This window comes from Haemaphysalis longicornis, unplaced genomic scaffold, assembly GCF_048455015.1.
Source record: "Haemaphysalis longicornis isolate Haplotype H1 unplaced genomic scaffold, Haemaphysalis longicornis Haplotype H1 scaffold_1, whole genome shotgun sequence".
In the NCBI taxonomy this organism is placed as follows: domain Eukaryota; kingdom Metazoa; phylum Arthropoda; class Arachnida; order Ixodida; family Ixodidae; genus Haemaphysalis; species Haemaphysalis longicornis.
In genome coordinates, this window is record NW_027526203.1 from 48,371,174 (window position 1) to 48,442,438 (window position 71,265).

At 47.0% G+C, this 71,265-nt stretch overlaps 3 protein-coding genes, 1 long non-coding RNA gene and 1 pseudogene across 4 annotated transcripts; 3 read left to right on the forward strand and 2 right to left on the reverse strand.

The window, feature by feature from the left end:
* Window positions 1–22,901: 22,901 nt before the first annotated feature.
* Window positions 22,902–31,038, reverse strand: LOC144163927 (uncharacterized; annotated as a pseudogene).
* A 2,199-nt stretch (window positions 31,039–33,237) lies between these two features.
* On the forward strand, window positions 33,238–36,184 carry LOC144163920 (uncharacterized). Its single transcript, XR_013320975.1, has 3 exons — window positions 33,238–33,420; window positions 34,154–34,217; window positions 35,448–36,184. It is a non-coding gene; the product is annotated as an uncharacterized LOC144163920 (long non-coding RNA).
* A 6,034-nt stretch (window positions 36,185–42,218) lies between these two features.
* On the reverse strand, window positions 42,219–43,258 carry LOC144168520 (uncharacterized). The gene has a single exon (XM_077697515.1). The coding sequence runs from the start codon at window positions 43,224–43,226 to the stop codon at window positions 42,219–42,221; it is 1,008 nt and encodes a 335-aa protein (XP_077553641.1). The 5' UTR covers window positions 43,227–43,258.
* Window positions 43,259–49,956: 6,698 nt separating this feature from the next.
* On the forward strand, window positions 49,957–54,209 carry LOC144168620 (uncharacterized). Its single transcript, XM_077697595.1, has 5 exons — window positions 49,957–50,447; window positions 51,846–51,970; window positions 52,686–52,787; window positions 53,212–53,331; window positions 54,201–54,209. Exons 1-5 carry the CDS (start codon window positions 50,267–50,269, stop codon window positions 54,207–54,209), a joined length of 537 nt encoding a protein of 178 aa, XP_077553721.1. The 5' UTR covers window positions 49,957–50,266.
* A 1,408-nt stretch (window positions 54,210–55,617) lies between these two features.
* LOC144163937 (uncharacterized) lies at window positions 55,618–61,347 on the forward strand. Its single transcript, XM_077694591.1, has 3 exons — window positions 55,618–55,736; window positions 58,194–58,407; window positions 61,017–61,347. Exons 2-3 carry the CDS (start codon window positions 58,218–58,220, stop codon window positions 61,172–61,174), a joined length of 348 nt encoding a protein of 115 aa, XP_077550717.1. The 5' UTR covers window positions 55,618–55,736; window positions 58,194–58,217; the 3' UTR covers window positions 61,175–61,347.
* The last annotated feature ends 9,918 nt before the right edge of the window (window positions 61,348–71,265 follow it).

Genomic DNA, 71,265 nt, shown 5'->3' on the forward strand with positions numbered 1-71,265 from the left:
CGTATATGCCGCCTGTCTTTGCACTTTTGTTGGAGCTGCTCCCGTGCCTGAGCTGCCTGAGCGCGACTGAGCGACGGCGACTTTCAGCGCCGTTTCCGTGTCAACAAGGGCCCGGCGCGGATGCTGTGCGACGCACTTGACGAGCACGGCCTCGAGGTGCGACGGGGCTATCTACAGAAGCGAACGTGATGTGCGCGCTGCTTCGCTACCGCCAGCTTTCACAGATTGTCGGTAGCGGTGATACTCTTGGCATGACGCAGCCGTCGGTCAGCCGGAGCATTCACACCGTTGCCGAGGCGCTGAAATTGGAAGCCCTTATCGGCCATCGAGGTGCAGCGAAGTGTCAACAGATACGAAGCTGCTGTGCGTGCTTTGCCCCTCTTCGCAACTGACAGTGTGCAAAGTGTTTTCTGCCACCATGAACCACTGTCGCACCCCGCCGCCAGTCGCAGCGTTCACACTGTGGTGTCGGCACTGACGGAGCTCGACACACGGGGGTTTTGGATACCCCGGCGACGTAAGCACGGTGTAAGTACTACTTGTTTCTGGCTACGTTTGTTACGGAAGCAAAAAATGATGTAGCCCCATTGTTTTGCATCGAAGGGAAAAGAAGCGCGATGTCTGAAAAGCAGTCACTGAAATGCTTTTGTTTTGAGCGGTGTCGTGTGGTGGCAGTGATCTCCCATGAATTTCGCAATTGTGAATGATCAAATAGTGTGTAAAAAAAACAACTTAGCAGATGCATGCATATGTAAATAATCTGTTAACTCTCCGGCCTATGTTCGCCTAAGTGAAATGATATCGAAAAGGTATGTCAAAAAATGTAGCTAAAATGAACACGTTCACAGGTATCGAATCGGGTGGCGTCTTGAAAGAAAAAAAGCTTATAAAGAAAGATGACGTATCGTGTTGGGCGTCTAAAAGACATCATAACGAACCGTGTAATATATTCGTAACGTATGTCGCCCTCGCCCCGCCCCCCATCATGTGTCAACTGCTTCGGCGCCTTGTCACTTCGGCTGACATGTTTTGCCCTCCTTGACACATAGTGAAAAAGTGACAAGTTCAGCTTGTCGGCTCGTTTTAAGGGTTTACCGATTTCGAAATGCGGGGTGGGGAGGGGAGGTTGTGTTCCCCAGTTGTACCGCATAGACGGGTGGGAGGGCCCTTTCTATAGTTGTAAGTAACCAATTTTCCTCTCAGGTCGCCTGCATGCTCTAATTCCCCTGCTACGCGAAACAGCGAAGATTAAAGAAAAGGCACATACAACACAGCGACGTCGTTCGTCGTTGCATGCAGTTGCGGAATGAATCAGTTCTGAGTAACCCAGTTATTTGTATTCTTGCTCTTGTTTATTACCTTTTCCTTTTTTATAACTGTGTACTTGTTTAATGCTTTAGTACATAATTGTGTTATGTATTTCTTTCAGGTGTGCGACGCCTGTATTAAGGCCGTGACCGTGACTGCCGACTACAGTACCTTTGTGTGACTGGCTGTTCACTGTTGCGCGCGACGTGTAAAGCCTGGTGGCGAGTTCTGGGGTTGATGGTGGCCACCTGTTGGAGTCGTGGCTCATGACACCCCCCGCTCGTCATCCAGGCCCCAGACACCTGAAGAAAAGTACAATGCCGCACATGCTTCGATGTGTTCTCTCGTGAAGTGCAACATTGCAGTTCTCAAGAGCTGTTTTCCTTGCCTGCAGTAGCACCAGCTTTTCTTCATAGGCCTCCTCTAGCAGCCAACATTGTCAATGTGTGTTGTGTGGCTGCCTGTTGGAACGACAGACGACAATAGCTGCAGCAGCAGCAAGTGGAAAAGGGCAGAGATACAGACGACGCGGCTGAGGAGGTGCCTGCCCCCGACATGTGGATTCTTGCTCCTGAAGGACAGGCAGGTGCAGAGCAGGGCAACCAACGCATCATCAGACAGCTTGGTGGCACTAAACGTGTCATTTTTAACTTTCGTTTCTGATTGTGTGCGGTGTGCGGTGTTTGTTTTGTTGGGAGAAAGTTGTTTTGTTGTTGTTTCAAGCAGCATATACTATGCCCTGACACGTCATTGTTTCCTGTAGAGAAGCTTCTTGTCGTTTTGTGTTTGACATGGTGGTGTGAGGATAACAGAAAAAGTTGCTTTGCTTTCGACCACTATATACTATGTCTTGACACGGTGTTGCTTGATCTGGGATAGCCAGTGACTACTGTTTTGATGGGTCGTGAGGCCTTGTGAATATAGGGACCGGGCAAGATTCTCTTCAGAAAATTCTGGTTATTACACTGTAACCGTCATTCTGCTGTGAAGCAAAGAATGATGATGCATGTACCACAAACAAAAAAAAAATCAGTATACTGACGACTCTTCTGGACACATTTAGTTCAGTCCTGTCAAGAGTTATATTGTGACATAGCGCAACCATTGCACGGTGACTTTGTTTGGCAATCCCTGACAGATCAGTTTACTTAAGAGAACACGATACGCAAGTATGCATCTCCAGTGTTGATACAAAAAATAAACATGCTTAAAATGTTGGAGGCTGTCTCTTAACGCAGAGTTCACTGTCATGGTTTACTCTGACATTCTCATGATAAGTGGAAAAATGGTTACAAAAGTTTCATTTACCCCATAGTCGCCTGTATTCTAGCACTCAGTGCTTTGATGACTGCTTGCTTAGGTTTGTGAAGAGTGATATTGCGATTTTTTTATCATGTAGGACACCTGCTTGTAAAAAATAATTATGATATGCCAACAGCAGCATCTACAAAGGTGTATGGAGTTTTTCCTCAATAAATCAGTGTGACAAGTTATGTTGAACTGTTTCCTTTTCCCCTGCATGCAGCAGCACCGTCCAAGAGTAACCAACACTTGGAAAAAAATAATCGTGACAAAATCAACTATAGCATTTCTGTAGTGATCGTACACAGCGTTATTTAAAGTGCACAGGGACCAATGCTATCTTCATTGCAAAAATAAAGAAGGGCACATTGATGTGTGATGCAATGCCAAAACTGCTTTCTCTACTCCAGCTTGTTGAAGTGCTCATAGTTGGCACCTATTGTTGAGGCCCACAGTACTGCTTGTTCGTGCAGGGCCTTCCACGTCCAGCAGCTCTCCAGATGCAGTGTGTCTGAAAATGTGTTCATTATGAGCTTAACGGCCAAACAACAACAAAGGGTTGAAAATGTGGTCTCTATCTTAGTTAACGAGGCGTATTGCGATATGCTTTACCTATTTAACCCTCAAGGATAGAGGCATTAAATAGGGAAGTGGAATTACAAAATATGCTAACGTAAGGATACAACTTACAAGAATTACACCCCATTGCACAGTTGTACCTATGCTTGTAGAAAGAAGTGGTTATCGCGGATGAAAACAATACTTGAATGCGGTTTGATTCTCGGGATGTTTTAAGAAAAAAACTGAGCAAACTACTTCAAGTTCCATGATTAAACACAAAATTTTATGGGCGTGGTCAATGTGACGTGATACATGCTGAGGCTGTTAGAGCAGTTCGTCACGCAGAATAGCATGTTAATATAGCTCATGAAACAAAGCTAGGCGGGTAACGTATCCTCGGGACGCTAAAGATTGGAGGTCAGTACTATTTTTCATTGACGTTGCACTTGCAGCCCTGCTTTCATTAAAAAAATTAAAACGAGCTTGCCATGATATTGCCGCGAACCATGTATGGTTTTGTTTATTCTTTGTTTTTACCGCCCGGCCACGCCTGGCCCTGTTATCTGTGTCCGCGAAGCGCGTCTTCCATTCTTTATTTTTATGCCGCACGGGCTATCTCATTCCGATAAGCAGACTGTTTCGCCCTAACGGCACTAGCCCAGAATAATCTTCTCTGATCTACAATGTTCTGTATTTCAATGGACGGTTCGAGAAACACTTGCGCGGAAAGATAAAAGCGTGCAGAGCAGACGCCGCGGCATTCGATTCGACGACACTCGCCTGCACAAGTCACTCTGTTGACCGCTGCTTCGCCGCCTCTGTATTCTTTTGAGCTGTTAGGGGAGCACAAGTTCGCTACAATAAACGTACTTTTCCTTCAAGACAACTACGTCATCCTTGGCTTCGTGACAATATAAGTACGCAATCTGATCGTGCGCAAAACACGCACACATGCGTTTTGAAAAACGGGTTTAATTCACTGCACAAGCGAGAGTGGCTGAACAATGACATGGCGTTAGAAAATCGATCAAAATATCGTACTCACGTCACAGTCCTCTTATATATAACTGCCGGGCAACAGCGTACCGTTTACGTCGCTTTTCGTCCCAAGAGAACGCCCTTGTGGGACAAAATCTTTGTGCAGCAACTGTACTGAGCGTTCAAATATGCCTCCTTTAAAAACAGCTGTGCGGCGCGCAGCGCTCCCTGGCGCCTCATAACGGAACAAAGTAAAAACATAAATGCGTGTAAACCTGTTAAACTAGCATTAGCAGCAACGGCAGTGCCCGTGAAAACACAAACAGGAAAGGCTTTGTTATATTTAAACAATTTTATTCATTCTAGCAGCATTTCAAAGTTATGAGATTGTCCCGGAAGGCGTTGACACGCACTTCCGGACATGACGTACTGCCCGCGATCTCCCGAGGCATGCTCCGAGGGCGGAGCTTTGGCGATTTTACGTCATTTTGACGTCACGAGCATCCGAGGCGCATCGGATCAGCAGAATACGGCCCCAGTCCTCGCCTCCAGCCAATTTTGCGGTCCTCGGCGACGGGTTAGTCACCATCATTGCCCCGGGCTGCATTCCCTTATCTCGATGGCTATTTGTGTTTCGGCGACCAGCCATCACCGGGGACACTCACGACGGGCGTGTCATGGCTGTCCACATTGGTAATAGCCGCCAGCTTTATTTCCGTCAGGCACGTAGCCTCGCCACCCTCCCGTCTCGACAACTGGACCCTTAAGTGCTTTGGACGAGCAGAGCTCGTCCTGCCCAAACTGTCACCAAACTGTTTTGGACGAGCAGAGCTCGTCCTAGCGGAATAGGTACTGCCCTCTACTGTTCAGGACTAGAAGCGCTCGTTTACGGCTTAGATTGCGTGCCGTCCACTAGATGGCAGCATTTACTCGACGAATTAGTTTTCTCCAGCAGCAAGGCGCGCTTTTTTTATGAAAAGATGCCGTGCGGTGGCGCCGACCCATGCATAGCTGGCCCGTCAACTCGAAAAAGAAGGTTTTCATTTTCGTCATCTTCTTCAAGTGATGATGATTCGGATACAGATGTTTATCTTGTGTCCGGAAGTGAAGACAGCGATGACGGTGAATTGAGCAGCTCCTCCAGGTGATGACGAAGACAGCTGGGAAGCGAACATCGCGAGTGCTCGCGAGTTGATCCTGCTTGATGTGGACAATCCTCCCTGTGAAGCCTCCTCGCTTTCCATTTTTTGCCATTCCAAGCAATACTTTCATTTTGTCATAGCCGGGTGACATTATGGAATATATTCAGGAGTTTTTGGACGATGAACTTATATGGTATAATATCATTATATCATTAGTGGCTGGTTTCCTATGTATTCTTCAGGAATAAACTTTATTGTGTTGATTTGACTAAGTATGTGGTACAAATATTTTTTCAACATCGACTAGCTGCTTTTTAGTACAATCAGATTCGAAATCAGCAATTAAAAAATAGGCACTTTTGGTCGGGAAATTCTCAAAAAAATAAAGCACTTAAGGGGTTAAAGTCATGCTTGGTCACACACAACCATGATCTCTCGCAGACCTCCAAATACTATCCCTTGCACAGGATCACACTGTCAGGCTCAACTGTTATAACGGTGGTCATTTTTGTGATTATTGATTATGAGCTGTTTATGTTACAATGATGTAACATATAGCAAAGTTGATGGTGCACTACGGTTCGTTGTAATATCCAATATACTGTTATAAGCATTGGTTGGCAAAAGAGAAAGAACTCACTCACACTCAATCACAATTTTTTTATTCACGCTGTGCTCAAACTTATACTCAGAAATATCGCCGGTTTCCAAAATCACTTATACTCACTCATCACATACTCATTTGTAATCGCACTCACTTGTACTCAAACTCATTTGTCCTCACAAGTATTCGTACTCAATCTGTACTCATGAGTACGCAATTTGTATTACTCACGAATACTCAACTCAATACTCAATAGACCTTAGGCAAAAACTGGCGCCCTCTTGCGGGAAACGCGAGCGCTTCCGCAATGTTGGGGGATTCCCTTATCTCCGGATACCGCTGTATACGATTATCGACGGCCATATTAGCATTTATCATTGTCCAAGATGACGAAATACAGCCGCGTAACTTGCTGTGCTCAAAGATGATACGAGGATGACCACGGAAATGGCGTACACATTTTTTATTAGTATTTCTCAACGGAAGCGGGACTCGAGGCCTGTGTGAAGTCGCTTGCGGGTGTCGACTTCCCTTCGCGCAGTAATATTATTAGCTAGATTGCATGCATAGTCAGGAAACGAATAATATGTGAAGTACTAAAAAGGTCCCAAAGTGAGCTCTTTTCTAGCCCTGTATTTGCCGAGGAGCACTCCTACCTGCCGGTAGTTAAGCCGCACTGCTCCGGTCAGCTCGTACTTTATCGTGCGGATAGAGCTTTGAGTCTCCCGTTCGTGCGTTGCGCGCCCCCATTTTCTTTTTATTCTGGACTTGCGGTAGGTTTTTCTGGAAGTACTACGCATTCTTTTGTTTGCAAAACGTTACAGGAAATAAGGGATCCGAGAGAGTTGCAACCTTGACGTAGGGCCATGAGTAGCGCAAGAAATGTACATAGAATCCCGTGTATCGTTTATTTACCGCTCGTCACCAGCTGTTTGACCGGAGCCTATTTTCCCAAGATCAAATTTTTCAAGCGTAATTTTCTAAGCAGTAGTGTGCACCCAGTTTTGTTGTACACGGCGCAAGCAAAGGATGCTCAGCGGTCGCCGCGAGGCACGCGCTCACGAGCGCTCGTCATTTTCTGGCTCTTTAGGGCTTAATTTCGCAGTTTTTTTTCTAGAGCCTTTGCGTGTGCTGGCTACGCTCGGCGGTCGCCACGTGGCACGCGCTCACCAGCGCTCAGCAATTTATTGGTATTTTTAAAGTTCATTGACAATTTATTGGTAGTTTATTGGCAATGTGTTCCGCGTTCCACGACAAACACGTTACGCGCTACAAATTACGGGCAGCTAGAACAGCTCGGCTGTTAAAAAATGCCAGGTATGTAATTTATTTTCAAGTGTTTTTTTTTCGTTTGCAAATTTCCTCTGCGTCCCAGAGGATCCTTAGCGTATAGCTATATCGCGAGTGCCCCCCCTCCCCATTTCAACCCTAGGACCGCCCGCAAGTTTCGAAGCGTTTCAGGAATGACCTCTTGAGAAACCCGCAGGATGCGAACCGACACGGACGTACTTTCAAAGCCAGAAAAAGAGAGAAGAAATGAACAGCGTCCAACAGCTCCACTGCCGGTGCTTCCCGGACTGCTTTTTTGATGCATAATGTGTATTTACGAAGTCGCCCGCAAATGTGGGCATCAAAGACAGGTTCACAGATGACTCGTCGCTCATTTTGCTGCGCCTAAATCTGAATATAAAAGGACCGCCAACCCGAGAAAGCCCCTCACACGATCCGTACAAAGCAATCCCGTGACCGCCATCCCCCGACATGGTGTCGCGTGCTCGTGCCGTTTTTCTTCCGGTAGATGGCGGCACGTTTGCATAAGGTTTGTACCCCCGGCACAATTAAGCGTCCGCGTAGCCTCCGTTCGTATCCAGATCACTCTCCGCTTATTCGAAGGTTCTCGATGCTGGCGTTCGATTTTTGTTATTCCGGATACTAGAATCTTCGTTACAGGGCGTTTGTCTGGATGAGGTTTGGGGAATATCAAATCATCTTGTTTTTTTTTATGTGTGTTCAGTGGTATTGACTTCGTGGGACCTCAACTTGACAGCGTTTACTTAGTTTCGTTAGTGGCGTCGCTTCTGTCGGCGATCGTGTTCCTGTAGCTCGTTGCGTGCTTGACGTATGTGGGAGCGTAGCAGGCCAGGCAAGCTTGGACGTTCCCTGGTTTCCCTATAGGCGGCGTAAAAATCGACGCCCCACGTGACCAACCTACAGGGCACTTTTCGACCATCAAGTTCACCAGACGGCGCCAGCGAAAGGTTACTTTTGGTATAGAATACGAAACATTCATTCCGTGACTCAAAAAGCCAACACAGTTCGCTTACAATGTCTTGTTTAAAAATTATTAACAATTTCCGCATCAAACATTCGTTGAGCGAAAATGTACGCAACTTTTTACGAACAGCCGACTGGTGCACCACCTCGTTTCTGAATTCGCAACCACAAAGCCACCAATTCAAATTGAAACTGCTGCAACGGCCCACCGGTTCTATGTGCGCGGAGCACTGGTTTCGTGACTGTTATTGCTGTTATGTGCTTTTGCGTCCATCAGTTGTTGAGAGGACTGGCAAAACACGGGAATTGAGTGCTTGTGGAGTGACAAATGTGGGAAATTCCGCATCGGAAGACAGCTGTCGAGGCCAGAATATTTGATTCTTCCTACAGAAGGTGAGCGTTATGCACTCCGCTAGAAAGACGGTGCAAACGAAACCGTTGTCGCCGTCAATACCTCATTTGTGCCCTTCGTTCGAAATCTTAGCGCAAGTGAACGAGTTGTTATGGCAAAAAACAAATGTTGTCACGAAAGCGACGTACAATTGCAGCGATCGAAATGAAATGATGTCCTGGCCTCTGTAAACTTGCGGATGTCAATAAACGATTTGTTCTCACTTGCTGCTCACTGTGGTCTGTGCCAGTCGAGGCCATCTGGTCACCTGGCGTAACATCACTTCACTGGCGCGACGCAAGTAAACACGCGGCCAGCGTGCCAGCCAGGAACCAGCCGGAGCAGCCACGGCCGGACTCGGCGCTCCTTTCGCGCGCGGGAGGAGGTCAGTCGAGTCCGGCCGTGGAGCAGCGAGCCGGCGGCCGCCGTGCGAGGGCAGCCATGTTATTAAGGAGCTCAAGCGGCCTGTGCAAAAAGCATCCGCCATGTTTACAAAGTAGTGCTTACAGCGGCATCAAGCGGGCGTGTTCGGTAGTTCACGACGCCGCCACTACGCTTTTTCTGGCACTACACGCAAAGCTAGACCTTTGCTTCTCTAAAATCATCCCTGTTCTGTGAGCGTAGACGTTCGTTTTGTCCCATGGCGAGCTGCGCTGTGCAGGGATGGCATAGTTCGGCGGGTTAAAGACGTTGCTTCGATTAAGGTGTGCGTTGCGTATGCTGCAGGAGCCGGTTGGCCTTTAGTTTAGCGTGCGGTGGCGTGGTCTTAGAGAGTTTTAGCAAAACGTTATCGACGGTCCGCTCCGGTACCTGTGGCAGCTCAGTGCAACCGGAGCCAATGCCGTTCGCGGCCAAGCACACCACGCATGCGCCATGGCGCTCCCGCCTGCTATCGGAGCGGTGCGGATAGGGAAAAACGGTCAGCTAAAACTCGCTGTTGTCGTAGTGTCGCCTGGCTGATCGGTCAAAATCGCTGCGGCTCCGTGCTCGCTTTCGCTGTGGTTGCTTTGGAAGTGAAACCGTTCTGTTGGAGAAGCGGGCGTCGTTCGTCTCGTCCGTTCTGCCCACATTGCTTGGCGTCGTAAGCGTCACTTTATCGGTAGGGCGTTCGAGGCCTTCGTCTGGATCGGGCTCATTCGTTGCCGTTCTAGCCGGGTCCGTGCCGTCGCTCAAGCTCTCCTCTTTTGCCCGTTTTTCGGGAATACTAAAATCACTCTCTCTTTACCATACAAGCGGGCTCGAAAGCGTTCATTTCGTCTCTAGTCCGCTTTCTCGAGGTTGCGTACTCTTCTACGAAATGGGGTTTGTCGCGTGAGTCTCGATCGGAGCCGCGGATGATGGTGACCTTGTACGTTTCGAGTTGGACGTGCCGCAAGTGGTGGCCGTATCGTTGCTCATTGACGGAGCTACACGCACGAGTGTAATGTCCATTGTTCGCTGGACTCGGGTTGGAGCAGCGGGTGCCGGAGAGCTCGTATGCTTCAGTAGGGTTGAACCGCTTGTTCTAGGTTATTTGTTGCTTGCGCAAGCTTGATTTCTGCGGTTGTGACATTCGCTGGCCAAGTCGCGATAGCAGCATTGGGAGCGGTGGATGTCGCAAAAAGCGGTTTCCGGCGTGTGCGCTGGCTTGTTCGCGTTTCGTGCACTTTGCATCTCGTTCGCCGTGGTCAGCTCCACCGGTTCAGGTAGGATGTCATTCGTCACCTGTGGTGTGTTTCGTGCGCTGTGCGTCTCGTTCTCCTGGGGAAACTCCCTTAACGTTGGTGTGCTGTCATTCGCCACGTATGGTGGGTTCCGTGCGCCGTGAGTCTCTGTCGTCGTGGCCTATCCTCCAATCCGAAGGCGATGTCGTTGGTTGCGCGGACCGGGGCTAGGACAGCACGTGCGGAAAATGTACGTAATGGCTCCGTTGCGTTCCGCGGACCTCTTCCTTGAGTGCCTTATTCGAACCACGTGACAGGTCAGCGCGAGGTTCAAATACAATGTACAACAGATGTCTTCTTGAAAGTGTAACAAACAATAGCCTCTCTTGGATCTTTTCATGCAAAATTTTGAAAACCCTGCAAACAGTGTAAAATAGTGCAGTTTCTTATCTTATTGTTTTAATGGGGGGGGGTTAAGCTATTCTCCTGACGCTCTCACGGAACACCGAACTGAACAGGACTGCCTAATGTCATATCTTGGATCCGGACATAGGTCGCCAATACCCTGTACATACCTGCACAAAGCATTTTTGTTCCGCACAACCGACGTCATTATTTTTCACCTTAACGAGCTACGCGCAAGGGGGGGGGGAGCCCTGTATCGACAGCATTGCCATCCTCCACATCATCACCACGATCATCATCAGCGGTCGTGGTACTGGCTCGTGAGCAGTTCCACGAGACACAGATGGAGCGCCTACACAGCAGCTGGGTGGCCGCTCGCTCTGGCCGGACCTACGCAACCTAAATAAATGTAGGAAGGCTGATAAGCATCACCAACCGAGTCCTCTCCCTACAGACAACATGAAACTAGCAATACATTTAACCGCAACAAAAGGAGCACGGAAAAAAGTGGGGCGAAGCAGCTTGCCATTAAAATATGCGTTAGGCTTACCAAGGCCTGAAGCAGCCATTTCATGAAAAAAAACTCAATCTAAATCATTACAAGCAATCCTCCGAACAAGAAAAAGCGCCGCAAGGCAGCTGCTTTGCAAGGCGGTAAGGACGTAACGATGTGTCCGGCTTGCGGTTTGAGTCACGGCCGGAAGCCCACATGGCACACACACGCCGTCAATCAACGTCCTCGTTTGTGCAAAAAAAAGATGTTTAGTGCCGTCACAGGAAGTTCCGTGGCTGGGTCAGCCTGACGTCACTTTTGCGGGGCAGGAGCCACCATGAGGGGGCACTGTGTTGTGCCCTGGGCTGGGCACGAGCCTTGCTTTTTTTCAAGCATTTGTTGCTGCTGAACTAAAACAAATTTAAGTTCAAAATTAATAATTTTACCAAACCATACTTCCCGCCTCATTTTAAAACTACTTAAGGTTAAAAATAACATTATAGAACAGTAATAAAAATATAAGGCACTAGCATTTTCTAAACTGTGGAGTTGCTGTTTGATCACGTGATAACGCTTTTCTGGGTTATTTGAACAGCGCTTGGCACATCAGAGGGGGCACTGGCCGCATGCACGTGCTGCTCAAGCTGGGAAGCGGTGCTTTGGACGAAGAATGGATCTCGACCAAATGCAGGCGCAAAAATACGCCCAGCTGCTCGCCCTGGCGCGCGAGCTGGGCTACACCTGCAAACGGAACGTGAAGAAGGCCAAAGTGGTGAAGTTCGTCCAGCAGGCCGTGTCGATGGGCTTGGCCAACGGCAAAGGTGCGTTTTCGCTCACGCAGTGTGGCAATCACTGTTACATGCGGTGCACATTTCGTGTAGTGTGGGACGTGCTTTGAGTAGCTTGTCAAGTACGCTCTATGCTTCCGTACCACAAGGACATTCGTGAAAGTAAAAGTCGACACAAGTCGAAAAGGTATTCTTCATTTAAATCTTCGAGCACGTGTTTTTTTTTATTTTCTGCACCATTGACGTGTAATGCAAGCCTGAGGTGCGTGCCATCGCACCCCCATCACCTCCTAACGCTGCCCTGTACCGCTCCCGCAACCACTGGTGCGGGTAAAGGAGCTAAACTAGTAGACAGTGTATAAAGTAATCTGCTAGAATTGCTCGAAGCCACGCCGAGCAGTACCTTTTGTGCACGGTCAACCAAATTCTGGAACCCTGCATTCACGGCCATGCATTTCAGTTCTGTCCATTCATTGATTCTATTTCTTCACTCGCACAAACATCGAGTTACTAATCTGTTAACCGATGTTTACCCTGCTTTGGTGGAGAGAGTGCAAGTGCTGAGAAGCGCAGTAGGCCTAGTGCTTGCTGGCACAAGGTGGTGAAGTGTGCAGACTTAGTAGAGTTTTAACATAGCGGCATGGCGTATGCAAACGCTACGGTGGTGGGTTACCGGGATCCAACTGTAGTGCTGCCACATAAATGTCGAAGAATCCCGCCAGAACAGGCCCCCCAAAATTTACTCGGCTTGCTAGTGGTGCAAGCTGAGAGACAGCAGAGCTGGTGGCCTTAGCTAGGAGGAAGGTTTTCGAGGTCTCTGATCGGCTTGCGTGCTCGAACTTGCTCCTCGGGGAGGCACGTGGGAGAGTGAGTAAATGACTCCCCGACTCCTCTCGAATATCTCCTGAAGGAGAGAAACCACATGGCTCTCTGGGCCGAGATCTCGTTCGTCTTGAGCACTTCGGGGTAACCCTTGTGCCCGCAATTTTATAGATGGGGGGAGAGTACTCCCCACCATCTTGTGCTAATAAAGGGAGCAGAACTTGTTGCATTTTGTACTGCATGTAACTTCCCATCGTAGGAATAACAACGCGGAATTCAAGACAAAAAAGAGACCAGGGAAGGAAGCAATGCAATTGAAACTAACCAAACTGCTCCAAAGCAGCTTCAGGGCAAAGAGTCGCTATTTTTTTACTTGGTTTTTCAAGAGGCTTCTGGTTGTTGACTTCCTTGTTTCGCTGAACTCTTGGAAATGGTAGCGTACAGTTTATGGCATGTGTTATGTGGCTAAACCCTTTGCCAGTGACTGTCTCACTAAAACAATTTTTTAAATGTTTCGAGCAATTGGTGCATGGCATTCAAACACGGTGCCTTTTTTCTGAGCAGGCGTTTTATGAACACTCTGTTGTATGATGTGTGTGACACTGATAGCACATTTTTATTGGTGGCAGGTCCAAGCAAAGGCACGACGATGCAGTACACCCTAAACACATAGGGCATTGAAAGGTGAAGATGTAGTGCTTGAAAAAGAGAGCGCCACTTCGACAACGACACAAAGGAAGAACGATGGGACAAGTGCTCTTCTTCCTACGACCGCTCCACACTGAAGGGTGTGGCTGCCAAGTTGGATAACTTTCATGATCTGTGATGGTACGCTTCAGTTACATGTTCTTTATAAGCAGAAATCAACCCTTCTCTCCCTTTTTTCAGCCTCAGCAAATTCCGTGCGCTTTGCCATGGTGCCGCCCGATGAACCTTGTCCTCCGGCCGTGCCTCCATCGGCACCCCCCAAAAAGGAGACTCGAAGGCCACAGAAATCTCCAGAGCCAGGTCCCTCCAAGACGGCATCTATTGCAACGAAGTCTGGGGTGAAAAAAACTCCACAGTTCAACAAGCTGCATGCCGCGCAGTTCGCAAAGATGAAGTCTATTGTGGACTGTGCGGCCAAACGCACCGTCCTGCTCGACGCTGCAGCCAAGCCGCAGACCCCCAAGCCAGCGGCGTCGCGGATTCCGCGGCTGCTGCTTGCCAAAGCCAAGACAGAGCCGCTGCGGAATCCGATCCGAGCTCGAGTTGAGACCGGCGAGCGTGTCGCAGTGCGCCAGACTGAGTACCGCCGAATTCTAGGCGGGTCTCGGTCGAACCGCCGGTTCGACCTGCTCATGGCCCGAAGGGGCATTGTGTGTGACTGAGATTGTATTTTTATCACACGGGTGCAGTGACCTGGTATTTCATACTGAACTGCAGCTGGTTTTTGTATGGACCTTGATAGGCCAGTTCTCTTTTTTACCCACGGATGAAAATGGCACTGCAATGCGTACTTTATCTTAGAGTCGAATCCCTGAACCCTAAAATTACAAAATTCATGCATGTCTGGTTCAAGTTTTTTATACTGTGCATTGTTTTGTGCTGCACATTTCGAACACCTAATTCAGCACGTATGTTCAAAGCATGTGGCATCTCTGTTGATTCATTTCTACTGCCATAACTGGGCCAACTGCAGGGGGGTCAGCTGTCCCGGTTGAAAAGTTGCTCAATGCTCTCAGTAAGCATTACATTCCACAGAAAATATGCTATGAGGAACGACAAAAAGGGCCTAACGACTGAAAATAAACCTCTAGACAATAAGTTGTATTGTCATCCTATCTTACTATCGAACACGTGCCCATTTTTCTGTTCGAAATGAACCCTTGTAAATAGTCTGTGTTCTTATCAGCTTCGGTTTTAACCTGCATTTCCAGCTCCTGGTTTTAATTGGTTATGATGGTGTTTGTAAACAGGGTCGCGAGGAGGTGCTGCCATTAGTTTTTCTTATGTGTTTTTAGTTTGTAATCAGGCTTCTTCGCTGTGTAGCTTCTTCCTTTTTTATTTTAATTTTAGCTGCACTGGTTATGTTTGTGTGTATAACAATTACGATGTGTTTAAAAGGATATGGTAGAGTGAGTTATTCCTTTCTTTCTTAGAAATAGGCTTCACTAGGGTCCATTGATGCTTACTTAAAACGAATAGAACAAGAGGTTTTTTAGTCCTTTATTAGTGGTTTGTTTGATGCAATAAATGGAAAATCCTGGAGTACGCTGCTACAGTTGATGCAATATATGCCAATCCTAGCCCTTACTTGCTTTTAAGCGTGCAAGCATTACTCAGTGGACTTAACGAGAAAACCTGTCCACAATGCTCGATGTGTCAGACTTTCACGTCACAAGGTAGTGCTGTACAAGTAACGTGGAATGTAGAAAGAAATTGTTTTGTTATATATTCTAACCCACTTATAATAATATTGAAGTGCCACGAAAAAGCCATTGTCATAACTAGTAATTGTTATAACAGTGTTGGGCCGAAACTTACTTTTCCAAGCGTTTAGGAGCTTTCACCCTGTATTTACAAAACAGAAATGTAATTGTACGGCCGACCACCAACTCTTAGCCACGCATGTACCAACTCACTCCACAAGGCCCCTAGGAAAGACCACCGTCTTTCTCATAGGAGAATGACTCCGCATGAAATCCTTGACTGTTTTTTTTTCTAACGATTGGCAAATAGCTTGTTAATAAAGTTGTGTTGCTTTCTGCCTTTTTAACATCAATAATCAACAGTAGCCTAAAAAATCGCCTTTACCCGACTGTAGCTTTATTTTAATATAGACAGTGTTGAAGAGGTGCCCCCTGCCTCTTATTTTCTGGGCCAGCTGACAGCAGGAGTAGAGGAGCCGTCAGAAGTTTCCTCCTTTAGGTATAGCATGGCTACTTAAAGGGACACTGAAGTGATATGTAAACATTGCGGGATTACTAGCGCAAATTGTAGTCCGGAGTCCCCAGGCCATGTTTCGACCACTCTAGGCGCGTTTACGCGATTTTATTTAGTAGAAAAACAAATTCGAAAATGCTGTCCTCCTCTCTTTACGCTCGCCCATTTTCTGTGGCGTTTTCGTGTGACGTCAGGAGGGGCTGAGCTGGCAATTGGCTGCGCCACGGCTGCGCTACTGCACTGACTGCACGGCTCCCCGGCCGACAGAGTCAGTCGGCCCAGCGTTTCGTCCGCCGGCCGCCAGCGGGTCGTCGCAATCAAGGAGGTTAAAAAAAATTGCTTGGTCGCAATTCGTTCGCTTAGTTGAAACGAAGCCAGGACACGTTTGTGAATGGAAGAATGTGCCTTTCTTTGCTTGGTTTGTTTGTACACTGTATCTAGCTCCAAGTCAAGGTCGCTTCACACAAGCGCTGCACAAGCGCACATGCGACGCTTCGCTGACTGGTACTCGAGTAGGAAAATATAAGGCCTCTTGAAGGCGGGAGAAGAGTCAGCGAAGTCAATATAGGTACTAAGGAAATAAAATCAACTGATATTTTTACCGTACAGCGTAAAACTAGGGCGCGGGAAGCACTTTTTTTGCGCTGGGCGAACAAGCACAGCGGTCAACAGCACGACTACGCATCTGCGAACGCTTTTCCGTCTACGAAATGCAGTTGCTAGACGTGAGCTACTGTGGAAACTCGGGCGACGCTTACTGCACGATCGCAGTACAACAAATAGTCACCTAAGCTGCTTGAAATGCCAAAACTAAATAAAAGTGTAAAACGGTTGTACAATATATACTCTATATTAACTCGGCCTTCGCGTGCTGCTCTGTGGCTTAGTTGTCTGGGGCGCCAGGTATGTCACCGCACATGTTTTGCAAGTCACGAGTTCGAATCCTTGTGGGTACGTGCTTTTTTTTTCTAAGTTAACTTTTTTGTTTTCCGCCGATGTTTTCTATATTGAGTTCACCTTTTTTTGGGCCGCAACGTTCATGGCTACACGAACTAGTTCACAAAACGCGCGCAGGCTGGCATTGGCGCGCTAGGGAGTTTTCGTTGGCGTGCTGTTGCCATAAGCACCGACTGCTTGCAGGCAGTGGGCACAGGCCAGAATGAACAGACCCTTGGCCTGGTGCGAACACGCTTTTTACGATACAGGCATGAGGGAGGCAAGCTCCAAATATGGGGGAAAAGCGCATGACATTTCGGTGTCTGCGGGTACGCGGAGGGCGTTCATGCACTGCGTAGGTCTCGGCTAGTGAATGCTACGACTACAAGCCGTCCTGGGAGGCTTATCTTGTGCATTTTACAGCCGACAACATGGCAGAAGCGCGGTACGATGATTACTGAGATATTGAGAATGCCCATCCAACAACGCCATTGGTTATGTTTTACAGAACCGAAACCGAAACCGAAATTTGTGTGATTGCTAACCTTGGGCATCGTCCAATCACGGCGCCCCTCCTCCCAACGTCACAGACTTAGTTGGTGCGGCCGCCGCAAACCGCGCATGATAGTTTTTCTTCTTTCGCGCTTTGTAAAATAATTACCGATTTGTCAACCGGATAAACGATGAAAAGTATGCTAATTTGAGCCAGTCTACGCAGTGCAAGCAAAAACGGGAGCTTGACAAATTCACTTCAGTGTCCCTTTAAAGGGCACCAACTTCTTCTAAGTATTAGAGAGATAGAATATGCCACAACCTATTCCATGCTTTCAAAATTGGCTGCGTATCTGCTCCTTTCGTTTGAAATGTTTTCAAAAGATGACAGTCTTTTACATTTACCAAGGAAATGCCCCCCTTTGCTTTCCCACTCACCTCTCATGCTGTTGCTGTACCGTCGCGCTCATCCCAAGGTAAATACAATAAATGTTTGTGCAAGGTGATTTGAATTTACCTTGTTCCACTGCTACAGGCCGGGTTCCTCGATGCCAGCGCTGCAGTACGGCGGAGACGCGCGCGAATTGAGGTGGCTGACAACAAGGTTTATAGAACCGCGTGGCCATGCCCCACGTGCGTTCGAAGCAGAACGTGTAACCTAGCTAGTTGAACCTTTAGTTGCTGTTGCAGCGTGAATTTTTTATGCCGCCAGGCGGGGGCGCGGGTAACAGCAGGCGGTGGTTCTCTGCAGTAGATGTAGAATATCATTTGCAATGAAAAAAAACACACATACATAAATTTTAATGAAGGAACACTGTAAATATTCATTGTGTACTAATTTCTTGTCTTTTATTCGAGTAATGTCTTGTTCTTGTTCAACAAAGTTGACAAGTATGAGCATATAAACCGGGCTTAGACGTTTACGTTTGGCTGTATTTAAGACTATTTCGAAATATCTATTTTACTTTGGCTGGGTGGCTGAATCGAGTCACACAGAAAGACAGACCAATATTTCTGGGTTTAAGTAGCCCAAGAAAGGTTATTGTCTTTAAAGTCATGCTTGGTCACACACAACCATGATCTCTCGCAGACCTCCAAATACTATGCCTTGCATAGGATCACACTGTCAGGCTCAACTGTTACAACGGTGGTCAATTTTGTGATTATTATTATGAGCTGTTTATTTTACAATGATGTAACATATAGCAAAGTTGATGGTGCACTACGGTTCGTTGTTATATCCAATATATTGTTATAAGCATCGGTTGGCAAAACAGAAAGAACTCACTCAAACTCAATCACAATTTTTTTATTCACGCTGTGCTCAAACTGATACTCAGAAATATCGCCGGTTTCCAAAATCACTTATACTCACTCATCACATACTCATTTGTAATCGCACTCACTCACTTGTACTCAAACTCATTTGTCCTCACAAGTATTCGTACTCAATCTGTACTCATGAGTACGCAATTTGTATTGCTCACGAATACTCAACTCAATACTCAATAGCCCTATTGAAAATTCCATCAACCAACCATCAAGATTCATTGCTGGAAAGGTTGATTGCGTTTGATGGTCGCCTCGGAAAGCTTGATGTACGTAAGAAACTGTAATGGAAGCTGCTGGAAGGGGACGCTGGAAGGTGCTGGCAGGCATGGTGGCATGCCTTCCATCGTCTTCCACCACCTTCCTCCATGCTGGCAGGCTTGCGGCGCAATGGCGGCAGATTTTGGCGTGATGGCAAGCTTGACTGCTGAATTGATGATGGAAAGGCATTTTCCGAATGAATTACGGCAGCGTGCAAGCCAACATTCATTCGAGAGCAAAGCGGTTGTAATAACAGAAACATAGCGGTGGCACCGAACGTTTCGAGAAAATTACAAAAACTACCTTTTTGGTGTTTGATGCACAAATGAACTTTGATTGCGTGTGATGGAAGAGACACAGGCAGGTGATGGTAGGCGCGCTGTGTCCGCATCGGAAGATGCTTGCGCGATGGTAAATCTCGCTTGCTGGAAGGATAACATATCGGCATGGTGATGGCAGATGGAAGTGACGGAAAGCTCGACGGTTGAGTCGATGATGGTAAAGTGTGATGAAGGACAGGAAGGCAGACTTTATTATGTGTAGGACGAACTTCACCTATAGATTCTGCTTCGATTAGCGTTTCTGATTCTCGAGCTGAACATCAGAAGGGTGACTCGATCTGTCAAATTTTTTCTCCGTTTTCTTTGTCCAGAAGAGCTAGCTAATAGAGAGCTCGGTTTAGCATATCGTTACCGTGTTTCGTTACTGTTTACCGTGTTTACGGGAGTCGACTGCGCAGCGCGAGACTTACCGCGAACGGTAACTTACTGGCACAGGCTTCACCGTCGCCAGCGGCTTCCGGTAACGCGGTAACACGGTAAACGGTAGCGCAAACACGGTAACGATATGCTAATTATCGCAAGCCCTCAAAACACGACCTCAATACAATCATTATTTCCGCTCTGCTTTTATTTGTTTCGTCGCGGATGGGGCGCTGTGCGCGCGGTACTTACGCGTCAAGCGCCTCGCCTATCCAGCCGATTGGTATGCCCCGAAGATAAATTCAACCAAGCGATCGATTGTTATCCAAAAGCTGTTTCATTGCGATGGCTCATGCGATGGCTCTTTCATCAGTTAAGTAAAGGCGACCCGGTAGTATTAGGCAGACGGAACCCACCTGTAAGTCCGATGCGATAGAAATTCGCTGGTCACGCATCACGCTAGAATATCTCAAAAACGACAGAAAGTAGATCGATTATCTGACAATGCAATGTTGACGAGTACTGTGCTTTGTATGCTGCATGTTCTACTATCAACTCCGCTGCTGAGTTAGCGCAGTGGTTATAAGCGCGTTTTTGGTGCAGTAGTCCATGGTTCGAGCCTCCACTGAGCTATCCCCCATCACACACTTTTTTTTTTGCTTCTGCGAACATTTTTTACAAGGTAATTTGCCTGTTGACCTTGATTTCACTCCTGAGGCGATGTTCCTAAAGGACAAAATGTACGGGTACTTCTTGTAGTGTGTTCGGTGAGAGTACTGCGTGCTAAAAACACGAAGTTTTTTTTTTCACCATGGTGTCTTTATTTTTAGCAAATTACATATGGTTTATTCCTTAGTAGAAAAGCAGTTGCCGAAGCCTTGGCATACTCTGTACAAGCACAAGCTTCTTCGAGGAACATGTTTCTAATCTGAATATATTGGAAGGTTTCACGTGCCCTCATTTCTTCTTTTCTGGAGAGCAAACTGCATAGCCTGCCTTAAAGCATTTTTTTTTCAAGCAAATTTGAGCAAAGACATTAAGCAAAAAAATTTTCAGCGCTTCAGCACTGAAATTTTTTTCTACTGTGCTTATGTTTGATTCGGGCTTTTAAGGGGCCCGCTGCCAGGATCTTTCGTATGCAGCAAAGCTTTACGAATCCACCACTCCGCCAATATCGTTATATACAAGTCCACGCTTGTATGAAGCTGCAGGAAACGATCCCCACTCTTTCAAGCACATTTATTAACGCAGTATTGTTGGATGAGTCAAGTGCACATAGCCCAGAACGTCACTAATGCAGTAGCCTTAATTCCACTTCAACCAAAGTACTGCCACATACTTTAAATCAATTCAGGTCAGAGTATATTTGCAAAAAAAAAAACACCAGTTATAATGGACCCATTAATCTACATTGATATCCACCCTTATTTTATTCTCTGCATCCCGTAGCTGCGGCATATATTTCTATGGCAATTCCAGCTTTCAGTAATCTACAATGCATGTAGTTAAAAATAGTAATTGCAACTTAAGTAAGCATGAGCCAAGAAAATACATTAAAAATACATTTATTGAGTGGAGTTCCACACAGGGGCAAAAAAAAAGTTTAATGACGCTTTCTTGAAAAACTGATTGCCAACATTTGATTCCTTGAAAAGCATGGAACAAAAAGCATGGTTCTTTAAAAAATGTATTATGCAAGCATCAAAGCCTGTGCTTACACATGACTAACATTGACAAAAATGAATCTGTACATTGGGACAGTTCGCTAGATTTTGTTACGTGTTTTCATTCAGAACACTTCGCCAAGGATAAGGTTAAAGCAACTTTCATATCGTAAGACATCTCAGGATGAATCATACTGACAAAGCTACATGAGCGGAGCAACAAATCAATAGCACGAAAACCACACGTGGTAGAAAATTTAAGTACGAAAAAGGCCGCAAAAAATGCACTGTGAAACATAAGCAGCGGAGTAACGACTGGAAGAGAGGAAAAAGACGAGCTCTGTGGGGCCACTGCCTTTAGTCCAGTCCTTACTGCCCTGTTAATTATGTTGTACAGTTCATGCAACCAACAAGCCCAGATTTAATGCACTGGCTACAACAGTGAACCGCTTGGCAAGCAAAAATATAGTGGCAAAAGGGCCATAGGTACATCCTAGAGGCAGTAACATGGAAGTTAAAATAAACATGATTTCTTCTGTGTTTATCCTTGAACTAAGAATAATGACAGAAAAACAAACTGCACAATACATGAAAACAGGAAGGGACAGGTTAGTTCCAAATACAAGTGTAGCATTGAAGTTACTTCTCAGCAACTTATCAGATGTGCTCAACATACAAGCCAGATTAACAGAGGGGGCTTCTTCCTTCTTCATGGGCCCACCCAAAGACCATAAAGTATGACTGCTTAGTGCTCTCGTGAGGAAAATGCTGAGTAGGTTTTGTGTTTATGAGACTAGAGCAGGCTTTTAGCAGCAACTTGCCTGCTTCACGTGATGGGCATCACGAAACCTTTGGTCTGCTTGGTGCGTGGGAAAGTTTACGGCGGCACGTTCGAGCGCCATGTTCGTGCCATGGGGCAATACAACATTGCAGGTCAGATTCAGTTTGCAGCCATCAGGAATGGTTGCTGTTGCGCATGAGATCTAGCTCTCGCCTCGCTTCGGGCGGCAGCGGGAGTATTTCAAGAATCTGAGGCTGGAAACTTGACGTCTTGCTTTTACACGCGGTGAGTGCAACATTGGTGACCCAGGTGTTCATTGACAGACAGCAGAGTAGTCTCGTATGGCACCTTCGGCTGGCTCAGGTGGCTGTAGAGAACACGTATACAATGAATGCGGTGCCGTCTACCCGTGCGAGGTGCTCTTCTGAGCTGGCATGTTCTGCAAATGCCGATGGCGCATCCACCTCTGCCCCTGCTCAGCTTTCGCATTCCCCTCTTAATGGCGAAGCTCAAGCGGCCTCACAGTTTTTGTGTTCATGGTTGTGCAAAAAAAGAGTTTGTGGCAGAAGACGAATTAAAGAGGCGCCAAAGCACCTTTCTCATTGGCGTCTACAGCCAGCATAGCCGTGTGCATCCTGCTGCAGCCTGCCTGACAGGCTTTGTGGTTATTCTTTTCTTCCTTCGACCTTCAACGAAGAACGCTCCATGAAGGGCAGAAAAATTTGGCAGCTTATAGCATGAGAAGGACACCCTAAAACCTTGGCATCAAAAACAGCCAAATCCTAGCAATGTAACATTTACAGAAGGAACGCTGTACCCTATGCTGTTCTTTCGTAAACATAACTGGAGCTATTGTTACAGTTCTACCTACCCTTGACGGAACGGTGATGTTCCTCTGTTCCTCCCAAAAAAAACTTTCCAGGAACGTTTTTCCGTGCAACACTGAAAATTTCCTACTAACACTAAATACAGGTAAATATTTAAACACTAAATGCATTTGAATGCTAACATGACCTTCAGAACACATAAACAGCAAAAATGAGCCCATAGCAACACAATGTAAATGAAAATACGCTATACTGTCCTACAACAAGCTGCCACTTTAGTCCCTTTCAATTTTGTTAGGAATATTACAAATAAACATCTTTTCTTCTACAGGGAAATCTATAAACAGACAGGAGTCCTGAACCTCCTCTGGTAGCACAATATCCAGCACTGCAGAGTGTGAAAGAAAACACTCTTTGATGTGCTGAGGCATGGCAGGCACACCAGCAGGTACATCGGCAACAATAACCGGACGACACAAAATAACACAGGTATCAGTGCCCCTCAGAGCGAGTACCTTTTCCACCCGCTTGTAGTCACCACTGGTCGTTCTAAGAAAAGTGGTGTCCGACCTAGCTGGCCTTGTGTAGGCAGTGCTGTGAAATACCTGGCCATTTGAATAAAACGCTCGTACTGCAGTGCACTTGAAGCAGCAATCCCACAACGAAGCTGAATTGTCCTCTGCTCATCACAGCTGAGGGCCGTTACTTTGCCTCTTCCCAGAAGGCACAGCTTTTCGCCAACACGTGCAGCATTCTGTACAGGTGTGTAACCAATCAGTTCCTTGCACACCTGCTGCTCTTGCAGTGTCAGCCGACCACTGTCATAGAGTTGGCACAGCTGCTGAAACATGACAATTCTTTCGGTCACTTGTTGAGGAATGCCCTTGGCTGCTGATACTTGCCGCACAATGTTGCCATTGCCACCTTCAAAAACAAAGGCAGAGTGGGCCCACAGCGGCCCTAGCGACCGCACAGAGTTGGCCAGATGCAGCAGCCCATGGACATTGAACGTCATGAAGCTTGGACCGTACAGAGACTTGCAACTGCGCACAAAGCTTTCCAAGAGCAATTCTGAAAGAGAATGAAATAGCATCTTTTTAAGTGCAGCAGACAACTCAACATGTGTCAGCACCATAACCGCTGACTAGGGGATTTCCAAATATCTGTTACACTCACAGGGCCCAAATGGCATTTATTTTTTTACCTCCATAACCTCTGACTAGGGGATTTCCAAATAAATGCCGCAAACACAGGGCTCACATGGCAATTATTTTTTACCTGTCTAATGTACACAAGCTATGGCCGCTGCTTTCTTTTACTTCCTACACCGGGCAACCCATCACTAGCCTTCCAGCATTGACAATTAAATCTTTTCTCCACAGTATCTAATTCTACCAGTAATGCCGATACAGTAGAACCCCACTGTTACATTCGCAATTGCTGCATTTTCCTGGCTGCAACGTCATCATCAATCAGTCCCGGCATGGTTCCCATAGGATCTCATGCATTAGAAACCCCTCTATTATACATCGTAATCACCAAAACTTTCCCGCATGCTACACAAAAACTAGCACTCTGACCCGGCCCAACCGACGAGTGCCAACGGCCATGTTGACTTTTCTTGCTGAATGGCCTCACTTGACTAGGAGATTAGTCGCATGAAGTGGTACGTGGTGTTGCTGCGACAGGGAAAAAACGCAGGGGGTGCCTGGGAAGGCTGTGTTATTATCATTTTTGATTGATTGATTGATTGTGGGGTTTAACGCGCCGACGCAACGCAGGCGATGAGGCGCGCCGTAGTGGAGGGCTCCGGATTAATTTTGACCACCTGGGGATCTTTATCGTGCGCCGAAATCTCGTACACACGGGCGTTTTTGCTTCTCGCCTCCATCAGAAAAGCGGCCGCCGCAGCCGGGAATCGAACCCGCGACCTTGTGCTCAGCAGCGCAACGCCTTAGCCACTGAGCCACCGCGGCGGGTGCTATTATCATTTTTGTCAGTGGTTGCTTCATGTTATGCCTGTCATTGCCCTGCTTGCACTTGCTGTCGCCTTGTCACTTTTTTTTTGCCTTGTCGCCTTGCCTCCTTGTGAATGAAAGTTTGACATCCACCTGAATGCAGCCATACGGCTACAAAGGAAAGCTATACAGCTTTCTCAGAAACTTCGCAGTTGAAGAAAAATTTGTCCTGGTCTAGGATTCGAACCCGGGACCACTGCTTAACCGGAGCAGTCGCTCTACCAACTGAGCTAACCAGGAGACTAGTCGTTTGTAGCGCGAGAACAAATTGATCGACAACTCCAAGTGAAGGACAGGTGTTAATCGACCAGATTTAGAGGAAATCCCCAAGGTGGAGGAAGTAAACTTTCATTCGCTGAAACTTACTCCACCTTGGGGATTTCCCCTAAATCTGGTCGATTAACACCTGCCCTTCGAGTTGTCGATCAATTTGTTCTCGCTCTACAAACGACTAGCCTCCTGGTTAGCTCAGTTGGTAGAGCGACTGCTCCGGTTAAGCAGTGGTCTCGGGTTCGAATCCTGGACCAGGACGAATTTTTCTTCAACTGCGAAGTTTCTGAGAAAGTTGTATAGCTTTCCTTTGTAGCCGTATGGCTGCATTTAGGTGGATGTCAAACTTTCATTTGCTGAGACTTACTCCACCTTGGGGATTTCCCCTAAATCTGGTCGATTAATATCTTGCCTCCTTGTGTTGCATACTTCTGATACCCATGTCGTCATGGTCATGCGTGGGCTGTTGCCAGCGGCGTATGTCCTGTGCGTGGCCCTATGCAAAAGTAGCCTGCTGCAGAAGCGCAAGTTGTTTTCCCACATAAACCTCCCGAGTATGGGCAGTCCTGCCTTTTGTAGTCCTGTACACATGGCTCCAGTCGCCCTGAGTACGAATAAAAGTATTATTATTATTATCTATGGAAGTGGTTTTCAACCACGAATGTTCTAGCCTAACACCTACATACTGCATTTTGCGTGTCTGGCTTTTCCACATGGCTGGCGCATTGTGCAAAAAGCCAACGTTGAAACTAGTGCTATGCAGTTTTAAAGCCTGCGCTTTACTATAACAACACAGCAAACACTGACCATCTGCCCAATACTAAAAACTCAAAATAGCAGCGATAAGTGGCCAATCAAAGGCTTCAATGACCATTAATAATGGCATCCAATGGCTTTTATGGCTGAAATATCAAATGAGTTAACTTATCAATGCCACTCAACACTGGCCAGTCACTTGCAAACATAAGATGCCGCTAAAAATTATGACCATGTTACTGTGTTACTATGGTCCATCTATCCCAACAAGCATTTGGGAAAACATTTCGCATAACGGATTGCTTGCAACACAATTGAAACATTGACGTTACCTGCTCTGTCGATTTCATTTGAACTGAGCTCTTCTCCCAAAAGGATATGCAGAGCTTCTGACAACTTCGACAGGTGCCTCCAGTATTCAAGGTGAAGAATTCCCTCAAGACATGGCAGGGCGTGAAACAGGATCCAATGCCTCCATTCTGAAGCTTTCCAGTAGCTCCGCTCGGAAAGGGGCCGTGGCAACCTTGTCACATAATGGGGAGGCTTGATGACTAGGAGCCGTGCATCTATTTTAGCCACTGTTGATGTGAGAGCTGTAAAAAATAACCTCCAATAAATGTATAACCCAAGGAATGTAAAAGTAGCATCATTTCAGCAGCAAATCACACCATACAAAGAAAAGAGAACATATGTGCTATTACCTTCGTCAAAGCAGAGATTGGAGTATGGAGTGGACAGGAGTGCCTCTGTGACTTGTTTTGACACACCTTGCAGGACGCAGTGCATGTACTCCACGCTCTGAGCATTGACCAGATCTAGCCCTAAAAAAACAGCGTGGTTAATAATGTCATTAACAAATACCCCATTAAACGTGTGGCCCAATGCAAGAAATAACTACTCCACGTATGAAGAGTAAAATGGCCGATAAAATACTGCATGCCATTAAAGTTCTCTGTGACCTACACCTGCACCATAACCTTATCCCTGTTGCTAAAATACCCAGCAGGAGCAGGGCAAAATAGTGCTGCCTTGATGACTCAAGTCGGACTACCAGGCTGTCATGAAATGCTGAAGCCCACAGTCAATACACAGAGCTCAGTTAACTATTTCGAAATGTGCATTCATAAGGCGGGGAGGGGGAGGGGGGAGTGCAAAGCAGAAATAAATTTCTCGACAATAGGATTTATTGTTTTTTGTGAAACCACCTCTAATGACAAGCTCAAAACAACTTCAAGAGGTAAGTGCACCATTGACTTTACCTATGCTTTCATACAGACACCACCCGTATTTTTTTGTCATTAAGGAAGGTTCAAAACAATAGATGTTTGCTGCCACCTGTTATTTCCACAAACAGTGTTGTGCAGGATTTTTTAAAATCCCGCAAAAAGCGCTTACTTTGTTTATGCCCTGAAATAGACTTGCCTTTCTCACCTTATACTGATGTTCCATTCTGCCATTTCATTCTTTCATTTATTTTTTTCCCACTTTACCACAGAACAACAGAAAGCATGAGGAAGGTATGTACATAATGGTTCAAACTGATGTATAAAGAATTATTAGCTGTGTCGCCACACACTGCGTATAGACCTCACCAGTCATACAAACTCCTTAAACTGTCATTAAAACATTGTCTACTGAGCCGGTCCCTACACTTTGAATGGTCCAGCTTCTAAATTTACTCCATTTCTTGACTTGCCTTAAAACCCTGCTTTTTGTGCACTCTTCTATCTGCTACACTGGTGTCCTTGCAGGTGTTTGGCAAGCAAGAGAAATATAGACAAACATTAGCCACAATCTAGAGCTGACATCTAAATGAAACAGCACAGTGAATCAGCTGGAAAGCCTCACAGTTACAATGTTCCGTTACCTGGAAAAACTTGACAGGTTTTGGCAAGAGGATTATCATTAGCTGCGTGTAGCATTACACAACCTTTGAAGAAGAAAGGCCAGGACGCCGACCACGTTATTTCGAGTTTAAAGGAAATTAACGTTTCGGCTTCCACACTGAAGCCTTGGTCACAATAAAACCTTGAAGGGAAATAATCACCTTAAGTACGCTTCACAACGCTGCGCAGGCAACTTGCGTAGATTGGCGGCAGATTTCTGGCGTTCCTATTCAGCGTGTGTTCCGTCGTCTGTATGTGAAGTGATTCCAGTAGCAGGCGTCAGGTGGCATTCCTTTCTTTTGCGAGGACACATGTAGCAGACCAGTAGATTGTGTGCGATGTGGTATCGCAGTGCTCGGCAAGGGTGCTTGTCGACACGTGGTTCTTGTTCACATCATTTTGATGCTGCTGCAGGCGCTGCGCAAACTTTCCTGACTCGCCAATATACACGTAACGGCAGTGTGCACAAGGAATGACGTAGACAACTCCTGGATACCTCTCTGTCGGCAGTTTGTCCTTTACGTTTACAAGTTCATGCCTTAGTTTGCGAGACGGCACGGGCGCAGTTTGCACATTGTATGAGCGGAGTATGCGTGACAGAGCCTTTCTGATGCCGGGCACGTATGGAATTGCTGCGTGCTTTTGAAGTCCGACGTCGGCAGCATGCGCAGGGCGAGGGCGTTGTCGCTGAACAGAGTTGATGAAGCCCTTAGGGTAACCGCACAATGAAAGCTCGTAGTGAGCTCGCGTAGTCGTGAATTCACGGCTGTGAATTCATCCAATTCCCGACTGAGGAAGAGGCCGACAGGTGTCTGGCATTCCTGGACGTCCTGGTGAAGCGTGATGGTGTGGGGCTGTCCTTTACGGTGTTCAGAAAGAAGACTCACACTAGCCTGTGCCTACACTTTAATTCGGTGCATCCGGCAGGAGAGAAGCAGTTTGTGGTGGCCTCCCTTCTCTGCAGAGCTGACAGGACCTCCAGCAAGCCAGAGGACCGGGTGGCAGACAATATGCGAGCTCACTACGAGCTTTCATTGTGCGGTTACCCTAAGGGCTCATCAACTCTGTTCAGCGACAACGCCCTCGCCCTGCGCATGCTGCCGACGTCGGACTTCAAAAGCACGCAGCAATTCCGTACGTGACCGGCATCAGATAGGCTCTGTCACGCATACTCCGCTCATACAATGTGCAAACTGCACCCGTGCCGTCTCGCAAACTAAGGCATGAACTTGTAAACGTAAAGGACAAACTGCCGACAGAGAGGTATCCAGGAGTTGTCTACGTCATTCCTTGTGCACACTGCCGTTACGTGTATATTGGCGAGTCAGGAAACTTTGCGCAGCGCCTGCAGCAGCATCAAAATGATGTGAACAAGAACCACGTGTCGACAAGCACCCTTGCTGAGCACTGCGATACCACATCGCACACAATCTACTGGTCTGCTACATGTGTCCTCGCAAAAGAAAGGAATGCCACCTGACGCCTGCTACTGGAATCACTTCACATACAGACGACGGAACACACGCTGAATAGGAACGCCAGAAATCTGCCGCCAATCTACGCAAGTTGCCTGCGCAGCGTTGTGAAGCGTACTTAATGTAGTGTGTCGCGTCTCGACTAGATGGCGCCACGGCGACCATCATCATCAGTGGATTCTAGGTGCGCTAATAAAGCGAGCTCCCCGCCGGGGCGGGTTATGTTCCTGCTGGTAGCATCGTGTCTGTACGTGTCTCTCAGGGCTGCGTGCTCTGCCGGGGCGGTCCCTCGGCGTACCCGCTCGGCCACCCTCAACACTTAAGGTGATTATTTCCCTTCAAGGTTTTATTGTGACCAAGGCTTCAGTGTGGAAGCCGAAACGTTAATTTCCTTTAAACTCGAAATAACGTGGTCGGCGTCCTGGCCTTTCTTCTTCAAAATGCATCCCGACCAAAAGGGCTTCCATCATACCCTTGGCTTAAATTACACAACCTTTTGCTCAATAATTTCACCCTCAGGGTTGAGAATTTTTTCATTTGTATCATGCTCAGGATGCTGTTTTTGTATCATGCCATGAAAATCACTAAGCGCACCTATAGCCGATAAAAGGAGATTAAAGGCTAGCTTACCTTTCAAGTTCACAAGAGCAGATGGCCCTTTGATGCCATTGATGGTGTCCTTAAACCGAAGAGCCAGCTTCATATCTTGAACCATCATCTCAGATGTCCTTGCTTCTGGTGGCTCATATATGATGTACCGCATGCTCCCTGAAATGAAAAATAAAAACTCGTCACACAATGTCCTCACTACAAACATGGCACAGAATTTACTATTTTTTTACTAACAGTATTCTTCTGAAAACATTTTATGTAAAACTTTATTTCGCTTTCTTCGTTTTTCCTCACGTTTCACGTGTGTTTTCCTGCCGCATTAAAGCGCACTCAATTGTTCGTCAGCCCCTGTACTCTGTGTTTCTTGCTTAGTCCTGCCATCTGCGCTGTTTTTTTTGAAGTTAAAATGTATCAACAGGCCCTTCAGTGCACCCTTCTGCTTTCGTGAAGTTGGAAGCGTTGCTGTTTGCATTTATCCATGCGATAAATAAGTTTTGCAACGTGTTCGGGAAAGTAAATATTAAGGCAACTGGTTTACTGTTTTCCACAGGCCATGCCAAAGAACTGCAAGATAAACATGGCTTACCTTCAGTGTGCTCCCCAGGAATGAGGCACCATGGGCATCCGAAGTAGCCATTGAAGTTGACCATGTTGAGCGTGGCTGCTCTTGCTGGAGCATCAACTGAGCACCCCAGGACAGCTACCTTGGACACATGTGTGTGAGCCTCATGGTTCCACTTGATTACCTTCTTGCCATTGAGCTCCATCACAAATGTGTGCAAGAACAACTGCATGTTGGGATGCTTCTTCCCAAACCACAGTTCTGCAAGAATGGGATGCTTGAACCGCACGTTGGGTGGAAGTTCATTAACAATGAACTGAAGGGGCCAGATAGAAGTCTTTGAAGACTTCCACACAGGGCTTCCATCCGTGTTGATGAGCAGTGTCAAGTCATCCTTACTCAGGTTTCTTGCCTTTCGCAGCCTTTTGTAGCACTCTGCACTGGTCACATCAGTAATTTGTTCTTCGGGCTGCTGAAGCTTGTTGAGGTTTTCATGAAGGTCCGCTTTTGTTTTTTCAAGAAGAAAGCTGAGCTGCTTCTCCATGTTAAGAATAACAAAAAACAGGCCACGGTCTTTCAATGTCTGAATTCGATCAGTGTGTTGGCACATGGGGCAGTGAGCTGACAGCCCTTGTGCCTCCATTTCAGATTCACACTTCTCGCAAACGTAGTGCTGTTGCACTATATCCTGTGTTTCCTTGGACCAGAGCTGCCTAAACAAATACTTGCTCTTGGGCAATACATCCGTTCCGAAAAGAAAGTTGACCAGCTTCGCTAGATCACCAAGGGCTGACCATGTCAGCCCATGGGCAACAGCAAATGACATAATGGCTGCTATTCGCCGCGAGCTCGACATGTAGGTGGCGACAGCGTCGCGCTGCTAGTGTGGATGCTCCCCTGAGCGGCCCGTAAGAATGCACGCTGTGGGCGCGCTTCGTGCCTTTTTCTCGCCGTATGTGCGCACGAAAGGTGCAAACAAGAGTGGTACGCTGTAGTTCGGGTCCTCAGCGTTCAATGTATAGCATGGAAGCGCCAGTCAGTTTTCATTACTACGCCAAAAAAAGCGACGACTCATCGGGAATCTCAGAATGGCCGTAATCCGCCTTTTTCATTGCGGTGTGCTGCCACCTAGCGTGCCTAGCGGAAGTTGAAGCCGTAGGGTTCGCCGGCGTTTCCTCCTGCTGCGTTCTCGTTGTATGCACGGCATTAGGCGAGGAGCAGCCGAAGTTTTTCTTCTGTGTTCGTGTTATACCGCCTTAAGATGACAGCCCCTGGTCATCACATAATACCAGGCGGCTTCTTATCACTTAATGAGGGCTGGCAGAGAGATCTGGGACGTATCCGTGTGCCGTCCGAGCAGCAGAGCGAGCACTACTTGGCGTCGTCTGGCATGAACTGCGATCGCCAGCTCAACAAAGGCCGGCAGTTCGCACGCGAGGGCTATGTGCGAAACCTGATGTACAACGACCTGTCACGCGACGGCGATACCCGGGTCTTCCGAGGAATATGCTTACCGTCGATGAAGGGCGGCTACTACGTCGTGCACGCCGTTGCAAGTAAGAGCACGGGCGCCGTCGCAGAAGCACACTGCCTCTGTCCTGCGGGGTAAGTACACGTTACCTACAAACGAAGTCTTTGTTTATCGGAGACATTAGGTCCGAAAGAAAAGTTAGTAGCTACGATAAAGTTTTGGGTAATGTGATGGCGCTGGCCGAACATAAGATTTTTCAGTGTTTCTTCTCGCTAATCGTTTTTTTTGTTTGTTTACCGTGTTACCGGAAGCCGCTGGCGACGGTGAAGCCTGTGCCGGTAAGTTACCGTTCGCGGTAACTGTCGTGCTGCGCAGTCTACTACCGCAAACACGGTAAACGGTAACGTAAACACGGTAACGATGTGCTAAAACTGCCTGGTGAAGCGTGTGCCGGTAAGTTACCGTTCGCGGTACCTCTCGCGCTCCGCAGTCGACTACCGCAAACACGGTAAACGGTAACGTAAACACGGCAGCGATATGGTAAAACTCTCTATTTTCCAGTGAACGGCAACCAGATAACAGCAACTTAAGCCCCCACTCTACTCTGCGAAGTGAGCCCTTCTTTTGGTCACACTGCGCGAAAGAGCACTGCAATGCGGAGTTTCGCAGGTTCCTTGTCATCGCCTCGATGATTTTCATCTGCGTTCTTTTTTTTCATCATCGCCTCGATGATTTTCGTCTGCGTTCTTTTTTTTTCTGTGATTCAGGGTCGCTGTTTGGTTGGCAAGGCATACGGAATAAGGGAGAGCTTCATATGTACGCGTTTATTGTATTATAAAAGGAAGAAGGTCCACCTGATTAGAGGAACAACAACAGCCGTAAATTTGCCGCCTCACAGTGCGCGAACGTCAACGGCCTGCTAGTGTAGGGGTTGGGGAACGCGAGACAGAAGGCACGCAGGTCTAGGAGGAGGAAGGGGAACAGCTGGGGGTACAATAAAGATTGCAAGAGATGAATAGAGTGAATAAATGAATAGAGTGAATAAAAAATAGCAGCGTATGTACGCTGTGTGTCCGTGCATGCGTTTTAGGCAAAGCGTCAAGCTTCGGTACCTGTTTCAGTGAAAACATTCATATTGTGTTGACTTTAAAACTTGGTAAAAACAGGCTTTACATTTGGAACAAATGCCTGCTCAAGACGCAGTATTTCCACCTGCATTTATGAGTGTGCTTCGTGCACTGCTAGCTTTTAAAACTTATGAAAGTTTTGCATATTGCATACTGCACAGGTTTCAGGAACAAGGTATTCATTTGCTTCTGTACCTTGCATGATCTGCAGCCTGAGTGGGACCTGCCAACACGTCGTGGGCCTACTGCTTACCGCAGCCAGCAGTGCAGCACAAGGGCAACCTACGTGTACAGATTTGCCCTGCAGATGGATTGTGCCACCTGAAGGTAGCTGTTACGCAGACGACCTACTTACACACAAGTGCCAAGAGATAACACATTAAATAGTGCATTCATTTACTCTTTTGCAGCCAAGAGGCTTGATCCATCCAAACCACTCGGTGACATAACCTTCAAAAAGAACGTTATAAATGAAGCCGACGGGAAGAAGCGCAAAAGGTCATACGACCCATGCCCAGGGTCAACACCCTCCGACGTCGATGGCTTCAGGATGAATTTGCAGGCTGCAACGCCCAGGGCACTGTGGCTGCGCTACAACAAGCCAGCACGGGTACAGGTGAGTTTTGTTGCTGGCCTGTTAGCGTTTTGATTGCTTCTTTTTGGCTATTCACATAAATTTGCCACTAAAGCACTTGGCCTTAGCATTGCCGCTTAATACACACCCACTGTGACATCAAGCAACTAAAGTGGAGCAAATAATGTTGATCTACTATGTAGTTTACATGTCATGTAGGTTAACAGCTTGAAGAAACGTACAAACAAAATATAAAGTTGTTATATTCGAAAGGTTTGGTGTTTTATAGTGCCCTCACCGCTTGTCCAGTTACGGTTAATAGTAATCATTTCATGAAACGTCAGGTATGACTTGACAAACAGGATCATGTAAAGGCAGTGTCGCTTATGCCAGTTGGCCATTGTCCTGTCAGACAGGCTGAACGTGCTGTATAGCTGTATAGGATCTTTAACGTGTGCCTAAATATCGAACACATGGGCGTTCTCACTTTTCGCCTTAATAAAAAAACCGGCTGCCGCGCCGGGCATCTAACCTGCGATTTTGGGATCGGCAGCATGCAACATGATGCCTTAGCCACTGAGCCACCGTGGTGAGTGAGTGAAGATTGCGTTAAAATAGTGTTAGTGTTATATTGAGGCAATTCTCAAATGGACCACAAAACTTGCATTTTGTATTCATGGCCTCTTTAAAGCAATTTGATATTCGCTCACACCAGCCATCTCAGTAGCCTGATTCTGCAGTTATGACTTGGATTCTTTACCTTCCCATTTTGCAGGCGGCAGATACATCAAGTGCAGCTGATGAGGTCCAGCCCCAAGTGCAAGCACCAAGCGCACCAGGTAAGATTTTACGTGACGTAATGTAATGCAGTCAAACACCGCTACAATGAATGCTTCTACTAGAAACAGCCTGTACAACGAAGCATGCCTAATGGCCTGGACACATTTCTACGTTTGCTATGTATTGTGAACCCCACTAGAGCAAAGACCACTACAGTGAATTTGCCTGTTGAATGAAGAACTGCATGCATTCCCCATCTCTGAATTGTTGTTTTGTAATGAATACGCCTAGTCGCACACGTAACACACAGCAGCGAATCAATACTGAGCTACCAGGCTGCTCCACATCAGCTCGGCGGTGCGTGGCCGCGTGCGTCCCAGTGGCACAGTGCTGGCTTGTGAAGCTGATGACAGCTGATAGGTGGGCCGACAGACGTGAGTCATCGAGTTCGGCAGCGGAGCTGCAGGAATCGATAATCATGTACAGTGCGTGTTGTGAGGCAGCATCACTTGTGATGACCCACGATTACGTCGTCATGGGCGACCAGGTCTTCCATTGATGTGACAACTGGCATCGTGGAGGCCATCATATAAAAAAAGAAATTCCACAAATGATGAGGCCAGCACTGATGAAGGCTTGCAGAGTAGCTAAGTGTTATGACTACCCGCAGGGTGGTAGTGGCATTCGATGCGCGACAAACGTTCGTTACTGCTTGACCTGTTGCCTCAACACGCTTTGATCCTCGACAGTATCAGGTCGGCGGTGGTTGTGCATCCAGTACGTCATACTACTGTGCAGAAGATCACTGACATTTTTTTCGAATATTAGAGTTTTAATCTGATGCTCATCTATTACAATATGCTCATCTGCTCTATAGGAAACCAGTGAAGTGCGCAACGCATGTAACGAAATGATGTGTATAACGAAGGGATCACAGTCCCACATGCAACATTATATAGGTATCTAACTGTATGCTCAAAATTAGCTTTGCACTAAAAAAAGTTGACAGCCATTACCCGTGCAGCCATGCCAGTAATTTCAAATAGTCTCACCCATATCTGCTGTGTTCATGCAGTTTGTTATGGCAGAAGTGCGTTTACAATGGGAACTGAAAACGACTTCGGAGAAAACTGGTGATGCAAAAAAAAAAAACTAGTGACACAAAGCAAATATGTTCTTCGCATTTTAAGGTTTTGTTTTCGTATGTGTAATGTGTCCTGCAGTACAGACACCATCCATGTAGCCTTTCTGAGCTTGTGTTGACCTGAGTATACACTTTTTATTTTTAGCTCCGGAGAGCTTCAATGTTCCTGCCTTGGCCTTGGTGGATCTGGTGAAGTCCCACGGCCATTTAACTGGAGAGGAGTTCCTGGTCTGTTTGCAGGACACCTACACGGAAGCCGACATTTCCGAGATCGAGAGGCTGACGAGACTGCAGTCGAACTCTCCATTGTGGATGAGATACAGGCAAGGCATGGTGACTGCTAGTATAGCCCGTGCCTGTCTGACTCGAACAAAAAATTTAGACAAGGAACCACGACCCCACAATTTGCGGGGTGTCGTGAACCTAGTCTTACATGCTTCAACTTTTAAAAGCGCTGCCATGAAAGAAGGCATGCAAAAGGAATCAGAAGCCAAGAAAGCTTATGTCTTGATGTTGCAGGAGAAGGGCCACAGTGCTGCCATTGAAAATTGTGGCCTCACAATCTGCAAAGAGCTTCCCATTCTAGGGGCATCACCTGATGGTGTTGTAAAATTTTCTTGCGAGTGTTGTAAGCAGACAGTGCGCTTGCTTGAGGTGAAGTGCCCGCAGCAAACGAAAAACTCTTTCAGAGATGCTGACATGAGGCTGCCCAAACCCGTTTACGAGACGCAGATGAACGTCATAATGGGCATACTACACATCTCGAAGTGTGACTTTTTTGTGTATAGAAGCAAGGAAGAGACTGTAACTGTAACAACGGAGTTTGATGCAGAGAGTTTCAATGACTACGTAAACTCAATGAGGTACCTTTTTTCGGAGTACCTGTACCCAGCCCTGAAAAGTGAGTTTATTTAGCTAGCTCAGCAATATACGTGTTTTTCCTATTTAAGTAGACCACCTTATCAGCTTGCGTCACCCACCATGTACAGCCAAACCTCGATATATCGAACACGGATATATCGTATTCCCTATATCGAACACTTTCTATATCACGCGGAAAATCACATGCATTTTTAATTTTTTATTTCGAACTGGGACGGACATGAAATGGGAATATCGAACTCCGCCACCAAAGACTGTTCAGACCAATCTGCGCTCTGTTGACAGACGGCGAGCTATCCCGTAGTACCCTCTAGGATAGCGGTGGTGCGATGGGCGTTCCCGACTGCTGCGCATCGGTTGCCCCGAAGCACAATTGGACGGCGCAAAAGAAGAATGTGACCTTGAAGAAACCTGGGGCCAGTTGGAGCGCTTTGTTGGTGCTGAGCCACGAAGCATGTGCATTGATGACTTTGTTGGCAGTGACGACAGCACTGAAACGACGGCGGAGTTGATGGATGAGGAGATTCTAGCAGAGGTTACTACTGAGCGCACAAATGAAGATGCTACCGAGGTTGTACCCGCAAGCGCTGATAGTGCCCCGCTCCCGACTCGGTTTCGGCCCTACCGCACTGCTACTGCAACACTATACGCCTCGAGATTCGCGATCGCTGCGCCGCCTGCCGCCGCTTCTCCGCGGCGTTTGCGGGATTAGCGCTGCGTGGCTGATAGGTGGTCACGCAGTGTTTTGGTTCTCTTTCGCTTCTCTTTGCCTTTCCGCGCACTAAACAACTTGTTATGGTGACGTCTGTAAGCTAACTGCACGTGTAGGGTGCTTAAAAAAACAGCTGCGTCTTGGTAGAACGCTCGAACGCCAACAAGAGCTACCCGGGGAGGCGGTTCTGCGCGCTTCTTGGCCGCTCTTGCGGTCGTCGGCGACGGCAGCAGCATCTCACCGCTGTCACCTTCGAACACGTCAGCACAAGTGAATTCTATTTATTGTCACCTCGTTTAGACCTGACATTGGCACTGTAAGAGGTTTGTTCTTTTTGCAGCGCAGAAAACAAATGCGGCTTTGCTTCGAATATGTACGTCGTAGAAAAATATGTTTCGGGTATGTGATAACCCAATAGCTCACAAAAACTTGTGCCTTTTATTGGAATATAAGCCACGCGAAAATGTTAAGTACACTCAAAGGCTGTGCATTGTCAGATATGTGCCCACTCATGTCTTATAGTAAGAACCAAGGTATATGTTAATGAAACCACGGGAAAATGAATGGTCTGCGAGTCAGGAATAAATAGAATAGTCGTACGGGAATGAAAAAAAAAAAACTGAGTGCAGCTTCTGAAATGCTAAAGACGTTTGTTTGAGAAAGGTAGTATTCACCAGACCAACTAATTGCGAAATGCACTGAAATTTCGCTAGAAAAGGGGGTAGGGGGTAGGAGGAGGAGCAGGACGCTCAATTATCGTTGTTTACAAATGCGGAGCGAAATCAACGAATGAACGTTTCAGTAATCACACACACAAGCTGCGTGTTCACCTTTCGTTTGTTTTTCGCCTTCAACAAACGGCTGATCACTCGGCGGACGCATTTTTTTGAAGAATACAGGGTAGGCAGTTCACAAGAAATACCAGGTTGAAAGAGTTGATTGATTGATTGCAGGGTTTATCGCGCTGACGCAACGGAGACGATGAGGCACGCCGTAGTGAAGGGCTCCGGATTGATTTTGACCACCTGGAGATCCTTAACGTGCGCCCAAATCTCGTACACGCGGGCTCGTTGGAAGAGTGTCGTATCTGATAAGGGTCTCTGATTTAGGTTTATGCTAGATTCTGCAGTCTCTCTGTGTCATACCACGATGTTTCGAAGAAGAGTTTGGTCGCGGACGCGGATTACTCTATAAGCCCATCTTCGCGCTTCTCGTGGAGGATAAATGTAACAGATGAATCTTTGCGAGCGCTCACCTCGGGACAAGACGACCCAGCATTAAATTTGTCGTCGTGTGCTGACTCCGGAGTGTAATTTTGCATTATCCATCGTACTTCTTTGGTACAATGTTTGCGAAATTTATGCCGCATTGGCTTTTTCAGGGTACTGATCAATATCTGATATGTGATATTGGCAAGCGTAACTTGCGTGCTGTCAGGTATGAGTGCTCCGCTGCATTTTGTAGTGCACAAAGTCGATTTACATCATAGTGTGTATGGCCGCAACATGACCATCGGAGGAAACACTGCTTACGGAGACACTGCCATTAAATTTCAGGGCAGGAGATTGCAATCAGCTGCATGCAAATGCTCGCTTCGGGACGCCGGCCTGTGACACACGCCCGGCGCTCATATAGATCTTTCTAAGATCGCGTCATAAACGTTTATACTCTCGTGAACACACCAGGCTTGCAAACAGAGTGCCTGCTCCACGTTATTCGGTATTTCGAACGCGGACAAACGGTAAATCGCTGTCTTGAACGAGCCCCAAAAGCAACGGCGACAGGGGGGAGCGGGCCGGGGACTCCCGCGCCTGCTTTCGAAACGGGCCGCTAGGGGGATTTCAGTGGCGCCCCTACAGGCCGCGCTCGAGGCGTATAGAAGGCACCGGCCTGTCGCTTGTGGAACGTTTGGACTCGTTGAGGAAGTCGTGCATAACACGCCAGGCTACCCTGCTGCAGTACTTTAAGCCAAAAGAGTAAAACTTTGAAGGACCGAGTAAGTATTTACTGCACGATTCGTTGATTTATTGATTTGTACCAGTTTATGACGCGTTTTTTACGTGATTTTATATATCGAATTCTGGTTATATCGAACTATTTCGCGGGCACCGCGCTGTTCGATATATCGAGGTTTCACTGTAGTGCTGTTGTGTGGAAGTGTGTTGGTTGTTATTTACAGTGTGTTTGGTATATTTTTGCTTGAAGTATTCTTGCTCTGTCTTTTGTGATTGTTGCATACGGTCGTTTTATTCTCTGCAGTCATCCCATCTCTTGTTCGGCTAAAGCAGTGCATTGCGTCATGTGCGGTATTCAGCCGTATCATATTAAAGGGGCCACCGAGACAAAAACACAACTTTTGTTTGACTTGAATAAGAGGCAGCAGCTCACTTAGCGCCATTCCAGCCACAAAAGATGTGGTTTAAACTGGAAAGTGAATGAAATATTGGAAACCTCAAATTGCATGCTAGTGACATAATAGAGGCCAGCACGAAGAACAGTTATTAGTGTGTTAGCGTCCAAGTAATACAACGAAACAGAACTAGAAGCCGCACTACAGTCGGCCCAGTCATGTTCGTGGGCCGACTGTACAAGCCAGGTGTAAATACTGTCAAAAGCAAAGCAACGGCACAAGGCTGCATATGCTAGCACAACGTTGCCTGTATAAACAGTGCCTAACGCGTGAGCGAAAAATGGCCAAACAGCCACTCTCCTCTTGCTCTCTCCTACCCTTCCCCGCTCCGTAGCCTTCCAGCGTGCTTTCGTGTCCGCCAGCCAGCGCCGCTTCTCGGAAACTATGCAAAATAGTGGAAAGTTTGTTTAGTGTTCCCGAGGCGGCGCTCCTACGCCTTCTTGTTTTTCACCATGCCTGTCTGGCTTGGTGTGTCACTGATAAAACTTCCTTTGTCACGAAGCAAAATCCCTTGCGCTGCCGCAGGCTGATGCCGGCTTTGCGCGCTTATCTACTCTGATCACAGGCCCTGAAATTTTCTGAGTGGGACATCCCCCCTCTATCCCCTCCGCACTTAGGTATTGTTTTGACCCCCCTGTTCGCACTCCGCATCGGTACGCACTTCTAAAATTGAGGACTGTACTGTAGAAGCGCCCGGACAGCGTGGTGGGATCGCAGCTGCTTATCCTTTTGTTTCCTATAATTTTCTTAAGTTTACAAGCACGTGGCATTATTGGAAAGTAATCGTAGAAGTGAGCGCCTGAACAAAAAACGTGCACGCAAGTTTTTCTTCTCTAAATACTCCAGAAAGAAAAATATCAGTAAAATAATGGCTGCCCCATCCGAAAATATCGTTTTTCTGTTAGCAATATGTCTACCCGACAATCAGTGTGTTCTTAGACTATTTCAGTCCGCCTCCGTCTTTATCTTTGGAAAAATGCAGCAAGTATGAAGCGAGCGACACGTTGAACGAGATCCCCAGTGCGCCACAGAACTAGCGCCTCGTCACGGCTAAGATGTAAGCGAAACGGCCCTTGAAGCCCAACAGGCAAGCTGACAGACACACGTCGTAGAAGTGGGTGCAGCGTTCGCGACTCGCGAGCATTTACGTAAGGCGAGATGTCCGCCGGCACGCGCCACATAGAGGATCAGTGCCTGAACTAAGCGTCCCTACCCTTCCCATTGAAAAGCGCGCGACACGTCAGGCAATGTTAATACAGGCGGCGTTGGCTAGCACCATCTGGGAGGTTTGACGGCAGCAATGCTGCAGAGCCGAATGACACAGTGGAAGTTTGTTTGTGTCACCAAAACACACGATTTCGTGGGAGAATCAATATTTTAACCTAAATTGAATAATTTCTAGTGAATACAGCATCATTCGCTGCTGCGCAAGCACTGGGGATGCTGTAAAACACGAAATATTTCGAATAAAACAAACTTGTATTTTGTCTTCGTGGCTCCTTTAAGGGACATGGCGAAGGAAACCAGGTGGCACTGACTGTGAGGGAAGAACCCTTGTGTGAACGACTCTTGCAGGTTAAGCTTCAGAGTCCTCCAGTTCTTTTTAGTTGTGTCTTTGTGTGAAGTTGGCTGCCTTTGAGCATCATCACTGTACCTTGCTGCAAAGGAAAAAGCTGAACAGAGTAGACTGATGCAATTTCTCCTGGACTAGCATTTATTTCAAAAGAAACTGACTGTGCGAAAAAAAAAGGTTGCACAATAAATTTTGAACACATCCTCAACAATGCTTCATCTTTTCTTACTTCCACTATTGGTTTACTCCCATGCACGAGCCGCACATGACGACAAAAAGTGCATGTACACACCAACAAATTCAAACAGAAAGGGGGAAACACAAGACAGTACAAGCTCTGCTTGGACACATAACTGAGAACAGCTAAGACAGTCAGTGAACCAAACTAAACAAACAAAAATAATAACCCAAGATAGGGAACAGTTAAAAAAATGTGAGTGAGCGGGATAGACACCAAAGCATAACTAGGAACACCTTAGACAATGAAGTCAGTAAACAAATCTAACAAAATGCATTTTGAAAGGACACACCCTCCACAATGGATTGCTGTTCCGCCAAGTAAGGCGAAAACACCTCCTAGCTGTTTCATGCATAACAAGCTATGTACAAGAATAGTAAATGAAACTCCCGCACACAAGATGCGTATGCACAGCAACATAAAAAGGGGATGCGGAGGAGGGGAGACACCCTAAGGCAACGTACAAACTACAAATGTACAAAACAACTATAACAGGAAAAAGTAACTTTACTACACACTTAGAACACATACTTAGAGCAAAGTGTGCAACTGCTCACATATCGTAAAGATGCGAAAGAACGGCCAACCAAATTTCAGAGATATCAAGTGAAAAATACGGGATAGGCAATCTTTTGGGTCAGGTGCGTAAAACTACAAACAGTGGCTGCACCTCCAACCAAAACTGCGGTGATATCAAGAAAACATACTAGGTGGGCGAACTGTCGGCTCAAGTGCAGGAAGGATAAATGAGTGGTTTGATCTTTGGGGTCTTTTAGTAAATTGAATATTGCACCCCTCGGAACTTTCGCTTGGAACTTTACGTAAAGTAGGCACATTACACACTCCATACACATTTTTTTTTACCCACCGCGGTGGCTCAGTGGCTAAGGCGTTGTGCGGCTGAGCACGAGGACGTGGGTTTGATTCCCGGCTGCGGCAGCCGCTTTTCTGATGGAGGCAAAAAGCAAAAACGCCCGTGTGTTTTCGGGCGTTTCGGCGCACGTTAAAGATCTTCCCAGGTGGTCAAAATTAATCCGGAACCCGCCACTACGTCGCGCCTCATCGCCTGCGTTGCGTCGGCATGTTACACCGTACAATCAATCAATTACGCACTCCCTTTGTACACATTCTCTGCAATGCTTCATCTTCCCTCACTTCCATTATCGGTGGCTGAAAGTTGCAAAGGAATGCACACGTACGAAATATGCTGCTGGAAATGTCCAGCATGTTAATGGGTATCACCTTGTCAAAAAAATGGTACTCCTTAATGCGCCTGATCACCCTTTCAACATGAATCCTTGCACTAGCAAGCTTTCGCGTTGCTCCCGCCTGTTCTCGCGAGAATTGGGGCGCTTTTTTGAAGGGTGGAATGTGGACAGTCACTCCAGGGGGCACAAGATTCTCCAAGCGAAAACCTTTATCAACCATTACGCCATCTCCTGGCTGAAGGATCTCTAGGATTCCACTTTTTTGAACCACCTCGGTGTCACTGGTGTGGCCTCCCCAGAGATCTGGCACAAACGACACGTAGCCATCGGGTGTCACGCCAACCAAAGCTTTAAACGTATTGTAATGTTTGTACGGTGAATACGTTTGCCGTTGTGCTGTCAACTTTGTGGACTTCTGAATCCTTACCTCTGTGCAATCAAGAACTATTCTGGTGTTAGGAAAGAATTTGAATGATTCTGGAAGGTTTTCCTTCACCTGCTCCAGTGTCGGAACAGTGGTCATGGCCGAGAGCTGTTTGTCTAGGAGGTTAATCCACGCACAAAATGTGCGGCTGACTGTGGCCTCAGACACCCCAAAGTTTCTTGCTGTTTCCTTCGTCGAAGAGCCTGTCCTTAAGCGGAAAAGCACAAGAAACAGTTCCTCTCGCTTGGACAGCTCTCGATCCCTGCCAGTTTCTTTTGCAGGCTGGTCGTTCCAGGGGTACATCATGCGTTCAGCGTTATCTTTAACAAGACCATACAGTGCATCAAACTGCCCTTTGTTGGCCAAGCCAGTGTAGAATTTGAAAACACTGTTGTCTAAGCTGTCGACAGCCAAGAGTTGGGACTTAAGCTTCCTGCACTCGGCCTCCAGTTTCACCACCTTCTTTTTTAACAACATGATCTCTTTCAAGAGCTTTGCTACAAGTTCTGTGCACGCAGCACTGCATTCCTTTGATGCGTCTGGAGGTGGCATGTTAGGCATCAGTAGTGCTGTGGCAGCCGTATGCTCATCGGGGCCTAAAGGATAAGATGTGAAAGTTTGCATAGATGCGCAACACAACTAGAAATTAAATGTGAGGTTGAAGTAAACACCAACCTATTTCAGTGGGGAAGTCTGCTGCACCACCGAACGTTGGAGCTGCAGTGTAGTCAGCTGCAATACCAAAAAAAACTGTAAGAACCCAGCCATAGTAAACCAACAACAGTTTAAAATCTTGTAGCCTCACTCACTTAATGGACTGCCACTGTCAACTAAGGCATCTTCACAAGGTGGGTTGCCTGCAAATGCACATGTTAAAAATAGAGCGTGCAACATAAATGGGAAAACACAAAAGCACTTGCAACGATATGTACCTGCTGTGCTTTGAGGCCTTGCACCTTCAACACCTGCAGCCACAGTGCTGTTGGCTGAAGTATGGAGGAGGGGGGGGGGAATGACAGTGAGTGGATAGTTTTGAAGTGAACTTAAGCTAGCTCTAAGCTAGAATAATCACACTATCTACCTTGGACACTTTGGAGGTTTTCGTCGTTAAAAGAACAGCCAGCTGCTCTTGGGTTACCTGAAAAAAAAAACTCAATAAAGCTAAAGACAGTGGATAATGTAAACAAATAAACTGAAGTTGTACACTTGGCATTATCCAATCCTAACACATGACACTTGTTATTTTCCGGAATACAAACAGTACGCACACTGCGTTGACATCACCCTAAAAGGTACAACCTTACCACAGTCTCTCAAAAATACTGCATATAAGGGCAGTAAATTGCTTAAAGAAGGGAGCTCCAGAAGTGCAGAGAAGTGCTTTGGGTGACCTGTGCCGCAAACGCCGTGAAGTGTAGCAGTCCATTCTAGTTGAAAAATAACCCTGAGAAATATAAAGTGATTAATTGCCTCAGAAAAGGTGGCCATTGTAAAAAATAAACCTTAACAAGATAACCATTATTTTAAAAAAAAATAACTGCACGTCAGAGGAACTAGGATTCGAACCCAGAGCTTCTGTGCCCAAGTCAGAGACTTCACCTCAAGACTACAAAGGCGACGCCACACTTCCGTTTTGTAAGAGATCATAAGAATGCACGAGTTTGTGTGCATAGCAGGTTAACTTCCATCGATGCTGCGCGCATAGCAGTCTAGTGCCGCTACATGACACGCACGCACGCACGCAGCGTTATGTAACAGCGTACCTGTTTGGGCAGCGCGCTAGTGAGCTACAAGCATTAGATAGTTTTAGTATAGCGTTTTAGCTGTGGCGTTAACGTTTTTCGGGCCGCAATCGCAAACGGATAGCGCCTAGTTCGGCTACGGTTAGCGCGCCCGCTAACCCTATCGGCGTTCTAAAGTGGTGCTTTCCGCTATAGATAGCCAGACCATTTCATGAAAAAAAAAATGCTCAGTACAAGCTTCTATATCCGAGGGATCTCTGCACAAGGAGGTCATCTGAGGCACAAAAAACGACACGGCTCTTCTTCCTTCGCGCACCTGTTGCGCTCGCAGCTACCGTATGCTATTTTCTGCGCGCATCCATGAAATGTATCACGATCTTGTGTTTAACCTACCGTGCTCAGATCGCTTCTTTTTCGCCGACCGCTGTTGTTGGCGTAGAAAGCGCTCAAGCGCACTGCTCCGGCGGTACTCGTTTCCTGACGTGTGCGCAAACACCGACGGTACATAGTCCGGGTGTCGCGGTGAAAGCGACGGAGAGCCTGTCCGGAAAAAGAATAAAATTTAAGTACGGGAATAAATGCCATTAGGTTTTTTTGTAGTAAGGTACTTACCAGAGACGAAGTGTTTCCCGCATAACCGGGACCCACGACCCGGCTCCCATGGACGGCCATCTTTACTTTTGCGGCGCACGGCCTTTATCCATGCCAGCCGCCGTAGCCGATCGCGTGCGGCCGACGGGAAGCAGTAGAAGCCGACACCGTTCCCTTTTCGGCCCTCCGAGTTACAGCGGAACGCAGCACAAGTTGTGGGCATTGTTCCGCGCACAACGAGCACACACAAAAAATCAAACGATGTAAATACAACCACGACCCCTTCCCGCTTGTGCGGGAGCTGTGGGGAATGTCGTCTGCTGCCCCTACTGGACTGCTTCGGGACTTGGCCGCTAGGGGATTGCGCATGCGCAGTGGGGTTGTGAAAGAGGCGGATTGTGACAATGAACTTGTACGCTATGGCTCGTAGCAAGCTCGATCTTTCCAGACTATGGCTTTGAGCCTTCAATAAAAGCATAAATAGAAACAAATCAGGAAGCCTCGATCTCTGAAATTCAGTTTACAACGGCAATCTCTATCGCTTTCACTGGTAGCATGACGCGCATTCTTGCATTTGTGGGATGCCCTGAAATGGTAACACTACTTAACTGCCCCAAAATTATTTCTAAGAGCTTACGATATTTTTTGTGTGTTCAAAAGGCAACATAAAATTACTGAATTTTGATCAGCGCAGAGATATAAATGTAACCGCGCTAACGGATCTTTTAAATGAAATTTTAGCGCCTCTGAAGGAAGGTTTGATGAACAACGGTTTCGGATCACTTATTTACGGCTTTCATCGCAAGTGAACTTGCGAATTGAATTGTCAACGCACGCAGTACAATCAACATCTCATGTTTAGCTAGGTTTTCGCAAAATGGCAAGCAGGTTTACAGTGTACAAACCAAGCTTCTGGGGCCTCACAGTGAGCACAAATTTTCTGTTACGGCTGCTCTGTTGACCATTTGCGTTCCTTTTAAAATCTAACAGGTGCCTGCAACAGCGAGATGTGTTTGCATTTTTGCGTATAAGGTCGCTTACGAACCCTAAAGGTGGCAATAAATGAAGTTGCGCTGATGCAGATGTAGTAAAACATTTCCTTTTTATTTCTCGTTGCGAATCAGCGCCACGGGTTCCCGGTAACTACTTTGTTTTGTAAACTGAATATCGCCTTTGTCTTGGCATTTAATTGAGTGGTTAAAAAATAAAATTCTGTGCATTTCTATTTTTTTTCTTTCGGGAGGGGGGGGGGGTGGGGGGGGTCCTGCCAACGTTGCAAGAGCAGCGGGAAGAGAACGCATGTAACGCGAAAAGCCAAATTACGGTTATCAGTATTACTTACAATCGAAACTACACTAGGCGTCGTGTTCTGAAGCGGTGGAAAAGCAGTACTTTAGCACGTATTTTCAAAACTAATTAACTCTTTTTGGCCCGGGATTGTCCAGGAATTGTGGCTCGCCTTTTTCAAAATTGTATTGAAAGCAAGCATTGTGGGAAAAAACTAAAAAAAAAAAACCAGCGAGTCATGGCACACACCCCTCACACATGTGGGCATAACGTGCATTATATTAGGCGTTTTCTCCCCTTTCTTTAAACTTAGGTCCACCTTATGAGGTCAAGACGTGACCATATTATGCATTTGGTTATGCTGAGTGAGACACGTTTGAAAATGACACACGTATGAAAATGACACACGAAATGCCACATGACAGACGCAAACTCACAACTGCTTAATTTTACCGAAAAATCCCCCCTAAACACTCTTGCGCATCCATAGAAACGTATTTTAAATAATACGTAAAATTAGCAACTCGATACAGTAGAATAAATGTTTATTCCTCCTCCGTAGTATAAACAACGACTGTCCAAAAATGGTATTTATTTTAGAAAAGGTACGGGAAGGACACGATCACACATGCGCTTGCGGGTGTAAAATACGTGTCCGGTAATGTATGGGCGATAGCGCGCGGGTCGTTTGCAGTGTAAATGTTTTTGTTCGTTTCTTATTCCTATGAGGACACAGCGCAATTTTACAAGGGTGTGGAATTTGCACGCGTATTCACAGGTCTTGTCGCTTCTTACCCGTTTCGCGTACTAAACTTTTATCCTTTAAATTATCACTACGCCACCTTCAAAAAGCTCCCTTCGACGTTCCCGAAACGGCAGACTACGGCACTCAACAATAAGAAAAGTGCAATGTGTGGAAGCAATGTTTATAACACGTTTCACACTCAAGCGGTGACCACGGCGAAGATGTTTCGTGAAATTAAACCGCCGCATTTACCCGCAACGGCCGCTGATTATTGCGTTTCTAGAGGAAATGCGCAAGCAGAGGTAACTATGTCATTGCTTACTGCCAAACGAGCACACATATTGGTTGTTTTGTCGTGTGCAGCACGCGTCTTGCGCCGCACGCAACGTGAAAAAGCAGACGACGCGAGTGCGCCATCCACACTAGGAGCGGTTCGTCCCGCCGCCGCCAGGGGCCGACTGTGTTCGCGCTCGGGGCGAATAGCACCCGACCTTGTAACTTGGGAATTGGGCAATGTTTGGTCATCAAACTGCGCAAAGCGGGAATGAAGCATGCCATCCTCATCTGATACGTCCAAAAACCCGCTGTCACTCTCATCGTCACTGTCATAGCTGTACTCCGAGCCGCAATACTCGCTGTCATGGTCGCCTTCGTCAATCAGCTGATCGTTTTCGGCCTGACTAGTTGAAGGTGCCGCGTCGACATCAGCCGCGCCGCCTTCATTGCTTGCATTTGAAGGTCCGACATCGCTTTCCGAGTGCTCCTGGGAGACGACCTGTGCGTCACTTGCAGGCTCAACGTTAGATGCGGTCGCACTAAGCGCTGAAGCTTCGAAGTCTTTTTCCCGCTTCCAGCTTGTTGACGCCGGCACATAAAAATAACTGTCACGGTCCAAGTACCGTTTCCGCCGCGCTCTCGCAGGGCTGTCGGACATGGCCGGTCGTGTCCGCAGGTGTCAGGTGGTAAAGCACATACGCATAGTCGCAACCACAGAAAAACAAAAGTATTTGAATGCGCCTATGCAACAAGGCTGCGCTGTGATCTAACAAATGCTTGCGGCAGCGCGGGCCCGTCAACAGAAAAAAGAAACAAAAGAAAAACGCACTAACACTGCAGAAACCAACCAATTTGTTCAGATGGCGCTGCAAAACTGGCAAAAAAATATTTTTTTGTATCTCAAAAGTATATTTAGATACCTCGCAAAATATACTGCTTGCTGAAACTGGTTTTTTTTTTTGTTTTTTTGCTTCTGTATCAAAGTTTAATTTATACATTAGTGAAGAATGGCTGGCAGTTAATTGTACGATTTAAATTGGGTCAGCAAGAAATTAAGGTCAGTTCAACTGTTCAGGTCAATTTCCTGAAGGAAGGCTCTGGCCCAGCAAACGCTGCTAATTCCGTTTGGTCCCGCCCGTGAACGCCTTAACCTTAGGTCCCACCATGTGCACTCGTATGTTCGTGCAGTGGCCTACATGACAAGCGAGCGTACAGCTGAAAACTGATTAAAAAATCGAAGGATGCCTAGTTAGAACTAAATGGTTGTTATCAAATCAAAAGCGGAAGCTGGCCACCATCAGAACGCGCACCTTTAATCCTTTTTCCTTTGCGAACATGGAGGTGTGGGAACGCGTCACCTAGGCCTGATGATAGAACTTTTTTTCGAAGATAAGCCCACGTCACGGCGCCGTAATTTGTTATTGCGAAATTGAAGTCCCTTCATCAGATAGGGACTTTATGCGAAATATAACCATGATCAGTATTTCGATATGAACGCAGATATACGTGGGAAAGGTTGTCTGTCAAAAAATGAAGAAAACAGGAAAACAACAATGCACATTGACAAAGTTTTCATGGCTGCATGTGATCTCAACACCAAAATAAAACCAAGAATGATGAACAGACTGAACAGGAGGTCGCATGAACAGTAACTGAACGGGAGGTCGCATGAACAGTAATAGTTAAACCTCATGCATGCAAATGCCTCGAATATAACTTATTGCATTTCCTATTTCTGAAGTCGCTAGCAAAGCAACTGCTAGCGGCCAAACCGACCACATCTGGGTGATGGATGAGGTGACCATCACCTTATCACTCGGGTACGCCAATCACCAAGAAAAGAAAACCTGGAACTAAATTTTTGTGTTCAATGTATATTACATATGTCTTTGTTCCGGCTAGAGAGCAGCTATTTTCCTTGCGTCATACTGATGAAACTGCTGCAACCAAGTACTTGGTTCGTGAAGAAACCACGCATACCTTGATATTACCAGAGTCCTATTAAGGGACTCTGATATTACCTACCAAAGGAGATAAAGGTATCAACACCTTCCGCTCGATGCACACACACGCACGTGCCTGGCCTTGCCACTATCCCCCTTGTGACACAACAATCTGCTTTTTTGTATATTTCGGCATTTCTGCGCAAGTCTGGTGTCAATAAACGCTTCAAAGCTGCACCATGAGCCGAATATATTGGCAGAATGTGTTGCCAGGGCTCGAGTGTCTTTTGTATGGGTGGTGTGGAGATCGGTTTTTGATATTTGCCTGCTCTGAGCAGCTCCGTATTGTATTTTCCATTGAATTTCTATGGCGGAAGCAGTTTTGGGCTACCCAGGAACTGCTCAAAGCTGCTTTAGGCAGAGAAATTTTCAAAAGACATGTTCTAATGATGAATCACAAGCCGTATCGAACATTCAGAAATATCAATTATTCCACACTAGTTCTTGTACTAAAACGCGTTTTATAAATGCGAACACACACGTCTCAATGGGCCATTGTACTTTTCAGCAACAAAAATTAATTACTTTGTTTGCTGTAAACAGTTTGATTGTTGAGGTATGACCAAAACAAATGTTAATTTTCTTCTCTTTTTTTGTAGCAGTGGCGCACCAAGACATACTTACTCTGCGTACTGCGGCGCTGACATTGCTAACACCCCTCCATAACAGATGTAGCGCTGTGGGTTTTAGTGAAAAAATGAAAAAGAAAACAAGGAAATCTGGCAATTCTTAGAAAAGCAGTGTATAACCATATATAACCATCGGGTGCCCCCTTAACCATCCCTCACCAGCCCCTGCAGCGCATCCGTTCCCTGACCAGCCCCTGCAGCGCATCCGTTGAAATCTCATGGTGTTTTTAGTCATCGAACAGCCATGCTGGCGTATATCAGATACGAAGATAAGCTACGTGCAATAGTACCTGTTCGTTTGATTAAGAATTTTCACCCGTATGATGACACAGACTTCGATAGCACGAAGAGGATTCAAGCTTTTTGGACGAACGAAGACGGTTCCGTGGAAGGGTATTATCCCGGCCGCGTCGTCGCCCTCGCCGGTAAGTACGCTTGCCTGCTCATACATTTAACGCAAATGCCACAGATTTACTTCTACCTTCTCATGCGTTCATTTCGTGCAAACAAAAGCAGAGATGTCGTGGCATACAAGATTTTTAGATTGTTGTGCGTTGATGTCAAGCCTATTCAGCGCTTTGAATCCTGACAACAACTTGTGTTTTGTTAAGCACGAAGTCGCGGGTTTGCATTCTCGTCACTGGAGGTTGTTCGCGTTTCAATTCGCGAAGCGTTTGCCGGGCGTGAGAAGGGAGAATGGCCGTTGTCTGAAGTGTGAATTGCTTTTTTTGTATTTCATACGTCGCCCGGCGTGATCAGTGAGGATTGGCTGGGTTCACGTTGTGTGTTCGATCAGTGTAGAAACACGTTCACTCAATGGTCAAAGCAGTTGCCCGTGCCCACTGTGTTCGTTTTGATGTTCAAGCACGTCGTCTCAGGCTGAAGTCGTGTGCATTGTGCACTTTTGAAAGAAATGGACATGTTGTGACATAGTGTTCAAGCACTTGCATATGCTGTCTAAAAGTACGCCTCGGTGCCATGTGTGGGCGAAGGTCAACAGCTTCGTGCAGTTTCTTCACTCCACATCCGGAAGTCTGCCCCTCGTACAATGCATATAGGATTCGAAACGCCGGGAATGTGCAAAACTAGCTAAGGTTAGTGTTGGATTTTTCAAAAGGTTGTAGCTGGTATTTCACTAGAATCTTATTTCACTTTCACTCATCCTGTTACCCATGTTTTAACAATGCGCTTCCTTGGCTTTCCTCATTGCTGGAGCCTAATAAAATAAATTGTGGCCTGTCATGTCCCTTTTAAGCATGGTATTCACTGTGCAATCGCACTACACCAAAAATGTGGCTTATGTATGCAGCCACGAAAAAGGAAGGCACAACAATGTATAGCGATATAAAAACAACTGTTGCTGTGTCCACAATACTGTACACAGATTGCACAATTATCTGGCTGCATATTGCTGCAGGTATGGCACCAAAACCAAAACAAACTAGCAAAACAAGTGTTTGGAGTCGCTGTGTGATCTATTGGTTTCTGGCTTTCATTTTGTTCTTCGATGATTAAACACGGCACTACAAAAACTTCCAGTTGAGATTTTATAAATTTCTGAAGGCGTATTGTTAAAATACCTCTCATGCAATCTCAACCACTTCCGGTGTAAGTTGCATGGTATAGCCAGTGGCAGCCACAGCTGTCTTCATTTTTCGCTATTTGCTACCTTATTTTAGAAAGGTTGCTCATAGGAGTGTTCTTAGTGAGGTCTAAAGCAACTTGCATTTTGTCTTTAGTGTCACCTTTAAGAAAATATAAGTGGGTGAGTTTCAGGTTTTTTGTGTGATTTTAGTTCTTACTCGGTGCCCTCATGTTTCCAGAAAACCTGGATTCACTTCGGCTGAAGGCCAAAGGCATGCGGGAGCCGTTCCCGAGGGTTCTTGGAGTGGGCATAACAGAAATGACCACACCAGCTGCATCCAAGAAAAGGGCAGCTGGCCGCTCTGTAAGGCAATTTAACAATGTGTAATTGCAAATTCCTCTTAGCAAACTTGTTCCTTTAACACGAAGAAAGGCTCGGGAGAGGATTGTAGACACTACATTGGTTGTGAGAAGTGTGGCAGTGAGAGAAGCTCTTCTTTAGAAAACAGAGTAAATGTGTTATAGAGATCTGGAAGCTGCCATGCACCGCCTTACGAACAGGCCTTGACTTGGGACCATGAGGACTTGCTTAAATTAAGTGTCGATCACGACCTGCCTTGATCCACTCGTTCTCCACGCATAGCCGCTCACGGGCGACCTCAACAAAGTTGTGGGGCTTTTAGTGGTTATTGGGGGTCGATAGCAATAACATTGTAGCAGTGGCCGTGAAAGGCTGCCGTACCAAAACCCATGTTGAAGTAAAGCTGAGCTGATGTCCACTGGTTGTTTGGAGCAGTGACAGATGTGAGTAAAGGTGAAGGAAGTGGAAAGTGTGAGCAAAATACAAAAGAGACTGGGAAACCTTCTGAGATGGCATTTCACATCACATGAAACTTCACGTGAAGGCTGGTTAGAGCCTCTTTTATCCTTTTCCTTCCCCTGCTAAAAAGCGTGACTAAAAACAGTTATAGACATGCTGGTGTCCAATTATCAGGACGTGGGTGATGGCTAAGAAAACTTGTGGCACCAAACAGGAAACAATGTTAGTATCAGTGCAAAGTTATTGCTTGTTTTTCCAGACCAAGGACACCGAGAAGCAAGCGAAAAAGAGGAAAAAGGAGGCCACTGAAGCTCTCCATGAAAATATCATGGCAGAGTTGAACCGAAGCCCGGATGCGAGGGTATGTGTTCTTTCATAACATATTTTACTACACAAAAAAAAGAGTTGCACATGCCTGAGCCATGGTTAATTACATACACTTATTTTGGATCAGTTGATTGAATATTGCATGGCAGTTCAGGTTGTAGTGGCTTGCTCGAGTACCAGCAAATCAGGCAAAAATTCTAGGTAACATTGGGAATGGGCAACGAAAAATTTACATAATTGCAGCTACAAACTTTAACCTCATCAAGCAACAAGTAGTGAGATCCAATGTTCTTATTCGTGAAGAAGCCCTGGTGGTTACATTGGCAAAAGTACAGTTGATTGCCATGCTTATTATTACTAATACACAGTCTCAATAGGTATAATCTTAAACCAAATAGTAAAACTGAATTACAGGACACCGTTTGTGTTTTAGTTGCGTCTGCTTTCATAATTTACAGTCTACAGCAGAGCCAAAACGACCTCGCCTTGGTGCGCGACTGCGGCGGACAAGGGAAGCTATGAAAAAGCTTCAAAAGAAGCTGGACCTAGCTGAGGCACAGGTTCAACGGCTAACCAAGGTGCTGTTGGATAGAATAGGTAACTATGCCTTAAATCTTGGTAATGTGCCCACATTGAAGCATTATGCCATTCTGCAGTACACTGTACTTATAAAGACAATGCATAGGATTGCCACTTGGCTAATCTGTAGCACGACTAAATTTAAACTGTCACAATTTATTTGGTGTTATTTTTTCTGCATTGAAAATTTTGTTACGCATTTCCATGCATCTTGTTCGGCTGTTCGAGTGTCATTGCTTATAAAAGATGCCCAAGCAATGCCGTGTGTACAACCAACCTCTCATGCATTCTTTCTTTACATCACTGAAATTCACACAACCTTTATGCGGGATTTTGTTTTCTCTTGCAGCTGCTGTTGAGATATTTTTGCTATTCGCAGACGAAGTTTACGTTTTTGGCCAAGCAGGACTTTCTGCTATACTAGTTGAAGTCTCTTGGTAGGTAGTGCAGTGAAAACTCATGGACAGTGAGCACAAAGTAGAGAGGACAAGAGCTGCATTTTTGTTTTAAGGGAGAGTGCTTGTTTCTTGCCTTTCAGAAGAAAGGATGCTATAGTGGTGTATGACATTTCGGCGCACATAAAGATCCCCAGCACCTCATTTAAGTTCTTCAAGCTAGGGTCATCAGCTGTATATAGTTCATGTAGCCAAACATCATCTATTTAGTGACAGTTATATGAATCATGGCTAGTTGTGCTTTTATTGCTACTACGCTGAGTTTAAGGCCAAGGTCTATTTTTCACTCCAGAAAGCTGGGGTTGGGAAGTAGCTGTGGCATGAGGCCAACTGTCATTACAGGGGTGTTTTTCTCTATGGTCACTAATTTATTGAAGATGTTCGTTCTGTTGTGGCATTCTCTTAATCTTCAGTACCAGTGAACTATGATCGTTCATATCAGTTTTTCTAAAGTGTTGCAGGTGGATGAGTTCAGACGTTTTAGTCAGTTCAGCCTTTTTTTTATTTTTGAATTTGAAACTTTTTTCAAGCCATCAATAGTCTTTTATACAAACTTATGTTATCCTGTGGCCTTGTCTCATTAATGTGGTCACTTGACAGTCTGGACAAAACTTTCAGTGTCAGGCTTCATAACATTAGTTGAAACATGCAGTCCAAACTAGGAATGGTCTTTTGTATGAATGGCTAAGTGCATTCATTGCCATTGCATTACTGTGGACACTTGTAAAAAAATGTCTACAAAGGCTGCAGTGCATTCTCAGATTTCTATATTGTTTATGGCTCTCCTCCGTTCATTTCTTTTTTTGGGCTTCAACAGCTAAACAGGAACGAAATCTGTATTGCAAAAAGGCTGCAATGTGGTGCCAGTAAAGCTCCAGAAGGGCAACAATTATGTGATACTAGCTCGCCCAAGAGAAAGGTGAATCTGTAGTTGGGCAATGCTTAATATCACTCGGTACGAGTTTTTAAGGTGTGTTGAACTCTCTGCCCCCGAACATTACTGCCGAAATTGAGCCTTCGGAACAATGAATTATTTGCTGTTAATGCACACCACAATAGTGAACTTGTAGGCCATTGCTGGATTTGTGTGAGAAATGAGGTACTGTGAACTGATGATTTCAGGTGGTAGCTTCGAAAACTGAAGATCTGAAGATGGTGTCGAATTCACTTAAAATTTAACCAGTATGAATGACTGGTGGCATGCAAGAATTGTCGGCAATACCTCTGCTAAGGAAAAGGAAAATAAAAGATAACCTTCTGGCCTTACAGAAAAAGCATCAGCTTTCTTAAAAATAATCGAGCGATGATTCCAATGTTTGGGAATCAGTGACGAGCGCATTTTGGAGCTTGTCAACGAATTTGCTCAGCAAGCCCATTTATTGGATGAAAACCCTGTGCGGTCAGAAGCAGGCGATGAAAAGGCGAGATCAGATGTCGAACTAGGAGTTGTTTTCCATAGCATAGCGCCCACATTGGATGCAGGAACCATGTTAACGGGCACTTTAAGTAAGTGATGTCATTTGCACTTCTTACATGCTAAGTGAAGCTAAGTTTATCAGAGAAAACCCTCTTGACTTCGTTTTTTTTTCACTGAAGAAACAGTAGTTGTGTTTTTGCTGCACTTATTTATTTTTTAAACATTCATTAGTATGGATGACTTGCATTGTAGACATTTTTGCTGGGAAACCAGCATTGATAATACTGTGCTGCATTTTTTAATGATCTGTAGCTACTATGTTGGTGACATAGTAGCTTAACTGCTCTGTCTCTAAGGGCATGCTTTAAATCTGGCGAAAGTGAGACGAGATGATACGCATTGATTTATTCTTTCTGTGTTTGCAGTAGCTGCTGTAGCCACAGCTGCGGTACGGGGTGGCGCTGGCGCTGGCCTGGCAAGCAAGAGCTTAATTGCACCTCTTCAAAGCTCGTTTAAAGTGGCCGACGGCAAGGTGACTGACACTTTTTTTTGTAGGCTGCTGTAAGAACTTGTACTGTATGCACATATGAATACAAAGAAAAAGGAGCAAAGCGTGTGCAAATATTGTAAACTGGACTCGAATTATGCATTAACTTGCACTGCTCAACTGTGTGACCAATAGAGGTCTCCAAGGGCACCTAATCACTCCTCATGGTGTAGAAAATGCAAAAACATTTGTGTCCAATTGCCAAATATGCCTTTTCATTATCATCCTTTCTCTGTAGGCTGTAACTGCATGTGTCCAGTGAAGCGACTGTGTCCAAAGTCACCCTGTGCCCTCAACTTCTTCACTCTGATACTGTGTCTGACCCCTTGTATTCAGAAATAAAACTTATGCCACGAGGCAGTGTTTTGTACAAGTTTGAAAAGGAACTAGAATGGGAAGAGGCCGTTACAAGTTTCAAAAACTTTCCTTAACTCTTTCAAGACTGTGCCTATTCAGAATCGTTCAATTTGAATGATACCTTGGGAGATAAAGTGTTTTCAGAGATAACTGACAGTGAACGGCAACAAGCACCAACCACAGAGTTTCGTTTTCAACTTCGTGCATGTTTTTCTGCATTGCATGCTTGTCCCAAATACTGTGCTGGCCGTAAATGAAAAGTCAGTCATTGACAAGATGTTTTTACGTTACGTGGGGGCGAATGCGTGCCTTTGATAATGTCAAACCGCCAGATTTCTTCCGGGGAACCACCCGAAATTGCATATTCAAAATGGAGGTTGGGCTTCACTGCCAGACGCGATCGCCACGCGTGCTGAAATTTTTTTTAATATCTGACAAACAATTCCGCGCAAGTTACATTTTTTTCTAGGGCATGTTTTTTAAATGTTTCCCTATAAAAATATATTATTTTTTTCTGCTACGGGTGGTTTGTTATACACAACTCCTTTTTATTATTTTCTTTGACAACCTGGCAAAAATTTTGATTTTGATATTTTTTTGCAACTATGATGCATGAAAACATTTTAAAAACTTGTGTTATTGGAAAGGCCGTTAAATAATGTGCATTTTTTGTTCCTGTAATTAGTGCCTAACCAATTTCTTTTGCAGCAGGAAAATGTTTTCTTGGACCCCTAAAAATATCAATTTTCCCGCAGTCACGAAAGAGTAAAGGCATCCTTATCAGAAGCACCCTTTCCTGAGCAAATTGGGCTCCTGCAAACACGGCTGACACACAACTCTCCAATTTGCATATAGCGTGTGGGTGGGACCTGGGTGGGCCAGTGGGGAAGGATACTGCTGTGCTGCCAGTTTTGAAGCCCTTGAATCACAGCTGCGTCAGTGGCTGGTCCCCTGCTTGACATCATGGAAGATATTTGATCGGCACTTTCTCGACTAGCCAGAATGACTATTCGTTACGTAAATTTCTACCTCACTATGATCCCATTTTTCGCATGTTGAACTTAGTTCTTGCGGTTGGTTACATTTTGCCAAGTGGCAACAAACTTGCCCCACATGCCTTTATCACTCATTCCTTGGGAGGGAGCGCCATGGTACTGGCACTGGGCGCATCACATGTCACCCAGTTTGCACGCAGATGTGATCCTTTTTTGTGTGTAGAAAGCGCTTCGTCCTTTACAGCTGTATCAATTTCTCATGATAATGCACAAAATTTGCCACCTTAGCTAAGCTGTCGTGACGTTGGTTGGGAAAACACGCTCCTTACCCCTGTATTCAGAAAGCATACTTAAATTATGCCTTAAGGAGGCCTTTCGTAAGCGTTCGAAAAGGACCAGAATGAGAAAAGGCTGCTTTGCGCTTCACAAACCTTCCTTAAGGCGCACTTATCAAAGGCACCCTTTTCGAGGCATGCTAGGCTTCTGCGAACGAGGATAGCTCACGATGCGCCAATCTGTAGACGGCGTGTTGGCGGGACTTGACCTTTGTGCCAATAGGAGAGAATGCTTCTGTGGCACCAACTTCGAAGCGCTTGGATCAGCCAGCTCTGTCCGCAGCTGGCACCCGCAAGGAACTTTAGGCTTAACATCGCGGCAGAATACTGATCGTCGCTTGGGCGACTACCGCGCATGATTATATATTGTGGGAATTTTCACCACAGCATCATCCCCTTTCTCGCATGCATAACTTGGTTTGCGCGATTAGTTCCATTCGGGCAAGCGGCAGCAAACTGTAGCTGCACCTGTTGGCGTCGTTCTACGAGCGGAGGCAGCGCCATGGTGCAGCGCCATGGTGCAGCACTGGCCGCATCGCGTGCCGGCCGGCTCGGTGTGCGCACGGCCACGTCAGGGTGACATGCGAGTCGCCCTGACGTGGCCTCATATCGCTTCATTCAAGCATCTTTTACATGCTTTATGTTGTTTGCTCTGTCACTCATTTTGTGGAGCCTTTCTCTACCACAATGGCCCTGTGTTCACATCATTCTTTTTTGTGCTGTGTAGTAACCATGAAAATGGATTACCACTGCAGGTGGAAATTGGGCCAGCCACCTACATGAACGTCGACAAGTTCGCGTTCATCATGCGCAGCACGTCAGACGCCCGGTGTGTGCTAGACGTATCGCGGCACTTGTGGCTGGAAGAAGAAGCAGCCCAGAGAAGCCTGACCGGGCAGGCTCCCCGCACCATCTTGGGCGCAAGTGGCAAGTGTGTCGCCACACCAGAGAAGGTCGACATTGTCAAGAGTAAGTCTTTGTCCAGCACAGCATTTTGCAGCAGAAGGGGCATTACGTCTTCACCTGGCAATATGAGAGTTTAAATGTCCCGAAGAATTTTTTTTTTTACTTTTATAAAAGTGCACATTTGCATACACTTCTCATCACTACTTTTTCAGAATCACTGTTCTCTGTAGCTAAGCGTGCCTACTCCCTTGAGCTGTTTCGTGCTCACGCACTGCGCTTTATGGGGTTTTACACCACCTGTGGTCAACAAGGCCAGATTTTTTTACTTGACGCATAAAAGGCCTCTGCCTTAAAGCATTTAAGGAGGTTACCAAAGTTTTATGGCTAGTTGGTAATTTTACAACCAAATTTAGTCTGCACTGAATACTCAGGTACAGGGGCATCGAAACAAACTGTACATTAAAGGAGTACTGACACGAAATTTTTATGTTACGTTTTTTTCGCTGCTATGCGTGCCTACCAGCCCACTAATCATAGAATGACAGATTAGACGGTCGAGCGCAGCGTAAACATTCATTTACGGCGTCGTTTTTATTTGTGCCAGTTTCGGTTTCGGCAAAAATACGCCGAGCGGCCGCCATGACAGCATGTATCACATGGCGTCACCATTCTTGCCGTATCGCTGCCTCTCTGGAAGCGCGCGCGAGCGAGCGCACGCGCTCGCCCAGACCGGCCGAGGTCTTCGCCGTCCCCACAGGCCCGGGCAGCATGATGTCAGTCCCAAAACCATGACGTGTACACACGCCCCAGCAGCGCGCGCCAACCACAGCCAGCGCGTCGGCTTCGTCACGGGAGCCCCGACGTCGGCAGTTTGGGGCACGTAGCAGATGATGTCACGTCGGCCTGCTCTGGGCTTTCTCGTGCGGGCGAAGATTAAAATGGATTTTAAATATGTTTCGCTGAACGGTTGCTGTTGAAACTTGCTGGGAGATATCTCCTGATAAAAAGGAAGCGTTTTACATAGTTATCTCAGCTTTGAAATTTGGTGTCAGTACTCCTTTAATGCAGGAGGGTAGATAAGAAGCACAAATTGCATTGTGATGGTGTAAATATACTCAGCCATTCTTGGTTGTTCGTGTTTTTGTTTCTTGGCCACAGCCCATTTTAAGCAGCGACAAAATACAAAAGGTACGTTTTGTGAAACTCCTGCTCATACTGCCCACACATGCTGACTAAATGCATATTTTTTCTGCAGCACGTATTAGTCTCAGCATCATGACTCCATCATTGCCAGTTTTTAAAGGGACAGACAACCGATTTTTGTCGCGTATATGTTCTCTAGCTCATATGAAAGCCAGCGTTTTATATAGCCCGGTAACCACAAGCAATTTATAAACAAACTGACGGAAATAATTTTAATTTGGCAGCAAACTTCCTGAAAACGGAAGGGTGGCGGTTCGTAGTGTCGAAACTTGGCACTACAATATGTGTCCCTGTCACGTGACCCGCAAACCTAGCAGCTACTGTAACTGCCTAAATGTTTATTTACGTATTGGAAACCTTTTAACACAAGTATTTGTACAAGCTTAAATTGTATATGTATTTTGAAATTTTTTGAGAAACGCCGCCCGCCGCCGCTGGGTTGCTCTCAGTGTGGCTAACTGAGCCTCCATGCCCAGAATCAACGGCAGCGTTCAGTAAACAGACCCAGCGAAGGAGCTTTGACGATTCTGCCTGAGGCAGAGGCATTTGTTCTGCCAAAATATTTGATTTCAGTTTTCAAATACACCAACGAAAGCTTAGAAAAAAAACGTCGCGACCGGGGAGAATCGAACTTCCCGCCTCCACAACGTGAAGCCAGATTCTACCTATCATCTATCCCAACAGATGGCGCATTCGTGCAAAATAGACCGTTGCATTAAAAAAAACACATAAAGGAACAGGAAAGCCTGCGATTCAAACTTTTTTAGCTGGGAACAAGTTTTTAAATATTGTTTGTTATTTCGCATACAGACAAAAGTATGTTGCCGAGCTACTCTGTCATGGTTGCCAGCACTAGTTTTGGGAGGGACACATACGGCTAGTAGATAAAAAAAATTCAATTTAAAAAGTTCTGGGGCGTTATCAGCAAAACCGTCTCGTCAAGGTGCTTTAAGTGATGCCCTTTCAGTTGGGATAGAGAATATATACACGACAAAAATCGGTTGTCTGTCCCTTTAACACAAATAGTTAAACAGTGCAACTGAACCCTACGTTGAGCTGTGGGAACCCTGGAATGCGTTTGTGACACTTGTGTAAGCAGGCATGGCTCTGCTTTGGTAATGTTGATAGCAAAAAATGCCTGTAGTTTAGTTGCTGTAATTTTTCAGTCAGTGATTGTGATGCAAAAAAAGATGCAAGCTGCGGGAGAACCCATTTTGCAGCTGCAGAACGTGCTAGCATCTTAGGTGCACCCAATTCATGTGCAGGAAGGACTGTGCACAAACTTATTTCTTGAATAAATTTTTCTGTTTGGTAGAGTACACTGTACTTGATACTTCTCGAATAAAAGTAAGCTTGAATCTAGCACTCACAAAATTGTTCATTTTACAGTAATGTGTAAAATAACAAGTTATGGACTGCATTTGTGTGGATTAGGAACTTTATATGCATGTATATATATATATTTTCAGACTTCCTGGCCAAGTACATAGCGGAGCACCCTCGACCTGGGGGGCCCCCGGAGGAACACCGATTGGGACAAGTCCGCAAGCACCTGCGCAGCTTTTTCACTGAGTCCAGTCGGCGGGGCAAGCGGGGCACACAAAAAAAAAATAAAGCCGATGAGTAAGCACTGGCTTTTTTGCATTCATTGTAAGAAGCTGACAGTAATGCGGTCTGGCTGTGTATTTGTGTAAGTTATTGTTCAACATACTCATGACACTCAAGTTATTGGCATGCGCGTGTGTGGCTTGTCACCTTTGTCAAGGCCATAGGGAGAGCACACAATTTATGTTTCGCCGCCAACCACCCTGTTCCCTGCCGCCAACCGCCCTACCGCCAACCGTCCTACCGCCAACCGTCCTGCCGCCAACCGTCCTGCCGTCAATTGTCCTGCCGACATCCATTATCCAGCATGCCATTATGTCTTCCATTACCATAATCCACCATGTGGTTTCCATCAACTCCACATTTTCCATAGGGAGACCTTAGGCAAAAACTGGCGCCCTCTTGCGGGAAACGCGAGCGCTTCCGCAATGTTGGGGGATTCCCTTATCTCCGGATACCGCTGTATACGATTATCGACGCGCACATCAGCATTTATCATTGTCCAAGATGACGAAATACAGCCGCGTAACTTGCTGTGCTCAAAGATGATACGAGGATGACCACGGAAATGGCGTACACATTTTTTTATTAGTATTTCTCAACAGAAGCGTGACTCGAGCCGTGCGTGAAGTCGCTTGCGGGTGTCGACTTCCCTTCGCGCAGTAATATTATAGCTAGATTGCATGCATAGTCAGGAAACGAATAATATGTGCAGGACTAAAAAGGTCCCAAAGTGAGCTGTTTTCTAGCCCTGTATTTGCCGAGGAGCACTCCTACCTGCCGGTAGTTAAGCCGCACTGCTCCGGTCAGCTCGTACTTTATCGTGCGGTTAGAGCTTTGAGTCTGCCGTTCGTGCGTTTCGTGCACGCATTTTCTTTTTATTCTGGACGTTCGGTAGGCTTTTATGGAAGTACTACGCCTTCTTTTGTTTGCCAAACGTTACAGGAAATAAGGGATCCGCGAGAGTTGCACCCTTGATGAAGGGCCATGAGTAGCGCAAGAAATGTACATAGTAACCCGTGTATCGTTTATTTACTGCTCGTCGCCCGCTGTTTGACCGTAGCCTGTTTTCCCAAGATCAAATTTTTAAAGCGGAATTTTCTAAGCAGTAGTGTCCACCCAGTTTTGTTGTACACGGCGCAAGGAAAGGATGCTAAGCGGTCGCCGCGAGGCACGCGCTCACTAGCGCTCGTCATTTTCTCGCTGTTTAAAGCTTAATTTCGCAGTTTTTTTTTTTTTGCTAAAGCCATTGCGTGTGCTGGGGACGCTCGGAGGTCGCCACGAGGCACGCGCTCACCAGCGCTCGGCAATTTATTGGTAATTTAATTATTCATTGGCAATTTATTGGTAATTTATTGGCAATGTTTAACGCGTTACACGACGCACGCGTTACGCGCTACAGATTACGGCCAGCTACAACAGCTCCGCTGTTACAAAATGCCAGGTATGTACGTTATTTTTTAAGTGTTTTTTTTTCGTTTGCAGATTTCCTCTGCGTTCCAGAGGATCCTTTGCGTATAGCTATATCGCGACTGCCTCTCCCCCTCCCCATTTCAACCCCAGGACAGCCCGCAAGTTTCGAAGCGTTTCAGGAATGACCTCTTGAGAAACCCGCAGGATGCGAACCGACATGGACGTACCTTCAAAGCCAAAAAAAGAGAGAAGAAATGAACAGCCTCCAACAGCTCCCCTGCCGGTGCCACCCCGACTGCTTTTTCGATGCATAATGCGTATTTACGAAGTCGCCCGCAAATGTGGGCAACAAAGATAGGTTCACAGATCACTCGTCGCTCATTTTGCTGCGCCTAAATCTGAATATAAAAGCACCGCCAAGCCGAGAAAGCCCCTCACACGCTCCGTACCAAGCAATCCCGCGACCACCATCCCCCAACATGGTGTCGCGTGCTCGTTCCGTTTTTCTTCCGGTAGATGGCGGCACGTTTGCATAAGGTTTGTACACCCGGCACAATTAAGCGTCCGCGTAGCCTTCGTTTGTATCCAGATCACTGTCCGCTTATTCGCAGGTGCTCGATGTTGGCTTTCGATTTTTGTTGTTCCGGATACTAGAATCTTCGTTACAGTGCGTTTGTCTCGATGAGGTTTGGTGAATATCAAATCAGCTTGTTTTTTATGTGTGTTCAGTGGTATTGACTTCGTGGGACCTGAACTTGACAGCGTTTACGGCTTTGCGCTAGTCGCGTCGCTTCTATCGGCGATCGTGTTTCTGTAGCTCGTTGCGTGCTTGACTTATGTGGGAGCGTAGACGTTCGTTTTGTCCGATGGCGAGCTGCGCTGTGCAGGGATGGCATAGTTCGGCGTGTTAAGGACGTTGCTTCGATTAAGGTGTGCGTTGTGTATGCTGCAGTAGCCGGTTGGCCTTTAGTTTAGCGTTCGGTGGCGTGGTGTTGTCGCAGTGTACCGTGGCTGATCGGTCAACATCGCTTCGGCTCCGTGTTCGCTTTCGCCGTGGTTGCTTTGGAAGTTAAACCGTTGTGGTGGGGAAGCGGGCGTTGTTCGTCTCGTCCGTTCAAGCCACATTGCTTGGCGTCGTAAGCGTCACTTTATCGGTAGGGCGTTCGATGCCTTCGTCTGGATCGGGCTCATTCGTTGCCGTTCTAGCCGGGTCCGTGTCGTCGCTCAAGCTCTCGTCTTTTGCGCGTTGTTTCGAGAATGCTAAAATCACTCTCTCTTTCCCATAGAAGCGGGCTCGAAAGCGTTCCTTTCGTCCTGAGTCCGCTTCCTCGCGGTTACGTCCTCTTGTACAAAATGGGGTTTGTCGCGTGAGTCTCGATCGGAGCAGCGGGTGCTGGTGGCCATGTACGTTTCGGCTTGGACGTGCCGCAAGCGGTGTCCGTGTCGTTGCTCATTGACGGAGCTACCTGCACGAGTGTAATGGCCATCGTTCGCTGGATTCGGGTTGGAGCAGCGGGTGCCGGAGAGCTCGTATGCTGTCTTAGGGTTGAACCGCTTGTTCTCGGTTATTTGTTGCTTGCGGCAAGCTTGATTTCTGCGGTTGTGACATTCGCTGGCCAAGTCCCGATAGCAGCATTTGGAGCGGTGGATGTCGCAAATAGCGGTTTCCTGCGTGTGCGCTGGCTTGGTCGCGTTCCGTGCACTTTGCGTCTCGTTCGCCGTGGTCAGGTCCACCGGTCCAGGTTGGATGTCATTCGTCACCTCTGGTGCGTTTGTGCGCTGTCCGTCTCGTTTGCCCTGGGAAACTCCCTTAACATTGGTGTGCTGTCATTCGCCACGTATGATGGGTTCCGTGCGCCGTGCGTCTCGGTAGTCGTTGCCTGAGTATCTCGGGTGACAAGTGCGCGCTGGTTGTATTTACCCGCAAGCCCATGTTTCGATATTTCATCAAGATCGATGGGAGGTGGGTTCCCTACTCCAGTCATCACAAATTTCTTGGTGTAATCATCGACAGGGCATTTCCTGGAGCGCACATGTTTTTTTCCTTAAGAAGAAACTTACCACCATTGCCCAGATATTCAGATTTCTTACTAGAAAGACGTGGGGAACATCGATAAGAGGAATGCTGCAACTGTACTCCGCACTTTTTTAGGCGCCTTGCGTTACAGCTTGCCAGCAATTTCCAACACTTGTACTACTAACCTGCGGGTAATGCAGAGCGTCCAAGCGCAGGCTCGGCGCACGTGTCCTGGTTTGCCGCGTTGTGCATCAACAGTGGGCACCATTTGCATCGCACAGGAACACCCAATAGCAACGTACGTGGCTACTGAAACACTACGCCTGTACATCAGGCTCCTCACGAGGCTGCCTTCTCACCATCTGGCGCAGCTTCCTCAAAGTAGACCACGATCTACGTTTTCAGCCATTATCACAATGCACAGGGCTGAAATCCCTTCAAGGTACGCCCCTGCGGCAACACCGACCTCCCAGTTGTGGTGCCTGGCACAACCTGAGATTCGTCTCAGTGTTCCGGGAATTCGAAAAAAAGCCCACTTATCATCATTGGCCCTTCAACAGCTTACACTGCTGTTACTGCATGAACGGTACAACGACCGGAAACATGTGTACACAGATGGCTCCGTAACGTCATCCAGTTCGGCAGGTGCAGTGTTTGTGCCAGCAGATTTTGCAACAACTCGATTCCGTATTGGCCATACCACGAGCTCGACAGCTACAGAACTTGCAGCCATTCGTGAGGCTCTTGACCATATCATCGGAGTTACTCCTCAAAATTGGGCGATCTTTTCGGATTCCAAGGCTGCCTTACAGAGCTTACGCGCAGCCCTGCGCTACGGAGCCCTACACCAACTGGTGACAGAGATAAGAGAAAAATTCCATCAAGCCATCACAGCCGGCCATGACGTAATTTTCCAGTGGCTTCCAGGTCACTGCGGAGTCATCGGTAACGTGCTGGCGGATGAAGCTGCCCGTACAGGCCATGAGAGCGACCGCACCATTCTACTTCCGCTTTCAAGAACCGATGCCGCCAGGACGCTTCGCTCCCTTGCACGCAAGATTACCATGCAGCAATGGAATACACCGGACTTTTCGAATCCCCGACTGTATATTCAGGATCCCCTTCTTCGGCGCCGTATTCCGTATGGGCTGTCTCGACCCCAGACAACTTTGCTTTGTAGACTGTGGTTGGGAGTGACCTTCACGAAAGCCTACTCCTTCCTCATCGGGATGGCCAGCAGCGCACACTGTGACGCCTGCGGGGGCGGAAGAGACTATAGAACATGTGCTGTGTCGCCGCCCCGAATACTCGTCGGAGAGTAGCGTGCTTGCCACCGCGCTGAGCCGATTGGACAATCGACCATTTACGGTGGAAACTATTTTAAGTCATCGGTCTTCACCATCGACCTCGCAGAAGGCGACGAAAGCCCTTTTACGTTTCCTGAGTGAAACGAACTTGCTTGAAAGACTGTAGTGCCCGAAACGGGATTAGAGTGCGCGCTTTCCCACTCCTATCTCTTCCTCTTCTCGCCCCCTTTTTATTCCCTGAACCCCATTCCCCCAGTGCAGGGTAGCAAACCGGGCTCTACATCTGGTTGACCTCCCGGCCTTTCCGTTCTTTTTTCTTCTTTTCACGGATGCGATGTCGTTGGTTGTGCGGACCAGGGGCCAGGACAGCACATGCGGAAAATGTACGTAATGGCTCCGTTGCGTTCCGCGGACCTCTTCCTTGCGTGTCTCATTCGAACCACGTGACAGGTCAGCGTGAGGTTCAAATACAATTTACAACCGATGTCTTCTTGAAAGTGTAAAAAACAATAGCCTCTCTTGGATCTTTTGCATGCAAAATTTTGAAAACCCTGCAAACAGTGTACAATAGTGCAGTTTCTTGTCTTATTGTTTTAGGGGGGGGGGGTTTAGCTATTCACCTGACGAACACTGAACTGAACACGACTGCTTAATGTCGTATCTTGAATCGGACATAGCTCGCCAATCCCCTGTGCATACCTGCACACAGCATTTTTGTTGCGCACAACCGACGTCATTAATTTTTCATCTTAGCGCGCTACGCCCTAGGGGTGGAGGAGCTCTGTAGCGACAAAATCGCCATCCTCCCATTATCACCACCATCATCATGAGCAGTCGTGGTACTGGCTCGTGAGCAGTTCCACGAGACAGAGGTGGAACATCTACTCAGCAGCTGGTAGACCGCTCGCTCTGGCCGGACCTAGGCAACCTAAATAAATGTAGGAAGTCTTCTAAGCATCACCAACAGATTCCTCTCCCTACAGACAACATGAAACTAGCAATATATTTAACGGCAACAAAAGGAGCACGGAAAAAAGGAGGACGAAGCAGCTTGCCATTAAAAGATGCGTTAGGCTTACCCAGGCCTGCAGCAGCAAGCTCACGAAAAATACTCAATCTAAATAATTACAAACAATCCTCCCAACAAGAAAAAGCTCCGCGAGGCAGCTGCTTTGCAACGCGGTAAGGACGTAACGAGGTGTCTGGCTTGCAGTTGGAGCCACGGCCGGAAGCCCGCATGGCACACACACGCCGTCAATCAACGTCCTCGTCTGTGCCAAAAAAAAACATGTTTAGTGCTGTCACAGGAAGTCCCGTGGCTGGGTTAGCTTGACGTGACTTTTGCGGGGCAGGAGCCAGCATGAGGGGGCTCTGTCTTGTGCCCTGGGCGAGGCACGAGCCTTGCATTTTTTTCAAGCATTTGTTGCTGCTGGACTAAAACAAATTTAAGTTCAAAATAAATAATTTACCCAAACCATATTTCACGCCTTATTTTAAAACTGATTAACGATAAAAATTAACATTATAGAGCAGTAATAAATTATAAGGGAGTAGGATTTTCTAAACTGCGGAAATGTTGTTTGATCACGTGTGGTACCGAGGTTTTTTCACCCGGCCGCTGTTCCCCAAGGAGACACTGCGGCCCCTAAAGCAAACCTTTACTGGGAGTGCTGTTTCGTTGAGGTCCACTCCTCAGCCCAGGCGAGTCCGCCATGTTCTAACCTCGCTCATCGCGCGCCGCATCTTCATCCTCACCCGGCACATGTCCATCCCATGGTATTGTGCCCCGCCACGATTGCCGGGTTCCCACACTCTCCCCCCCATCCGAAGAAAAGGTTGAGACACAGCCTTCGAGGATTTCGAGAAAGAGCCGAGAGTAACTGGACGGATTAGACGTTGGAACACCAAGATTATGACGTTGTCCACGAAAGAGTGGTTGTACAGCAATGTGGAAACTTGAAGATGTCCTCTGCGAAAGTAGCCACAGGAGGATGCCAGCACATGTACTGTCAGGGAAGCATCTTGATCGCTGGCTTTGCTGGAAGAACCCATTAGAGACGAGGCCGTGTCCGACAGCCTCAGAGTGAAGAGGTAGGGCCTCCAACCAGCAGGACGCAGAGCCAGAGGGGCGCCGAGAGCAGCACCAAACAGTCCAGTACATAAACCAGAACACGCCCGCCAAGGTAGTAGCACAGTGGAGAGGAAGGAGCAGCGACGGCCTGGAGCAAGTGCTGTGGTGCCGGAAAGGTGGTCCCATGGCCAGGGAGTCAGGAGCCCTGGATGCCAACGGGTCATGCACAGCGCGCACATCTGTGTGGTAGTGGTGAAAGTCCTCTAAACGATGCGACGGTGAATGCGGGTGCAGCCGGAGCGAATACGAAAACGGGTGCTGGACACAAAAGAAGTAACAATTAGTGCCCGAAAACAAACAAAACTCTAGCTGTTGAAAAAAAATAAAGAAGCGCATTACATGGGACTGATAAAGCATGGGCTAAGAAAAGGTAAACTGAAACAAAAAATACCTAAAAAGGGAGCTGTAGAAACATGCCATAGAAAGTTAATATTACGAATGCACAGATGCCATTGAGAAACAAGAGGCGTTGCGGCCAAAAGCAGATCAGTCCACGTGGTACTGTTTAAGGTCTGCTATATTAACCGGGCCTGCATGTTCACCTGTACTGCTGTGGCGTAAAAGATGCGTTATGGGAGACAGCTTCTCGCTAACGATAAAAGGGCCGTCCCATTTATGAGCTAGCGACGCGGCAAGCTTGCGTGAAGCGTCGCTCAGCGGATGAGTGCGCCGGAAAACCACGTCGCCAACCGCAAGCTGAACATCTCGACGACCCCGGTTGTACTGCTCCACCTGCTCAAGCTGAACATCTCGACGACCCCGGTTGTACTGCTCCACCTGCTGGAGACGAGCAACGTCAAGCTGCTCCCGGGCAGCCTGTATCGCGTCACGCAGGCGCTGGCGGACGGCCACAGCATGGGGTGACAGATCAGAACCCGCCTGCGTTTCTGGAAGCGTCCTGTCAAGAGGAAATGGCATTTCCCGACCGTAATTCAAATAGGCCGGCGTGAACCCGGTTGACCGATTCACCGTGGTGCGAGTGGCAAATGCAATCTCAGGCAGCTTAGCATCCCAATCCTTGTGTTGCTCCGTATGAGCAATTAGCATCGCCTTGAGGTTGCGATTCACACGCTCAGTTATGTTTGCCTGAGGGTGATATGTGGTCGTACGTATGTGTTTCACGCCTACAGCTCGGCAGTTGTCCTCAAACAATTTGCTCGTAAAATACGTAGCATTATCTGTTATGAGCTGTGCGGGGAACCCAAAGCGTGAAAACACTTCTATTAGGCACCTCCATACAATCGGTGTATTGACGGTACGTAGCAGGAACAGCTCTACCCACTTCGTGAGACGGTCCGTCACCACAAACAAATAACAATTACCACACGGGCTGCGGGGGTAAGGGCCCATGATATCGCAAGCAACGATTTGCCAGGGGCTCTTACTCTCAACAGACTGCATCAATCCGGGCGGGCAACCAACTCGGGGTTTCGCTATCTGACACACGTGACAGCTCCTGGCATACCTCAGCACATCCTGCCTCATCCCTGGCCACGTGACAGTCCGACATAACTTCTCATAAGTTTTGCTGCCGGAGCTGTGTCCAGCCAGTGCGGAATCATGAAAGTAACGAACGAAAGCCCTCCGAAGCTTACGAGGTACAACAGCGTGGAATGGTGAATTAGCTTCGTCGTCTTCCTGCGTAATATACCGCATCAGGAGACCGTCCTCCGCCAGCACATATCAATCAAACTCACCGCTGTTGCTGGTGGGAGGAGCGCCCTGTGCCCCGAGGTGTTAAATGATCTTACGGCAGAGTCCGTCGGCACGTTGCGCCGCGAGAAGATCTGCCCTGCTCACCAGCACACCCCAACGTGCGTCAGCATCCACTGCGGCCACCAGCGCCGGCGCTTCCGCGTCCGAAGATGACGGCAGTCGCGCGCGTGACAACGCGTTAGCGACTTGGTTCTGCGAACCCTTCCTGTGCTGGATGGTAAAATCGTAAGGCTGAAGCGCAAGCACCCAGCGCGCAAGACGACCAGCAGGGTTCTGCAAACGCTGAAGCCACGTCAATGCCATGTGGGCCGTCTGAATCGTGAAAGAGGCACCGTCAAGATACATGTCAAATTTCTTCAGTGCAAACGCGATTGCTAGACACTCACGTTCTGTGACCGCGTAATTGCGCTCACCCGGAGTGAGCGTATGGCTAGCAAATGCGACCGGGCGGAGAACGCCCTAAAGCTCCTGCATCAGCACTGCGCTCAGTCCATAGTCGCTAGCATCGGTCTGCAAGACAAATTGTTTGTTAAGGTCCGGTATCTTTAACGCCGCTGTTTCCGCGATTGCGCGAGACAGTACCTCAAAAGCTTGCTGTTCAGCCTCCTAACATTGCCATTTCACGTCTTTCCGTAGAAGCAGGTTCAGCGGACGTGACAGCTCTGCACAATGAGGGATGAAGCTACGGTAAGAGGCTCTCATGCCCAACAAGCGCTGCAAGCTCTTAACATCACGCTGGCACGGATACTGTGTAATTGCCTTCAGTTTGGCATCCTTAGGACGAAGCTCTCCGTTGTCAACAACAAAGCCGAGTAAGTCAACCTTGCTTGTCGCGAGTTGAACCTTTTTAGGATTGATGGTGAGACCGGCGCGTTTCATCCGGTCAAGCACATCTTTGAGATGCACGAGATGCTCCTCAAAGGTACGCGAAAAGACGACGACGTCGTCCATATAGGCCATCGCGTACTTATAACGTGCATCGTCAAGAACGATGTCCATTAATCTTTGAAACGAGCTCGGGGAGTTCTTCAGCCCAAACGGCATGCGCACAAACTCGAAAAGACCCCTGTAGCATGTGAAGGCGGTTTTAGGGATATCATCAGGGTGCATTTCAATTTGCAAAAAGCCGCGTGAGCAATCTAGAGTGGTAAACACGCGGGCACCACCAAGCGAGGAAATGATGGATTCTACGGCAGGAAAAGGATAAGCGTCTCTCAGACTGACGTCGTTGAGACGACGGTAGTCCACGCAGAGACGCACACTGCCGTCTTTTTTTGGCGCCAACACGACCGGAGATGCATGGGCACTCTGCGACGGCCGCAAAACCCCCGTGTTGAGCATCTCCTCGAGGGCGACGTCCAGTTTCGCCTTATTCGGGATGCTGAGCGGCCGTGGATTGGAGCTCCAAGGAGGGGCGTCTCCCGTGTCAATGCGATGTTGGAGGACGGTTCTCCGCCCTGGGGCCTCCGTGAACATTTCAGCAAATGTTCCAGCACATAGGCGAGCTGCTCCCTCTCATAGTAACTGCA

Coding starts and splice junctions, on each gene's coding strand:
- LOC144168520 (XM_077697515.1), bottom strand. CDS start 43,226: ATGTTGTTAAAAAAGAAGGTGGTGAAACTGGAGGCCGAGTGCAGGAAG.
- LOC144168620 (XM_077697595.1), top strand. CDS start 50,267: ATGCTGGCGTATATCAGATACGAAGATAAGCTACGTGCAATAGTACCT. Junction 50,448..51,845: donor CCGCGTCGTCGCCCTCGCCG/GTAAGTACGCTT, acceptor TCATGTTTCCAG/AAAACCTGGATTCACTTCGG. Junction 52,788..53,211: donor ACCGAAGCCCGGATGCGAGG/GTATGTGTTCTT, acceptor CATAATTTACAG/TCTACAGCAGAGCCAAAACG.
- LOC144163937 (XM_077694591.1), top strand. CDS start 58,218: ATGAACGTCGACAAGTTCGCGTTCATCATGCGCAGCACGTCAGACGCC. Junction 58,408..61,016: donor GAAGGTCGACATTGTCAAGA/GTAAGTCTTTGT, acceptor ATATATTTTCAG/ACTTCCTGGCCAAGTACATA.